At 43.7% G+C, this 70,999-nt stretch overlaps 4 protein-coding genes across 7 annotated transcripts in view; 3 read left to right on the top strand and 1 right to left on the bottom strand.

Annotated features, from left to right (window-relative positions):
- Positions 1-10,892: 10,892 nt before the first annotated feature.
- Positions 10,893-48,359, top strand: dmxl2 (Dmx-like 2). Of its 4 annotated transcripts, none has more exons than XM_030093198.1 (54): positions 10,894-11,303; positions 19,037-19,162; positions 19,431-19,502; positions 19,618-19,696; positions 19,893-20,037; positions 20,740-20,806; positions 20,943-21,115; positions 22,685-22,865; positions 22,964-23,144; positions 23,284-23,502; positions 23,598-23,869; positions 24,532-24,798; positions 24,966-25,195; positions 25,518-25,720; positions 26,249-26,370; positions 26,654-26,743; positions 26,873-26,978; positions 27,066-27,185; positions 27,295-27,522; positions 27,745-28,031; positions 28,401-28,573; positions 28,672-29,323; positions 29,424-29,744; positions 29,829-29,948; positions 30,209-30,344; positions 31,213-31,323; positions 31,453-31,622; positions 31,920-32,017; positions 32,120-32,285; positions 32,682-32,946; positions 33,067-33,269; positions 33,417-33,803; positions 34,248-34,430; positions 34,533-34,829; positions 34,909-35,100; positions 35,199-35,275; positions 36,136-36,266; positions 36,718-36,963; positions 39,055-39,242; positions 39,371-39,504; positions 39,604-39,689; positions 40,033-40,234; positions 40,550-40,667; positions 41,935-42,000; positions 42,788-42,874; positions 43,018-43,139; positions 43,245-43,383; positions 44,654-44,714; positions 45,295-45,422; positions 45,513-45,590; positions 45,697-45,788; positions 45,880-45,932; positions 46,041-46,258; positions 46,415-48,359. In XM_030093198.1, the coding sequence occupies exons 1-54, from the start codon at positions 11,217-11,219 to the stop codon at positions 46,622-46,624; spliced, it is 9,165 nt and encodes a 3,054-aa protein (XP_029949058.1). In that variant the 5' UTR covers positions 10,894-11,216; the 3' UTR covers positions 46,625-48,359. The 4 variants fall into 4 exon arrangements, with proteins under 4 accessions (XP_029949084.1, XP_029949058.1, XP_029949067.1 ...); XM_030093207.1 differs by having other exon boundaries at positions 34,909-35,104; positions 35,203-35,275; XM_030093217.1 differs by lacking the exon at positions 41,935-42,000 and having other exon boundaries at positions 10,895-11,303.
- Positions 48,189-53,451, bottom strand: gldn (gliomedin). Its single transcript, XM_030093229.1, has 10 exons — positions 52,686-53,451; positions 52,430-52,481; positions 52,321-52,347; positions 52,113-52,211; positions 50,511-50,603; positions 50,314-50,430; positions 50,144-50,227; positions 49,941-50,066; positions 49,651-49,801; positions 48,189-49,569 (listed from the first exon to the last, which is right to left on the bottom strand). The coding sequence occupies exons 1-10, from the start codon at positions 53,196-53,198 to the stop codon at positions 49,104-49,106; spliced, it is 1,728 nt and encodes a 575-aa protein (XP_029949089.1). The 5' UTR covers positions 53,199-53,451; the 3' UTR covers positions 48,189-49,103.
- Positions 53,452-57,145: 3,694 nt separating this feature from the next.
- Positions 57,146-60,896, top strand: cyp19a1a (cytochrome P450, family 19, subfamily A, polypeptide 1a). Its single transcript, XM_030093240.1, is given in 8 exon segments — positions 57,146-57,371; positions 57,453-57,848; positions 57,950-58,114; positions 58,202-58,316; positions 58,411-58,522; positions 58,605-58,767; positions 58,956-59,197; positions 60,470-60,896. Coding segments are annotated over 8 exon segments (1,668 nt in total). The 5' UTR covers positions 57,146-57,169; the 3' UTR covers positions 60,743-60,896.
- A 9,331-nt stretch (positions 60,897-70,227) lies between these two features.
- Positions 70,228-70,999, top strand: part of tnfaip8l3 (tumor necrosis factor, alpha-induced protein 8-like 3) — a 23,787-nt gene continuing 23,015 nt past the window's right edge. Inside the window, exon 1 of the mRNA XM_030094889.1 lies at positions 70,228-70,620. Within this exon, the coding sequence (XP_029950749.1) occupies positions 70,575-70,620 (46 nt within the window). The 5' untranslated portion in view covers positions 70,228-70,574. The remainder of the gene's footprint in view (positions 70,621-70,999) is intronic.

Below are 70,999 nucleotides of genomic sequence, written 5' to 3'. Positions count from 1 at the left end.
TTGATGCTCTGAGTGTTCTGAACTCTGCTGAACTCTGTGTGTTCAGGCCCAATTAATACCAACAACATGACCTTTAACCTCTAACCTACTGAGAATCTGACTTTCTTTCTTTCTGACTCAGGATCAGAACCATCAGTTCAGACTGTGTTCCTCCAGTAGTTCTACAGTCCAGCAGCAGCACCAGGAGCTGCACTGACAGTGTTAACACACATTTATATTATATACTCAGTCTGCTGTGTAGCTGTACTGCTGTAGTGAGGAGCAATGCTTTGTTTTCATGTATATGCCATGTTCAGTATTTTTTTCAAGAGTTCAGAGTTGATTCATTCCTCAGTGACAGAAGGAAACATGCAGTCTGCAATAAATCCTCCATCCAGGCTGAAGATATTATTGCCTCCATCAGATCCTTCTGAGTCCAGCCTGGTGAGGCTGTGGTTCTCGGCAGCAGGTTACTGACAGGTTAGCAGGCTAACAACACTTTAGCTTCACTGTGAGTTCAGGTGTGTTTCATACCTGTAGATGTGTCTTCAGGTTTGATGATGAGTTCCTGGATGTTGAGAGCGTTTTCACAGCTGGGAGGCAGAATTTACATCGTACAGAGAAGTTCTGGCCTCATCTGACTTAAATACAAAATTTCTACATTTCCAGCCAAAGAAAGAGTTTATTTCCCTGGAGCAGCCATGACTCCAGCAGCAGGTGGTAAAGTCCTTGGCAGCGCGGGTTGTTTCACTCACGGTTAAAAATATCAGTAGAGCGGGAGGCTGCTCCAAGACAGCGGTCGATACGGCGTCTATCATTTATGTATCTACGGTGTCTATTGTTTATAGATCTATGATGTGGCGGTTTGTGCCGTAAAGTGCCGTAAAGTGTCACAATGTCTGTATACGGAACGGATGTCTGTTAGTATTATTCCGTCTGATTTTCAAAAGTAATCCCGCTCAGTAATCCGTGTTTTTATCAGATATACCTGTAATGAGATTACATATTTTTTGTGTGCACTGTAACGGATTACAGTTACAATTTTTTTGTATCCTGATTACGTAGCACCGTTACATGTAATCCGTTGCTCCCCAACCCTGCTCACTAACTACTAGGGGTAAAGGGACTCCAGTTTGAGAACTGCAGCTGTAAGCGCACCGTTGCTCGTCAAATCTTTATTTGTAGTCGTACTGTGTCAAGAAAACAAACTTAAATAACAATGAATAATTTCTCAGTCTTCGTTAGCTGTTTGTGGAGTTTTGAGCTTGTGGGCTACACTCGCTCACATCCTGTGCCTCCCCCGGGGGCTAAGGCCCCCCTGAACTTAAAACCTAGTGACGCCCCTGATGGAAACCTTGGAAAATTCATCATCGATTCAGCAAGGATGGTGAAGTACATGTAAAAACCACAGCAAGTCCTTCACTGTGACTTCTGGTCAAAGATTTTTTTTTTTTTAATAAGAGCTCTAATATTCCAAATTATTTTAATGACACAATAATAATGCAATTTGGGCTTTAATCAAATATGTTTGTTGTAAATTAATTATTTTATCAACAAAAAGGATTTATTTCCATAAACTCTAATGTACATTGCACATTTCAGGGTGTGCTGCACACTTCCTCTTCTGTAGTTTTATTTTTGTTACACTGTCTCTCCGGCTGATGGTATTTATTTTATTTTATTTTATTTTATTTTATTTTATTTTATTTTATTTTATTTTATGAGGTTGATTTAGTTGCTATTTTTGTTCTGCTAAACTCTGGTCTATATGATCTATTTTTATTTTTATTTTTGAGTTGCCTGTGTTTACACCATAGGAGACAAAGTGAGACAGAATTTCCGCTGAATGTATTGCATGTGCAGCAGTAACTGACAGTAAATTTCACTATGACTTTGCTGTATTTTTTTATAAGAAACATGAGAGAGTAAGAAAATGTTACACGGCTGGACAAAGTTCTCTTGTCAAATTCAAGTCAGCGACTGTACTTTAGACCTCTGGGTTATGACAAGGTGTCCCATGTGAGATGTTTTACTGACCACCTTAACAACCACACAAATAGAAATTACTGTGGCTACAGTGCAGAACGAAGCAGTAGGATGTGAGCGTTATGGCTCCAAGCTGCTGTGACCGTATTTTATAGAAAGCGTATTGTGATTTTTCTTCTTTCTAATTTCAATTATGATATTCACCATTTTCAGAACTTCTTGGCTAAAACTGCAAATAATTCAACAAAAAAATATTTCAATTTCTATGCACTAAATGTAAAAAAAAGGAATTGTGGGATTTTTTTTCTTTCATTTGTCCATATTCTTACTTAGTGAGACAGATCTTTTTTCATAATCTTCAGTCACTGAATTGAGCTTCCTTACAAGTCACCTAACTTTTTTTTATGACTCCAGTTTGCTTTCTCCAACTGTGGACACAAAATAACCCACTGATCTCACAGTGACCCCATGACCCCACTGCCAACAGGTCATACATGTGCAAAGTCTGGCTTCAGGGCAAATCATTGCATGAGGTCCAAAGTCATATGGCCCTCTGTCATAAAGTTGTCTTTTTCTTTGTTTTTGTTTTTTTTAATTGAAAAAAGCAACATGTAATTAATCAAATTAATAGTAATGAAAATTTACTAGTCACAATTGTTTCCTATATGGCTGAATTTTAAGATAAATGAAAGAAAAAGACTTTCACTTATCCCAGTTTGTAACATTTTTGTATAAAATTTAAATTTTAAATGTGTTTTCAACAGATACTCAATGGCAATTGTTTATGTTTCAGTATAGTGGAATTGGCTGCCTATGGCTGTCATGGTCCTCAATAGGAAAAAAAGGTTTGGACACCCCTGGTCGACAGCATGGACGGAAAACTTTGATCATGTTAAGAGTGACAAAAATGTGATATTCTTTACCAGGGGATCAAATTGTAATAGATTAATTAATGATATGTGATCTGACTGGGTGCAAATTAAGCTTATGAAATCAACTGCATCCAGTTTTACAATACTTGTGAATTATTTTGAAATGATATATTAAAAAGTGCTTTGATAGGTTGATATGGAAACTATGTTGTCACAGCAGCAATTAAATTACTAAAAAAATAACACGTATCAATAAGACACACAAAGATCAGCATTTCTATAATACCTAAACAACTATAAGAGCCATGATGGGCATGATTCTAATATTAAATAAGCAAAAATAACTGAATGTTTTTTAAACAAATATTAATAAATAAAGTGAAAAATGGGAAGTTTGGAATTTTTAACAATGCTTGCATGAGTGTTAAAAAGAAAAGCAGCACACACACAAGTAGAACATGCATAAATACGCAGATGTATTAAGGCAACAAAACAATCACACATATAAGATGCATTGTTTTTGCTTTTCCTTACTCATCACTTTTTTGTCACTGCATTCGACAAACCTGTTGCCAAATGGGATTACAGTATAAGCTGTTATTGTAGGGTCCCTTTCTGTGTGAGTGTGTGTGCCAAAGCCCTTGATCTTCTCTTCACACTCCAGAGCGACCTCACAAATCTGCTCACGCCCACCATCTGGACCACTACGCTGTACTTTGCATGGAGGAACTCCTGCTTTTGTCTGACAGATTACAGACCGCAGGGCTGCTATGAATGAACTGGGCACCTGCACAAATGATCTGATAATATAAATGCAATATAGTGAAGCTCAGTGAAGCGGGTGATGCTGCTATAGCATAAAAGGTGCATAAGAAACTGTAACACACAAATGCTCTCGTGTGAGTGCACCAGCAAACACACACACACACAGAATTAAATGTCAGTATAAAGCACAGGAGCGGATATGAAATAAAGCCCTAAATAATAAAGGAAATGATTCACACACACACAAACACACAGACCTCTGCAAGAGCCTGTGAATCCTCCCTGAAACACCCGGAGGTGTGAGAGATCCATCAGTTTGCCCAAGGCTGCCTGGACAGCAAAGTAGGAGAGACAGATGGACTAGTTTAACCACAGTAAGAGAGGCTGACCTTCTTCGGAGTGGGAGGAGGAGGGAGGAGGAGGGAAGAGCAGCACGAGCGTAGGGAGAGGGGGAAAAGGAGAGATGTGTCAAAGACAGAGACGATGCTGTGGAAATAGCTGCCATCAATCTTCAGTATCTCCACAGACACAGAAATCTCTGAGAGTCGCAGAAGGATTGCAGTGCGTATGAGACAGAGATAGAGGAGGAGGAGGAAATTAGGCTTACAGTCCAACACTGATGCAGGCGAGGGAGGTTAACATGCACACCCAAATCAAATTATGAGAAAGACAAAATGACTGTGGCTGGGGGGATAAGGAGAGGTAATTACGCCAGGCCTCTGAAAGAAAACACCTACTGATAGAACAAATAAACCTGTTAAAGGATTACAAATCCTCTGTGGTTCGAAACAAAAATGATCGTCTATGCTTCCAGACTCTGACTGGCACCTAATTTACCCCTTTATTGTTGAATTAGGTGTTGCTGTCACCAAATACTGAAGACGATGAGTGTGGGGTCAACATGTCTGATGTATTGAACACATTTTTATGATTTCTATCATTTAATGGCATCAACATTGAACAGGTTAAAACAAAAATATCGCTCTCAGATATTGAAAACAAGATACCAAATTTCAAAGAGTATAAAAACTGATGGATATAGTCTTGTTCATGCAGATGTTCCTAAAGTGTTTACAAAGAAAAGCAATTATTAAATCACAAATTGGATTACATTCTTTGAAGTGAAATTCCCCTCGACTTTTAATAACCATCTCATGTTCTCGCTTCACCTTTTGAAGGGTAGGTTATTTCTTAAATGAAGATATCACTTCCTCTATCATGTGCATGCAAAACATTTGACACTGATGTAAGACTGGAAAATACTGACCTATACTCACAACATTTTGATTCTCCAGGAAAGGGAAACTACAAGCTTTGCTCACCAGTTGCTCCCAAATGTCCGCTGTAAGCACAATGCTTCACGTTCCAATAACAGACAATATCACACCTGCCAAACACAACAGCTTAGAGGTGATGAATGTAATGTGGACAGTGCAGATTGCTGTATTCGCTTCTAATCTGTAACTGTTAAGGTCAGGAAACATCTGGTGGTTGTTAGACGTTGTGAATGGCTAGCAAAGATGACAGTTTTGTCACATTTAGCTTTCTGATAAATTATTTACTGCTTTCTACAATGAGAAACCGACCAGATCCAAAATTGTGCCGGGGTTTATTTCTGTTAGGTAACTGGATCAATCACATGTATAATTGTTTTTGTTTGTCTTTCAGATGAGACGCTCCGACCCAAATATCATGTGTCTTGAGTTTTACTCTGGATCCTCTCGCTAATTCAACCTTCATTGCTCATTTTGGGTTGTGTCCTCCAGTGGATGATTACATACTTGCGAGCTGCTGCATTGCAGGGCAGAGGGAGCAGGTTAGGTTTAAGGACTTTGCTCAGGGACTCTCAGTTATGACCCATAATCCCAGGGTCGGATTCAAACAGTGAACAATGTGCCTCCCTAACCTTGAGGCCACAGCTCCAAAAAGACAATGTACATTAAATTCCTTCTGCAACAAATAATATAAAAAAATGTTCTGTTGCTTTTTTTGCACGGAAAAAGTAGCACTGTAGTGGAAACAAAGAGGGAAAAAGAGGCATGACATTCAACCCAGCTACAAGTCGAATTGTGGATATCACACATGTGAGAGGTTGATAACTGCACACTGCACCCTCTGATCACTGACGGCAGTTTGTTTAGAAGGTGATGCTTTGCGAATAATAATAACACACAACAGCCTTTACTTGTGAGGGGTCATATCAGGATGCTTGTATTATGTCAACTGAAAGGCAATCAATTGTTCACACACTTATTATAATCAAACAATTTATTATTTCATATTACTGAAAAGAAAAAAATTTCCCATTGTCTTTTGGACCGAGTTTCAATATTTTGTGTCTTTTTAAATTCCCTACCTTTATTGATTTAAATTAACCACATACATTTAGTCTTTTGTATTACTAGCTCCTTCAGAGCACAGTCATTTTTGTGAATTGCTCAGCAGCTGCAGACTGGGACTTGAAATGAGCAGACTGCATGAGACCGGCAGTGAGACCAGGGGCCTTTCCAACACATCTGTTCATGAACGCGACAAGAGAACACTGGAGTGCCCTGATTTTGACTCCACTTCCAAATCTCTGCTTCATTCTCTTTGCTCAAGGACTCTTGAATGATAAGTGGATGGATGAAAATTATGCCCAGTTGTATTCAAGAGTCCTCTGTTTGTGGAACGCAGCCTCGGGATGACATCTCATCTCAACGGATTTATGATGGAAATTCGTTTAAAGTAACAGATCCAAAGTAGTTTGAAAACCCTAATTTTTGTGCTCATTGAAGCATATTTATATGTGAGTCATGTTTCTTCGTTGCTGATGACAACATAAACAAACATTTCAATTTTGTGTGTGTGTGTGTTTGTGAATAAATAAATACGATATGTTAAACTGAACAAAAAAACTTCAAATACTCTATATAGGCGATTTCTATTGACTGATTATCTATCTTTTGTTGTTGTTGTTTTTGGCCTGGGGTTATGTCATTAGCCAACGCTTTAACAGAATCAATGAAATGGCAGTGGAGACCAGAGCTCCTTTACTTAAACAGACATTTGGATCTTCTCTTCACTGTAAACAGATGCACTAAATTTCCCCCCTAAAAAGACTGATCTTTACACACTTATAATCAATTGCTGATTTGCATATAGTATTCTCAAAGATGTTGGCTATTCATCACAGAGAGAAAAATCGGCTGTAAGTGGAGACAATTCAGTACTGTGACAACACTCTCCCCTGAAGTGGGCGCACAGCTAAGATCACACTGACAGCAACAGAGAATGCCTAATGAGGTAGGATAAGAAAGAAAAAACCCCTGAAGAAACAGCTAAGCCACAAGCCTTGAAGGAATAATCATTGAATCCCAAAATCCCTTTTTATCTTATACATCAGTTGCACTGTGTTGTTGCTTGCAGCTTAGTGTTCACAGTGAAAGAATGCACGAGGATGGTTTCTTCTTTAAAAACATGTTTGAACCTTGCATAAAACCAAAAAATGTAGGTATGTTTGTGTCATCCAAGGCTGCATATGTGGGCATATCAAAAATTGCAGTACAATGTAATTGTTGTTGTTAATTGATTTTAGTTTATGAATTCATAGAATTTGGTAGTTTGAATGGGTTCCTTCATCTCATCAGTGTAATCTCTCCTTTTTTAAATAATGAACATTTGCATGACAATAACAGTTTCAGAAAAAACATTGACTAACACTTTTAGAATTAATAGTCAAGTACAATTATTCATCAAGACAATATAAATCTAAATACACATACACACTCACTCTTTACACACAGTTTAATGTGCCATAATCTCCAGTGATGACTGTCTATTCATAAAGGCTATTTTTCATTTATTTAAACGTGGAAGCTATAGGTGATTTTCAGCTAAAACTGTGATAATACATTTTATTGTATTATATTTTAAATATGTGAATAAGTGCTGGTTGTCAGTCTTGCCCCGTGCGATAAGATCCCCACTTCAAGGGTCAGGCTTGGGGCCTTTCCTAAGTGGTGTTTGCATGTTGGTCTTGGTTTTCCTCCCAGAGTGCAAAAACATGCATTTTAAATTAAACTAGTGACTGAAATTGGTGAAATTTCCAGAAGGTGTGAAAGATGTGAGTGTCTGCCTGTCTGTGTTTGTCCTTTTATCTCCATTAATGAAGTGTATTGGTTTTTCTGGTTATATACTGTAAATAAAAAAATTTGCATCCAAACTGAGGTAACATTAAGTCACAATCGCATCAACTATTGTTAAGCACACTGTAGAATTTAACTACAAGCTTTCTGCTTTTACACAAAATAAAGGCCTTCATATCATACATTTCAAAGGCCATATTCATTTTGTTTTGCCAATATTTGTTGATTTATTCATTGCAGACTGTGGAGAAGCTCCATTACATTTTTTTTTTCCTGGGGAGTACAATGTCTCACACCTCAGGGCCAGTTTGAAACTCCCTCCGGCTAGCAGCCATCCATGAAATGAGAAAATCTATAATGCATTTAATTCTGTTCTCTGTAGATCAAGGCCCTGTCTCACAATGGCGCCAGAGGGACTACAAACACCACATCAACCTTCTTTTAACCCTTCTGCAAAACTGAGATATACAATAGTTATTACTCAGCATCAGTCGTCCCCGTCTCTATCGCTCTCACGCTCATCTACAATACGCACTTTTGCATGAGCCTCCTTTCCTGCTCTAAGCACACTTGGGTCTGCATTCATGGGCTATACTGCAGCAATAGTGTCTCCTAATTTACTTTCATTGGCTCTGTTTTCTCTGCAATGATCTCACTGCTTTGGCTACAGCTGCGCAACGTGTCCAGGATTTCGGAGATGAATTTGCCGCTTGCCAATAATCTAAAGTGGATGTCATCTGTCATGTCAAAAATAATCAGTATGGACAGGTACACATGAATGAACTCGCCTGCATGGAGCTGTTCATATCAGGTCCGCAGGTTTGACGTATTTGGGAGATTGCTTTTTCAGTCACAGAGAAGTGCTGTAAGGTAACAACTTGAGCCTGGAGCGATGCAGTCACAGTCTTAGTCACGTTCCCTCTCAGCAGTCTGCCCTTTAAAATTATCCAAAGACAAAAGAGCTGAAAGAGGCAGATTTCTGGCAAGATTTCACTGAACTTCAATTTACTGGATGGCTCTCAGGGTTACATAATGCTACACAGTCGACCGTGGATGTTGCCGCTGATTTACAAAGGCTTACAAAGGCCTGTCACATTCTGGTAGCACAGTGGAACTGTTACAGGCATATTCAAGTTATTCTATAATTGGAAATCCTGAACTACGGAGAATAAAATGTCGCGAGTGATCTTTGAGCCAAACACCTCACTCAGCACAAATAAATTCCTTCTTTTGTGTCTATTTTCTTGTATTTTTAGATATTGTGCCCATGTGTGGTTACAGAACAGCCGTAAAGTTTGACAAATGCAGCTTTAAAGAAAATGCTAAATGGACAGATACACATGGTATATGATGAGTCTGCTTGGCCATTGTTGTTGACACTGTTTATGCGTATGTGTCACATTCTCTCTGGGCAACTGCCTGGCCATCTTCGGTCCTGTTGTCCAGTGTGTGTCATGGTGGCTGGCAGGCAGGCCCTGCCTCATGTTGTCAGTGTCCCTTAAATAACTAGGCCAGAGCCTTGATGGCTAGTGGTGGATCAGCCCCATGGATCCGCCTCATCATTAATCTGCACATACAAAAGAGGCAAGTGTTGCAATGGGTATATAAGAGAGGGGATACATAACGAAAAGATGCCTTAAAAGTATTGTGATGTGTTCCATTGAATTTTATCAGAGAGAAATGAGTGAAACATAAAATGAAAGGCAGTCAGTAGCTTGTCCAGATCTCGCTCTGTTCTGTCACGAATGAGACTAGTGAACACCATTTACCTGTGCTTTCAGGTACTGAAGTAGGTTTTAAAACTTATTTTATTGAAAGTAAGCAACAGAATTTTTGACGATGACCTTTCACTTTCTTTTCTTTCTTTAATTTATGTTTATTAAAGTTTTCTCAACTAAACCTTGAACGTTAAGTTGAATAAAGTCTAGGTTAAGTTGTTCGGCTCCTGCTGGTACACTTGAGCTGATGCACAAACAGGATTACACATCAGATCCACAAAAATCTTTTACATCTTATGCATTTATGACTTGTCAGATGCTGTATAAAATGAGAAACATACTCTTTAAAGTATTCAAAATCACTCAAAATATTGACATGTCTACATCCAGAGCATGTAAATATAACTCAAAGACATGAACAGTTGAGGTGTGCACATTACGATTTCTAATATCCTTCTGATTAGGCAAATATTCTTCCATCAGTCCATTCATCGTTAATAATAGTTTTATTCCAATTATGGCTAATACATAGTCAGATAATCATATTTACGGTCCATTTTAAATCCCTAATAAAGCTGACAGGCTTATAGGAAACAAGATTTCACCAGGAAAACTAATGTAAGTAGAATGGAAGCATGCAGTCCACCCACAGAAAGACCCTGATTGATGACAGTGCTAACCACTGCAGCACAGTGTCACCAAGCACACTACTTTCAGTTTTGATCAGATCTCAGAGAAAATACATGCAATTTCTACACTGTGTTGCTTTGGTCTGAAAATATCACATGGGCCTGCCATTCATTAATAGTTTCTGAACAAATAATTGCCTCAGCTCACTTCTTTCTGCAGAAGAAAAAGTCAATTTAGTTGATGGCTTCAGTCTAATCTCTGGAATTTTAAGAATGGTGTTTACTTTGGAATGGAGTGATTGCCCCAGTTTTTCACATGCATTATCAAAATCACTGACACCTGTGTGGCCTTTGGAGTCCTGCAAGTCCTTAAAGAGGACACACATGAGAAATAACTTACAGTTTGTGACTTTGCTCTGCTAATTCGTGCTCTCTGCTGCATTCCATCACAATTTCACGTCCAGTTTTATTCTTGTATGATGATTTAGTGAGGACATTATTGCCCAATCACTTTTTATTTTACCCTAGACCCGACACCCATGATCAATGAACTCAAATCCACAAACTGGCGCCCCGTATGTGTAGAAATAGGCATACTAGATCACATACACGGCGCATTAATAGAAAAACGGTTGATTATTGAAACAAGATGTGCGTATTTTTAACTATAAAACGCAGCAATGTAACACTTGTCTTCCGCTTTTGTAGTTTGTGGTCAAATTACGTGTTAGGCGAGAGTCCTGTTTGGGGTCATTTTTCTAGCTGTTCTATGTCTATGGCTGTTCAGTCGTGCCTGGAAAACGTCGGGAACGCGCATGTCAGGATCGCTGCAGAGATCCCGCTGCCTCGGCTCTCACGATTAATCGTGGGGATGGTGTTGACAGCGAGAGGCGGCGGACGGCCACTTCTACGCGTTAAATAGATGTCCGGACCGGGTGAGGTTACATCCGTACGGGTGGAACACACACTCTCCGCGGCCCCGCCGCCGTTCGTGGAGGAGGACGACGCTGACAGGCCGAGGACGCCGTTAACATAACTGATGGAATTCCCAGCCGTCGCTAGATGGAGAAACCGAAAGGGTGGACTCGTTATAAATAATTAAAAAACCACAACACATCTGCTGCTTGAAACACAGGGAAGATGCATCTGCACCAGGTGCTGACTGGAGCCGTGAATCCCGGGGACTGCTGCTACTCGGTGGGAAGCGTGAATGACATCCCGTTCACGGTGAGCCTTTATTTTGACGTTATTCGCTGGAGATGACACCCACTGGAGCTCACGACCGACGAGCTAGCGCGATAGGTGGCTAACCAGCTTCACACTGTGTACACGGAGGAGCTAGCGAGCTAAAGCTAGCCGGTTAGTGAGCTAGCCCCACTGCCGCACCGAGAAGAGCCACAAACAGGCGAGGCAGCGGGGCATCCTCCGCTCCGGCTCCCCTTCACACTGACAGGCAGTCAGCCATTGACAAGTCAGGAGCCTCAACCAGCCGTCCAACTGCGGCGTCTGCATCTGCTACGCTTTTTATTATTTATCGCTGTCAGCGCTAGCCACTCAAATGACCTTTAGCTGCATCTCGTAACGTTAGAATTACTGCAAGGGAATCCCTTTGTGCAGCCTGAACATTGTCGGTCAATATTTGCACCGAGCGTTTTTTCCCCCCCTCTGTCTCCCTCTCTCTCCCCCTCTACAGCTGATAATGTATGGAGGGGAGAGGGGGGTTGGGGTTTGACCAAATTGCGCAATATCACCAGAAAGCAAACGCGTCGTGTTTGGTGTGCTTGCCGAAGCAGCTAAGCTTGCTCCCATTTGGCGTTAAATCCTCCTCACGGATCATCAGCTCGCTGTCATCCCGGCATCAGCTGCGCCAGTCCTGACGTACAGAGCCTTATATGGATACATGAGCTGGAGAGGCTGATCTGCAAGGAGGCACATCTCAAAAAACCGGACTTATCGCTCATCAATTCACCTTCAGTAAATCAGACTGTCTTTTTTTATATCTCCACAAGCACTGTTGTTCATACATGTTGACATCCCCTGGCTATAAATATTCACTTTGTCTGTCTGAGGTCTGGCAACTTACCAAAATGACTCTTTGTGCTTCAAGTTGACAAGGCCGAGAAGCAAGAGTCAGTACTCCATTTACAGCTGCTAGACATGGCAAGAGCGCATTATATTACAGCCTCTTTTGTTTTGCAGGCAGGAAATAGTACACAATGTTTCATAACTCCAACAAATGTTTGTCTTTCAGTGAAATGAATGGGCTACCCGGCTCCTGCAGAGGTTATACTACCATAATGGGAATGCTATTTGACATCTCTCTAACATTTGGTCTTGTTTCGAATTATATTTTGTATGCAAACACTAAATGACCAAATAGATGCCTGAGAGCAGAGTTAAGTGAAATTATGGTCTTGAACTGAGAGGCAGTGTATTGAAAGTTTACGATTTTATTGACAGTGAGGTGATCTTTTAGGACATCTCCTGGGGAAAACAAACCTTTCCAAAGCAGGTATTGACCTTTAGTGGAATAATGTTTATTTCTGAGGTGTTCTTACATTGTCATGCAAGCTCTCTGTAGACTGAAATGATAAAAGAATATTTTCTTCTGTTGCAAGGTTTTGCTTTTCTTGAACATCGCATGCATTCATAAGAAATCAGAAGTAGCTGGATTCTGGCTGACGATGAATTCTCAAGCAGCTTTGAAGTCGCATCCTTCCCTCGTGCTGAGATCAGAGTAAGCCTGGCTAATGGCTGCCAGATTTGGGTTGGACTGTTTCTGCTGCCTGTTAGTGAGGAGGTGTTTTCTTATTGTTGTTTTGACCTCTCAGTTTCATCATTTTTATCGAGGCACAAACACCCTCCTCTTCCCTTCCTGGCTTCTCGGAGTACAGTGCAGCAAATCACTCGCCCTCTCTGTTTTCAGATTTTCTTTTTTTTAACACATTATTAGTTTGCTTTTGCCGCACTCTGATCAAGGCAGTCTAAATGTAAAGAGGCAGATGTTGTATGTAGGGCTATATCTGCAGACACAGATGACGGTGAAGCTGAAGCCTTGCATGTTGCCACAGGCCACCAGTTTCTGTGCCTGGTGTTTTCGTTCTGTGTCGGAGAGGGTATTTGAAGAACACTCGACATCGTGTCCAATTCAGTTACACTCACACTGACCCCAAGGGCTCCCAGGCCAAACCCAGACAAAACCGTGAGCTTTTCACGTCCAGCAGGGCCTGCACGGCGTTTCATATCCCACTGTTTGCACTGACACACTGAGAGAATCAGGAAGAGATGGGTTTAACTGTGAATGGACGGAGAACTACAGGTGTGTTGATGTTACCTTCCAGTGAGGCTAATAGATGATAGCTATTGTCAGTTCTATAAATAGATCAAGCTGAAAGACAAGTGATTGACTTAATGAAGAATTACACAACACTGAAAAGCAGAGTCTTATGTCGGACAATTAAAAACACTTATTTTCATGTGGGTTATCGCATTTCTTACCTGATGGTTAGGGATGTAAGTACACCCACAAACATCCTGGGTTTGATATGCAAAGCTGCAGATGTGAGATCTGCTAAAAATAGAATACACGTGTAAACCACAGAGCAGAGTGAGAGAGCGCATGGACTATGACTTGTCTCCATTTCTCCTATCTATGCCTTTCATCTTTTATGGATCAGGACCAACATCAGAAAATAGTGCAGAAAGGAAGTGAGGCAGAAAAAAACTCAAAGCTGGCCATGATTTTCTGATATTACATAAATTCTTTTGGGAATTGTCTCTCAGGCATATATACAGGCATATATTTTCCAAATTTTAGTGCTGCAGACGCATGACTACTTACACCTGTAGGCAAAGTCCCGTCAGATTTTGTTGGACCTTTGTTAGCAGAGATTTGCATGTGCAGCGGTGGTGCTCGCGTATTGGATTCACATGTGAATTTTCAAGACCAATTACAGAACAAATCAAAGCAGATATATTTCCCTCCCTCTTTTTTTTCTCAAGACCATGTATTATGTACCAAAGTTAAATATGACCAAAAACGTGCACACATATATTAAATTATCCATGTGAGGCTAAGACAAAATCTCTATTGTCATAAATATTTAAGATCACTGTGGAATCACTTGAAAAAGTGAATTAATATAGAACTGTGCCACTAAGAAATCTTACATTAAGTTGCAGCTGCCGGTGTGAATGGCTACTTAGATCAAAATCGATACAATATGACCAACTAGCAGACAGGAGAAAGAACGAGGCTATTTTCAGTGCAGTTTTTGTTGTTGTTCACTGTTTTGTTGGCGTGAACAGAAAATCCCGTATGGCTTGACTGTAGACAGGAGGGTCAAAGTACATGTCTGCTATAGGCTTCTCCGGGGACGGTGTCTTATTACAGACTGACGGAAGCACCAGGTTACAGGTCACAACTGATCAATGGTGTTTTTAAAATCTCTGCAGCTGAAGCATTTAACTTCCGCCTGAAGTCTGCTAGCTAACGCAGGCATAAAAAAAAAATGCTACATGCTATGGTCGCAGCTGTGGATGTGGGACGTGCTCGCATGGTTGCGTGGGGCTGGGGTAAGAAGTAGCATCTGCTGGAATGAAGGCAGAAGTGATCTGTTCCTCTTATCTGCTTTCATTACCACAGCACATGACTGCATTCACTCCTATCCTTGGAAAAAAAACATAACATTTAAACAACTAATTCTTCCTCTTTGTGGTTTTCATTCTGAAAGAAAGCATTTTAAATATCCCTAATTAGTGAGATGTGTGTTAGCTTTTCTTTAAATTATCATGAGTAATGTTAACATATCTTGTAGATGAGCAGGTTTTATTTTAGTAGACTCAGAATGCAATTTGCTGAGTGAGCTTTAGAAGAAGAGGGGTTTCCCAAAGTTGCATTGAGAAAACAAAACCCATTCAGAGGGGCATCTTTTTTTTAAACTGTTGCCAGCATTATTGATATCGTTTTTAAAGAAATATTGCAAGGAACAAGGTCTGTCATGAGTGTTATCTTGGTGGGTGGTGGGTTTAAATACATCCCAGGCTTTTCTCTGTGGAAATTGCATGTTCTCCCTGTATCTGTGTGGGTTTTCCCTCCACGGTCCTGAATCATGCATGTGACCCTAGATTGCCTGGAGGAATGAATGACTGTGTGTGTGATTGTGTGTCTCATGTGTTTTTGTCCTGGGATGGACTGGTGACCTGCACAGGGTGAATCCGCCTTTGCCTCTAGTATCTTATGACCCTGAACAGGATGGAGTGGAATAGAAGAGGAATGGTTGGATCATGCTGCCATTCATGTACCAAATGGAACAAAACATTTAGTCAAAGGTGTCCAGTAAACAGTCTCATGGAAAATGTAATTTATTTTTTGCAATTTATCTGAAGTTCATGGTTCCTGTGGTTTTCTCATTTACACTTGCTTTGCCAACAGAGGTGTAATTTTACCCAAAAGCATATTTTCTTCCACTTTAAAAAAGAAAGGGTGGAAAAAAAGGTTTTATATCTGTCTGTCACACTTTTCTTTATCAGACACTAATCCATAAGGACAAAGATAATCACATGACAAACACACCACATGCAATTCCAAAATATTACACAAGAAAGGAAAAACTGATAAACGGCTAAACAATCACTTTACATTTAGACGAGACGGATTTGTTTTGTTCAAATAGTGATTAAAATAAATATCTCTTAAATTTTCAGAAATGCAAGTCCTTTCAGCAAAACGTCATCTCGCTATCTCTGCTTCCGAACACCAAAACAGAAACATGTTCATGTTTGCTGCTTCTAATACGTTCAATCAGTCGACTTTTGAGTGAAACGCAGCCGTATGTATGGACAGTCCGTAATGCCTTAATGGTGTGTTTTTCCTCTACAAACAAGCCTAACTCAATAGCTAGATAGCATTCACTGGAATACATTTCCAGCAACCCTCAATGTTATCATGTTTTCTTGAAAGACTGGCTTTACAGCAACTAAAGTCATAGCTAAATAGTAATTATAGGGTTGCTTACTTCTCAGTTTTTTAAAGATCTGTCCAGTCATTGATGTTGCAGACAAAATAAGTCCAATCGACCGAGATGTATGTGTCATTAAAGGACAATATGTGGCACCTCTTGATTATTATTGAAGTGCTGCAGACTAGAGATGTGATTCTCTGGTAATGACTGTTCAATATCTAATTTCCTTTGAAAGAACCCCAAAAGACAAACACAGTGTAAGAAAATCGATAAAGTGAACAACAGTGCATTTTTTGTCAGAGAAGACACTAACATTATTTATCGAATACTCTGTATATAAAAAGGTTTTCTCCAACATAGTAGGTGTAGAATTCCTGCTACTGAATTGTGTGTATTAATCTGCAATTGTTCAGGTTGAGATGTCTTAGCCTGTTCACTCTAAATAAATAATGTTGCAAAACTCGTTCCCAAAATTGTTGTTTCAGCTGACTAATGTCTGTGATGATCCCATTGAATGTGAGGTGTTGCATCTGAATTGCGGAATATTTGATAGAACTGTGTGACGTGTAAACTTAAAGCTCTGACCTCTCTTATGAAGCCAACACTCCTGGTCAGATCTGTCTCAGATCCATTAAAAACTGAAAACATACAAATACATGAATGTAGTTCGCTATTATTATGCCATTTATTAATGAGCCTTTTTCACAGGCGCATTGAAATTGTCACCATCTGTCTGATTATTCAAGCCATTAAGTAAACTGGGACAGCATGATATCAGATGAATACACGTTGAGTTAGTGCTTTTGAGATTGGTACAACAGTTCTCTCTCTTCTCTTGGACCCAGTTTTTACCAGATGTAACTGTGCTGTGTTTGCTTTTTGCATGAGCAGTGGAATAGGAACAAAGCAGTGATGATGGGTCATCCTCTTTAAGGTAGTGATGATACACTCGATGTCCTGTTGGGTAAAAATGAGCTCCCTGCAAAAAAAAAATCGTCATTAAAGACACCTATTCTCATTTGTGTGTGTGTGTGTGTGTGTGTGTGTGTGTGTGGGAGAGAGAGGTGGAGAGGTGCTGAACAGTTGTAGGCAGTGCGTGACGGTGACCGCTCTTAATGCCAGCTATAATGTGCACCAGCCACTACTGCAATAATAGTAAAGCACACGCGGCGTCTTACTTCAGTTCCTTTCTGCCTGTGACTTCCATATTCTGTTACAATATGCTAAGTATAGTCCATGGTCAATCTTTGCTATAACTTCATCCCTTGCTGCCTCTTTGTATCATACCTTTGGCGAATAATCCTGCCTTGTTGTGTGACCCAGAGTTTCTCAGCTGCTCCTCCTGTTCTCTTGAATAATGAAAGACTGGAGCCGTCATCCTGACTGTACTGTTGCTTTGAGGTCAGCAGCCTGTCTCACAGGTGCTGCCGCCGCCGTTCTGCACATGTACGCCAGCCGCCAGCTATAATAATCGGATCAATTTTCCTTCCAGCTCCTCTTGCAAATCTTAACACGGATCAGCCCGTTAGAGGAGGAAATTTGCTTGTTTGGTGTCTCTGTGTTTACTTGCGTAAAAGTGAAATGTTTTCCATGCAGTTTGATTCACAGCTGCATCCGAGGGTGTATTAGTCACATTATTCGTCTCCTGCGTTAGTTTTGCCGCTGCAGGCTGCCAGTGCTGGTTTAAAATAACGGTCAAGCTGTGCTGGTATCGCACCCTTCTCATGTAGTATTCATATTAGAGCTATTGAGGGCCTTGTTTCTGCGTTGGAGTAATGATCAGTGCAGATAACGTTCGGAACATTTTGTTAATTTTCTGAGTTTAATATTCCCACTGTGCTGCACCTGTTTGGCTCCAACTCTGAATGCAAACATATGCAAGGTTCATTTCAGTTAAAAGGAGGCAGTGCAAAACAATATTTTAGACTTTTGATAGAAAATGTGTCTCGTACTTGTTTCTAGAGATGGTTTTCTTGATTGCATGCTTAGTTTTTAGAACATTATATCAGATTACATCACTGTACTCTGAATCAACCTGCATAAATTCATGGTCATTTAAAAGGCGACTGTGGCTCAGGTGGGAGAGAGGTTGTGTCGCAATTGGAAGGTTGTTGGTTTTCGATTGCCAGTTTCCCCCTCTCCATGAGCAAGACACTGAACCCTAGTGGATGGGTTGAGCATCTTGCATGGCAGACGCCTTCACAGGTGTGTGAATGGATGAATGTTATTTGGGCACGGCGCAAGCAGTGAAAGAAGGTGCTTTATAAGTGAAGTACAATTACAATTTGTAAGTCTTATAAGTGACCATTGTGTTTTATTTGATGGGTATGTAGGATTAATGCAACACATTGTTTTTAAACTACATTAATATGTTGTTTTAACCCTGAAATACATGAAGGTTCATGCATTTTGTCACATTTTTATAGCATGTTTGCAGTAGAGATAAAAGTATTAAGTGTTAATGTATCTTATTAGTCTGTTTTCTTTCCCAAATTTATTCATCACATCATTTTCCATAATAAAAGTGAACACTTGCTCCAAATTGAAGTTGTCTGTTTGTTGTCTTGCTACTCTGCACTATTCAACTAATCACATAATATCCTGGAAAAGCTACTTCGATATCTTGAGCTGTCGCTCCCATACTTCACTTTGATTAGTAAAACTGCCTGAGAGATGCGACTGGCTTGAAGTTTATGAATCAGCAGGTTCAGCATCTGCCAGCACTCACTTGTTTTGTGGCTGTGTGTGAATGAACCACAATGGCTGTGTGCATGTCCTTCAGTAATAATGCGGCCTGTGATGCACTGATTGTCTTTGATTGTATTCACCTCTAAACATACTCAACAATGAGGAACCTTAGACACTGAGCAATGAAGTGTACAATATATTCCTTTCAAAGGTTTGTGGGTAAATGTATTGGTGATGAGTCCTGTCTTGTTTCATTTGTTTGTTGTTCAGTCATCTGATTCAGTTGCGTCTCTTCTGTCTGGTTTTCAGGCCTATGGCTCGGGGTGTGATGTGGTGATACTGGCGAGTGACTTTGATTGTGTTCAGATTATCCCGGGAGCTCAGAATGGAAACATACAGGTGGGCTGCGTGGAGTGCTCCCACCAGCTTGGCAGGGTAAGTGTCGACTGCACACTGAGACACACTCCCACACACAGATCTTGGTTTTTTTTTTCCTCCTGGGTTGCCAGAAGACATTATCGGTGACGCTGCGCATAAAGAGGCACATTTAGCTGTGCTTGCTGCCGTCTTGCACTGCCCATGCTCTTGTCTCCCTGCCCTCCTGCACCACTCCCCTCCTGCCCATCTCCCGCGGGAATGACGGTGCAGAAGCACTGATGGGGTGAGCAATGTTGTGATGATGAACACAGCTCTTTATTTTTAGATTGCTGCGTCCTATGGAAACACAGTCTGCATCTTTGAACCTCTTTCTACCAACCCAAATAAACGCCACAAGGTAAGCGTGACTGTTCGAGGCAGACGCTGTGATTTGCATCATTGTGTGCCGGGTTTAATCACACCTGTGTGCCAATAACATTGCATGGTGTCTGTCGCTCTCCCACCACTAACAGCAGCTTAACTATCAGTGGCAAAAGACAGGACAGTTCTTCCTTGATGCCATCACCTACAACTTGGCTTGGGACCCGCAAGGTACACCTTTGCTTTCTGCGTTCGACAGATGTTTGAGCAGAATTAATCCTCGGAGCACACAGCTCTTACTTCTGACCCTCTTTGGCTTGTCTGAACCGAAGTGGATTATGTCACCGCGTGTGTGCGTGGCCCTGTGTGTACTGTAGTAGACAACGCGGGACACGAGGTGTGCATCACGGTGCTTTTGTGTCCTCAGGGAACCGTATCCTAGCAGCAACGGAGCGGCTCCAGCTGTGGGCTCCTCCGCTGACAGACGCCCTAATAGAGGAGGAGGATGGGCAGCTGATGGAGGACCGGCCCCACCCTGTCCTCAACGACTGGAACTGTGTCTGGCAGTGCAAGTGCGTTACTGCTTTTTTTTTTTTTTTTTTTTTTTTTAAATACTGATACAACAACCTCGCCTTATTGACTTCCTAAAAGAAACACATTTAATCAGAATGGTCTATATATTAAGTCAGCAGCTTTTTTCAAAGCGATTGTGGACGTTTCTTGTCAGCAAAGTCAGTTAATGTTAAGCTGGGCAGCAGTTTTCCTTGTAAATCAAAACTATCAAAAATTGTGATTGAGCAGTTTCATTTTCAGTTGTCGAAAATGAAATTGTTGCAAAATAAATGACCTTCTCTTACCCCTGGTCATTTTTGTCCTGTCATGCAGTCTCGTCTCAGTTCCCTCCCTGTGCAGAAAAAACATGAACTAAAGTTCTTTCTCTTTAAAGTTGGTAAATTCTAATTTTCTCCAGTAAAAACATAGGTAGTTACTGATTAACTGTTTTTATGTAGTCTTATCCTGTCTCTTTAGTGTGCAGCCTGTGGTTTGTATTGCGTAAACAGACATAAAAATATAAAGCCATTTTTCTAATTGTAATATGATGACACATGGAAACCCATGAAACAAGGTCATGTGAGCGCTGGAGTGGCCGCAACGCAAAGTTGACACACATGGACTGCTGACAGGAAACTACTTGTCTTGTTTGCTCTGCTGAGCGTCTCCCATGAAGAAGTGACTGTAGCTGATATTATTGTTTGTCTGCTTGTACCTCTTAGGACCGCTGCTTCTGTTCACGTCGCCAAGTGGTCTCCTGATGGAGAGTACTTTGCAACTGTTGGAAAGGTAAAACAAATCATGTTGACACATCACAAAACACCCAATTATTGGATCTTTTTGCATAATTGTGTACTCTTTGAGGATGTGTTTGGCTGCTATGATAATGCCGTGCGTGTGTGTGTGTGTGTGTGTGTGTATACAGGATGACTGTTTACTCAAGGTGTGGTATCCCACCACGGGTTGGCGCTCTGCGGTGGTGGTTCAGGACCCATCAGACAAAAAGCCTCTTCCTGTTCACTTCTCCTTTGTTTACCTGGCGCATCCTCGCTCAGTCACTGGGATGTCCTGGAGGAAGACCAGCAAGTACATGCCAAAGTAAGCACCCTCTATCAAAACGTGATACATATACCTTCCTATTCTCCACTGGTCTTGCTTTATGACCCAACATTATCCCTTAACAGCAAGCTGCTGCCTACACCAACAAAATTGTTACACTTCTTAAAATAATGTAAAATAAAATGTGATGTCAAACCATAGGTCCAAATTGACCTTTCAGTTAGGCCAGCTTTAATATCTCACATTCAAACACCTCATTTCCATCCTCTGTTGTCCTCAATATAGTGATTGAATCTGCAGCCTTCCACCATGCACAAAGGTTAACAGGTTTTTTTTTTTCTGTCCTGGAAAAAACCCACAACCCACTGAAAAGGAGCTGGCCAACCACCAGTTTTCGAGCAGCAGTTCCAAACTTTCTTTTCCTGGAACCTTCTAGATTAACTTTTGGACTGTGCATCACTTCTCCAATCTGCCTGAAGTATTTCAAACGCAGTTCACTTAAAATACTGAGCTGTTTCATAGGCCGGCTGTGATAGTGTGCTGTAGAAGTGAAAAGGTGTTAATATCGTTTTGACAACTGCAGCAAAAACTTTGGCCCACCTGTGATTTGAGGTCCCCGTCGAGGGGTCCTGGACCTCAGGTTGGAAGCCACTACTCTAGAAAACAGCACAAAGTTTGAAATCAAAATACTGAATTTGCCTGGTTCAGTACTTTAAGATATTAATTCATGGAAACTTAAATCACTGTATTTTGATGTTGAAAAAAAAAATTCTACCCGAGTTTATCACAACACTTTTTTTTCATTGCAATGTGGACAAAGTAGTTTTTAAAGAATGATGCTTTGCACCCTGGAATGGCACACTGGACATGTGTAAAAATATAGATAATTTTCTCAGTACAGGGACCAGAACTTGAAAACCAAACTTTTTGTTTGTAACTTTAAAATTACAAACCATTAAACTGGTGCCTTGAGCTGTTTTGTGGTTGTTTGGCATCAGTCTGATTTGTCTGTGGTTGTAGAGAAAATTAAGGATGCTGAATCATGTGTGAAAGCAGGCCATAAAATGGCATTCAGCCTTTTTTACTTCGATTTTATTTCCCTTTTGCTTTTGTGTCTTCCAACCAGCAAGAAAATTTCAGCATTCACATGTCAGTTTTTACTTTCCATTAAGCTTTTTACGATCTTTTTTTTTTCAAGGTCATCTATTAGGTGTTATAATTTTGATGTAAAGATTAAGACTATGTTTGTTACTGAATCAGAATTTTTTCAGGCTAATCTATGATGTCCATAGTCATAGATCTCTTTAAAAACATAGTAAAATGATTATTCAGGATTCTTTATTGTTCTGCCAGTACACTGACATGGTACGATATTCCATACTCAAATCCTGGGAAACAGAATAAAATATAAAGTATTAAAAAGTAGAATGGAAAAGTCATATAAATAGAGACAATTTAAAAAAAACAATATGTAAAGTGTTTACAATAGGAAACAGATAAATCTTTGCGTAATGTCAGTGCAGGGTGTGAGGGGTGTTTTTAATGAATATTTGTTAAATCTCCAGCTTTAATAAAAACTGACGCTGGAATTGTGTTGCTGTTTTCAAGGGGTTCAGTGTGCAATGTGTTGCTGACATCCTGTGAAGACGGTGTGTGTCGGCTGTGGTCGGAGACTCTATTACCCGAAGACAGTCTGCTTGGAGGACAGATCTCTGAGAACACACACACCTTCAGCTCCAGCCTGCCAGGCCTGGGAGGCAATAAGGACAAGATCCAGCATGCTTTAGAGGTACTTTATGTCTCATATCATCAGCAATTATTAATCAAATGTAGAGGCAGAAATGTGATTGTTTGATCCGTTTGTCTGCGTGTGTGTGTTTTTTAAAGTCAATCCACCACCTAAAACACCTGCGCCGGGGTCGACGACGATCCTCTGCCCTTGTGGCACACAGTGAGCTGCTCCCCTCCCAGCTCGGCACACAGGATGCACACACTCACCGCCACATCGCTCACCATGCCAACGCTCTCTGTCACTTTCATATCTCAGCCAGTATTAACCCCAACACAGGTAAGCAGTTATTATTGGATGTGAATCTAAAAATACATGGTATTTATCAGAGGATGAGTCATTCAGGGCAGCTGGAAATTGTAACAATGTATTCAATATTTTCTGATAACTTCCGTCGACATGCCTTTTTTTTTTTCAGATATCCCATCAATGCTAGCAGACTCTGCAGTGTTCAACCCAGATGATGGTACCGGTGGTGGAGGCTTTATGGTTCACTGGCTAAACAATAAAGATCTCAGCTTCACTTCCTCCATGGATCTCTTTATGCTGCAGCTCCGCAAGTTCTCCGAACAGCAGCTGGACCAGACTGCTGAAGACCCCCTAGACCCCGAAGGATCCCCCATGAAGTTTGACTTTGGTATGACGCACATCGGGGCCCGCATCGCTTTACTCAAACTCGGTCGCTTAAAATAACATCACGTTGTAAAAGCATATTGTTCTGTGACTCATTAGATCTGGACGAGATGTCTGACAAAGCATCCTCCGAGCACGGAGAGGAGGGTGAGTCAGCAGAGCAGGGAAGCACCAAGGCCTCCTCCCCTGGATCCAGCTCCAGCATGCCTTTGCCCTCCATGCTGCTGGAGCGGAAGATGGAGACTCTGACCACAGAGTGGAACAAAAGCCCTGACATGCTGTTCACCATCCATCCCTCTGATGGATCTTTCCTGGTTTGGCACGTAAAATACCTGGATGAGTTCAACCAGGGCATCTTCAGACAAGTTCAGGTGAACATGAATGATACTTTCCCCGTCCTATTTTTTTTTTGTCATTGGGCAGAGGAGAATCCCTGTTGCATGCACGAACTGTTTGCTACATAATTGTGGTCAGGCTTTGTCTAAATTGGAAAATGACTTGGCACTTTTGAGAAGCAAGAGTTTTGAGGATTTGATGCTGTTAAAGTTTTGAAAATCTGTGTACTTTGCAAACCTTAATGATTCAAAGACAAGCTAATGAGCCCAAATGTATTTTCACATTCACACACACATTTTTATATTAATATGCAGTGAGAAGTTAGCGCCAGCTAGCCCTGCTGTCATAAAGAAAAGCGGCACTCGCAAAACAAAATGAGCTGAAGAAGATAAAACTCATCCGACAATGTTAAAGAAAAGAACATATTTCACTACTCTTATTGTAACTGTTTTGCACTGACTACAGTTTTAAAGTTCATCATGCAGACAAATCAGATGTGTAATGACTGTAACAATAGAAGACACAGACCTTTTTAAGTGGAGTTTCATATGACTGTACAAATCCACGCAAATGTCAAAACAGTTGATATTTTTTTAGGCCCAGAGAAATACTAACAGAAAATCAGTTTGGCAGACCTTAAACTGAAGACTCTGACTCCCTGGCCTATGATCCTGATGGTTTTATCCTGTCCCTCCAGGTGTCCTTCTCCTCTCGTATTCCAGTGGCATTTCCCACAGGTGATGCTAACTCACTGAGCAAAAACATCCTCATGTACGCCTGCACTTTGACCGAGGGTGAGAGCGCCGGGGGAAACGAACAGGGGAGGATGGCTCATGTCTCCCATTCTGCGTCAGCCTCGGCCGGCCTGGGATCACCTGCTTTGGCCTCCTCTCCCAGCCCTGGCCTCGGCATTAGTCCTGCCGTCATGATGGTCTCCAAACATGTTGACGGATCCCTCAACCAGGTATAAGATGCACTCTCTTTTTTTTTTTCTTCATAAGGTACCACTCTGCATGATGTACACAAATAACCTAATCTTATCGAGGTCACGTGAACTAATTGTGTTTGTTTAGCATGTCCTGCCTCATAAAATGTTTGGCTCCCTCTCTCTCTCTCTCTCTCTCTCTGCAGTGGGCAGTGACATTTGCTGAGCGTTCCGCCTTTTCCAATGTACTGACAGTATCTCACAAGTTTCGGTACTGCGGCCACCGCTTTCATCTGAATGACCAGGCCTGTCACACAGTGCTGCCACTGCTGCTGACCTCCTCTCACCACAATGCCCTGCTCACCCCTCCCTCGGCCCCCGGCAGCCTGGAAGGGGAGCAGCCTCCCACCTTTCCTCTACCAAAGGGACTTCCCAGGTACAGAAAATATGCTCATTTTAGTTCATGCTCTACAAGTTCAATAGTTCAGGTACCTGAAACCAAGAAGCCAAAAAAAAAAAAAAACGGAATAACTGAACTATCTCTTACATACCACAGCAACAACATAGCTTCATGCTACAATGCCAGAACACAACTAACATCAGTGACCTACTGCGCACGCAGTCTTCTTGTGCACACATAGCTTTTTTCTGTGGAAAAGACAGACATGGATGACATGGCTGAAATACTTAACATGCTTCTCTAGAGGTTCAGTATCGGTAACACTAGAACTGATCCCGACTTTCTTTTGCATTGACAGGAAGCAGCTTCGTAATGCAGCAACAAGGACCTTTCACGACCCCAATGCCATATACAGTGAGCTGATCTTGTGGAGAGTGGACCACATTGGACCCTTGTCTTGCACTGGAGGCGTCTCTGAACTGGCCCGCATCAACTCTCTGCACACCTCTGCCTTCAGCAATGTTGCTTGGCTTCCTACACTCGTGCCCAGCTCTGTACTTGGTAAACGCGCAGTGCATTTTTAATATGAATTTAAATTTTATCGGATGACAGTGCAGAAAGCTGATGTTATGAGGTTCAACTTAAAAAAAGGAAGTTTTACCTTCCCTGAATCAAATGAGCTTCTGTTTTGTGCCTGTAGGAGCACATATTTTATTCACTGTGTGGCAAGAGACAAACTCGTAGAAGGAAATGTGCAGATGTGAATTAGGCCATGTCTCCAGCATGTGCCGTCACAAACATAACCAAATTTTGTAATCACATTTTCCACTCAAAATATTCTTTGGCTACTAATGCATAGGTTGAAAACTGTATATTTTTATGCCAAAGACTTAAAAGTATCTTTTTTTTTATAGGGTCTCGTTCCTCTAAATTGTTGTTTTATCCTTCCAGAGGTGAAATTTGTAGTTACTTTCCACGCTTGTTTCCAAACTACCTTAATTATGAGTTTTGGAGAATTGTGAGCAAGTCATTACTGATGCATTGCATGGGGATGAAATCGTTTCTTACAAACATGTTTGTGCCCATCAGGAACGTACTGTAACAGTGCCAGCGCCTGCTTCGTGGCATCAGATGGTAAAAATCTGCGTCTCTATCAAGCTGTGGTGGATGCCAGAAAATTGCTGGATGAACTGTCGGATCCTGAGACTTCTGTGAGTTGAATCTGTTTAAACAGTGCAGAAAAATGCTGTGATCGCTCACTCAGAAGTAATTATGGGATTTGTTTCACATGTTGACATCAGGTTCACAAAGTCCGCTCTCTTAAAAAAAAATGTTTTTTTGTTTCTGCCTCTTGTTTCAAAATAATCTTTAGTCTACCCTACCATACTATAACTTTTACAGAGAACATATTAAGTTAGACGGTTGTCATGTCACTGTTAGTTTGAAATGAAATTCACAGACAAAAATTCCTCATTCATATGCATTTCTTTTTAGAAACTGGTGGGCGAAGTGTTCAACATCGTCAGCCAGCAGTCCACTGCCAGACCTGGATGTATCATCGAGTTGGACGTCATCACAAATCAGGTCAGCAGCCGCTCTGTGTTTTTCATGCTAACTACAGATCAGCCGTTTACAGAAATCCTGGTCTCACATTCCTGACACTGTGTACACCCAAAGACATCAGGAACTGATAATGTGTTCATATCCGTCCAGTGTGGCGCCAACACCCAACTGCTGCATGTCTTCCAAGAGGACTTTATTCTCGGTTACAAGCCACAGAAAGAACAAGAAGCATTCACATCTGCCTTTCCTGGTGAAGGTGAACATTACTGCTAATTCTTCCTTCCCCTCTTTTAGACCTGATGGTGATTCAATGAATTTTTTCTCGCGCTCTCTCTCCTTGTAGAGTACCAACCAGCACCATTTTCGGAGAAGTTTTTTCTGGTTGTGATAGAAAAGGATCTCAACAGGAACTCTGTCCTGCAGATGTGGCACCTGCACCTTCAGTCTGTGCAAGCCTGTGTTGGTCAGTCTGAGCTTCAGACATCTCGGTTGTTGCTGTCATCTTTGAAGACAAAGCATATCCTTTGGAAATCTGAATGCATGCTTTAACATTTCTGTTTGATTGTTTCCAGATGAACCAAGTCCAGATTATAGCTTCCAGAGTCAACTAATGGTTCCCAATCAAGTTATGAATCCAGACTCTTCTCCAGAGACCTCGCCCGTCAGACCCTTGCCACGGTCGGCTTCTACAGCTAACTTGCAATCAGCGAGCAAACTCATCCTCAGCTCCAAGTTGGTGTACAGCAAGCGGCTGGACCTGCCTCATGGGGTGGAGGTTACCAGGGCAACCCCTTCCGCAGGTACAATCCCTGTTGTTGCCAAATCAAAAAGAACCATCAAACTCTTGCTTGTACTTGTTCTTTAAATTGCGGTGACGTGTTATCTTTGTTTCAGATCAGTTGAGAAATATCAGAAATTTTGAAATGAGCCAAAAAGCACCACATTTGCATGAAATGTTGAAATGTCTTAGTTTTGTTTTGCTTGTGTTTTCACACTTCTTCTTCTTCTTTTTATTTTGCTAGGTCATCTGAGTTCCTCCTCCATCTACCCTGTGTGCCTGGCTCCATACCTGATTGTTACAACCTGCTCCGACTCTCGCGTACGGTTCTGGCGCTGCGCCGTGGAGGGGGATGAGGGCTACAGCGAGGATGGCCAGGACAACCGAGCGTTCCGCTGGGAGCCCTGGGCCCTGATGAATGAGGAGGAAGACAACAACAGTGCCGTGTGTGTGTCGGGGCGGCCTGTCGCCGTGTCCTGCTCATACATCGGCCGGCTGGCCGTGGCGTTCAAGCAGCCACGACCGGGACAGGTGGGAAATCAAAAGTTGCATTGGAATGTTTTGGAGAGCATGATTTAATGTAAATGCAGTCAATAAATATTGATGAATACGGTACATCTCCTGGATTCCTGTAGTAGATAATGATACTACATATATTAGCATAGAAACGCATTTTTACAGAAAGCAAATAGTGTGAGTGAGGAACTAGATAAGTACAGAATGCCTTATATTGCATTTTACTCGTGTGATTGTTCAGTAAGCTGTTAGTGAAAAGTGGTCAGACGTCCGTCATCGTGACCTTTCATGATGATTCACAACACTAAAGGAAGTGGAGCATGGCCCCGTGTCACTCTGCATGTGTTTTAGATATTTACACCGTGCTCTACCTCTTCTCCTCAGCTGCAGAGCTCTGGAGAGAACTTCTCTATGCACGTGTCCATCTATGAGTGCGAGTCCACTGGAGGATCAGAGTGGGTTTTAGAGCAAACTCTCCATCTGGATGACTTCACCAGACCTACATCAACGCTAGATCCAAGAGTCAGTGTGGACTCCAACCTCTTTGTCTACAGCAGGTAAGAAGGACGTAGTGTTTTTGGAGTATTTTTAATCAGTTTTGTAATTGTTTTTGTTATCTCATTTGTTTTTTTTAATCCTATTTATTGCTCTTTAGGTTTGATCTGTACATGACCAGAGATCATAGCTCACCCAACATCAAGCACTACGTTCACCTGGACTGGCTCTCAAAAGAAGACGGGTCGCACATCCTGACTGTGGGCGTCGGCTCCAACATTCTCATGTACGGCCGCATCTCCGGCATGGTCAACGAGCAGACCAGCAGTAAGGAGGGGGTGGCTGTCATCACCCTTCCTCTAGGGGGCAGCATCAAGCAGGGCATCCGCTCACGCTGGATCCTGCTTCGATCTGTGGACCTCCTGTCATCTGTGGATGGCACGCCATCGCTGCCGGTCTCTCTCTCCTGGGTCCGGGACGGCATCCTGGTGGTGGGCATGGACTGCGAAATGCACGTGTACGCTCAGTGGCATCAAGACAAGAAGCCTGGCGAGGGAGAAGAGGGCAACCTGTCATCCGTAGACATCGCAGGAGGTCAAACCACAGGTTCTTCCTCAGTGTTCGAGGGCAGAGCCAGGTCGAAGAGCGTGTTCGAAGGGAGCGCCGCGGTAGATGAAGCTCTTCGTGCGCCAGCAGGTCTTCAGGAAGGAGGGCTGTTTGAAGCAGCTCACTCCCTGTCGCCGACGCTGCCCCAGTATCATCCCACTCAGCTGCTGGAACTCATGGACCTGGGCAAGGTTCGTCGTGCCAAGGTGAGTTTCTCTGGTGGCACGAAATACTTTTTTTTTTTTAATCATTGTTATTTTCTATTGGTAACAGTGAGCGTACGAACATGGCTCTTTTGTGCATCAGGCAATCCTCGCTCACCTGGTGAAGTGTATTGCCGGGGAAGTCGCCGTAGTGAGAGACGTGGAGGCAGGCGAGGGCGGAGCCAGACGACACCTGTCTCGGACAATCAGCGTGACCGGCAGCACCGCAAAAGACACCATAGTGGCCGGACGCGACGGAGGCAGGGACTACACGGAGATCAACTCCATCCCGCCCCTGCCCCTTTACTCCCTCATGTTGGCCGACCTCGACACCTCGTACAAGGGACCGGAAGAGACTGCCAAGGCAGCCGACAGTGAGGGAGTCCAGAAGTCCACAGAGGATCAATACGCCGATCTCTTCCAGGTCGGTTTAGAAAACTTGAACTGATTTTGATGTTTGTAGTGACTTGTGGGTAACTGTTTGGCTGTTTTCTTTGTAAATAAACAGGTTCCAGCGGTCACCACCGACGACTTTGTGAACTTTGCCACTGATAAGCCAGAAAAGAGGTCTCGAGTGATCAACCTCTCTCAGTATGGACCGACCTACTTTGGACCAGAGCATGCTCAGGTACGCTCTAGTGCTTTTGTACTGTCTGTATACAGTATAATAATATACTCTCGCGGTGATCATAATTTTAAGGTTGTGTGAAATTATTTTAATTTTGTTGCATTAACACTCATGTGAATCATGTTAATGACGGTTGGGGTTAATTACGGTGTGAAAAACAAGCAGGCTTGTCTGCCCACAGCAATCCAGTCATTTCCCTGTAACATTTCTCTGCTTTCCTCTGCGCTTCATCTGCTCGCTTTCTTCCTGTGCGTATCCAGGTATTGTCGAGTCATCTCATGCACTCCAGCCTTCCTGGACTCACCAGACTGGAGCAGATGTTCCTGGTGGCCTTAGCTGACACTGTTGCGACCACCAGTGCAGAGGTCACCAGCTCCACGGATCAGCAGTACACAGGTAGCCTATTTATATGTGTGGTTAATGTAATCTCTGTTCATTATATGTAATAAATGACATGCTGTTAATGAGTTTTCCATATTTCACAAGGATATTTTGTGCGATTCTAGTTTTGATTCCTGAAGAAGTCATGAAGCATTATCAACTTCTTGAGTCACAACAAACAGTTTGCATGTCTTTTTAAGACGTTTTTTTTTATTACTTCAAGATGGATTAATTCCTGCAAAATGACTCTGCAAATATGAGCTAAGAGACATTTATCAGGGAGGATTTAAGGTCATTGACGTACAGGCTGAGCATATATGCTCTGTCTCAATTGGTGCATTCCTGTAAATACTTAATCTGCTGTCATCCATTCTTTCGCAACACAAATTAATGGTAAATTATTGAATAAAATTATGCTGTCATTCACATTCAGTCACACACTGATGGTGACAGCTGTCATGCAGCGTGCTCGAACACAGTTGGGAGCAACTTAGGGGTCAATGTCTTGCCCAAGGACACTTTGACATATGGACGGGGTGAGATGTGGTAACACACCAGCAACCTTTTTTATAATTGGTTCTTGCTCACCAGTATAAGCGTAAATAGCAGTGTATATGCTGCTCTTCTATTATTTTTTTTAATATTGTTGTTCTTTTTTTCCATTTTTCCATTCTATTTATTTAGTCTCTTATGAGTTATAGGAGATCAGTCTGTTCCAGGACTATGTAAGCACAGTGAGGGTAAGAACGTTCAGGGACAAGCGATGAATCCTCTGACATGAGCTCAAGATACTGAAGCTTACAAAGTGAAGCCATTAAAGTATTTTATGCAAGAAAAAAACAAAATGAAGAGTGATGTTCTCAATATTCTTGTTTTTGTAAAGGTGGCGAGGCCCTCGATGAGTGTGGCCTGAGATACCTGCTCGCCATGCGTCTTCATACCTGCCTGCTCACCTCGCTTCCCCCGCTGTATCGCATGCAGCTGCTCCACCAGGGTAAAACTAAAAAAAGACCTAGATTTTTATTTATTTTTTCCTCTCTCTCTTTCCGTTTTCTTCTTCAAAGAAGATTGATTTCTTATTTTGGGACGTCTTTCTCCTCCCTCTGCACCGTGTCTGCTGCAGGCCTTTCAACGTGTCACTTTGCCTGGGCGTTCCACTCGGAGGCAGAAGAGGAGCTGCTGAACATGATCCCAGCCATGCAGAGAGGCGACCCGCAGTGGTCCGAGCTCAGAGCCGTGGGAGTGGGCTGGTGGATACGCAACATAAACACTCTGCGGAAAATGGTGGAGAAGGTATCCGGAAAAATTGACACCGATAAGAAGAGCACATTATTTTGAATATTATTACATAAAACTTCAGCATTTGATGACTGGCAGACAGTTTTTATCGGTTAGGACACGGTATGTTTGGATTGATCTAATCAGTTATTAATGATAAAGGAATGTAATTCATTACAAGTACCCAGGAATTACCAACAATTAAATGAATTCTGACTTACGTTTCCATGGGCTGTCTCTACTTTAAAAGGTTTTGAACTCACTTGAACCAAACTTACTCATGCCATGTTTTTACTATGTGTTTTCACTCAGTTGGGTAAAGCTGCGTTCCAGAGGCACAACGACCCTTTAGATGCCGCTCTGTTCTACTTGGCCATGAAGAAGAAAGCCGTTCTTTGGGGACTCTTCAGGTAGACTGTCGCCTCCAAGTTCTCACTTTAGTTGGAATTATCAAGTTTTTCAAAGAATTTTCCAATTAAACTGACGTGGACTGTGTGATTCTCTTCATCCAGATCACAGCATGACGAGAAGATGACTCAGTTCTTCAAGAACAACTTCAGTGAAGACCGCTGGCGAAAAGCAGCTCTGAAAAATGCATTTTCTCTCCTGGGAAAACAGCGCTTTGAGCAGTCCGCTGCCTTCTTTTTGTTGGCCGGCTCTCTTAAAGATGCCATCGAGGTGTGAATAAATCCAGACAAAAACGCACTCTTTTTACATCAAGATGCACAACCATGGCTGCTTACTGTTGAGTCTGCATATATATTGCATTTTAATTTGACTTACAGTAGATTCTGTATAGGAGTTTTATCAGCACATTGCTAATGCAGCAAAGCCTAAATTACACTGATAAGATGCGTTGCAATCCTGCGTTGCTTTCCTTGGCCTGAGTTTTGCACGCTGCATAGTCAAAACAGAAAGATATCAAATAAAAGGGAAATAGAATTCTGGGCTTTTGCATATTTCAGCTGCTTGTATAGACTGCAGTGAAATTGAGTGCTGAAGATTCCTCACAATTGTGCATGATTCTGTTCATTTACATTCAATTAATACGTCATTGTCTTTTATTGTCTGCAGGTGTTAATGGAGAAAATGGAGGATCTCCAGTTAGCCATGATAGTTGCGAGGCTGTATGAAGCTGACTTTGAAAACTCCTCCACCTGCCAAGGCCTCCTTTACGAGAAAGTCCTGGGCTGCAACCGAGACGGGAGCGGTTACCACTGCTCCAGACTACACCCTGACCCTTTCCTCCGCAGCATAGCTTACTGGATCATGAAGGATTACACGCGAGCCCTGGACACGCTATTGGAGCGAATCCCCAAAGAGGATGATGAGAACCCTGGTCAGTTGGCTGCAGACGTCTCCTTCACAGCCAGACAAACTGAAAGTCGTTTGCTGTGCTGCATGCTGCTCCCTAAGGCCTTTTCCTCAGTCTCTCTCGTCTTCACTGTTTTGTTTTTAGATGCAATGGTGAAATCCTGCAACCCCGTCGTCTTCAGTTTCTATAACTACTTGAGGACACATCCTCTGATCATTCGCCGCCACTTTGCAAGTCCAGAGGGTACAGCCACCGCTGTGAGCCTCACTGCTGAGAAGAGCAGCGCAGATGAGATCAACCTGATAGAGCGCAAGCTCTTCTTTACCACTGCCAACGCACACTTTAAGGTGAACCAATCAGCATTCTGGCTGCTTGCAGTGATGCAGTTTTCCACTGAATCATTCATTTATTTGTTCTCCCAATTAAATGTTGATTACAAAACCAAACTTGCCATATTGAGACGGCAGGTGTAATCATACTTATTTCCTCTGTAGGTGGGTTGCCCAGTTTTGGCACTGGAAGTGCTCTCCAAGATTCCTAAAGTCAGTAAGAAATCAGGCTCTTCACCTCTCAGCGAAGCCTCCTCTAAGACCAACCTAAACACAAGCCAGCCCTTGGAAAACGGCACCCAGGGCGGTCTGGACTGGGGCTCGCCAGCGCCGCCTTCGTTTGCATGGGGAGGGAATGACAGCGCCGGTGGGATGGACTGGAGCCAACCTGCAATCCAGGTCGAGCAAGACGAACTGAAGCTGGACTGGGGGGAAGACAAGGAGGAGGATGAAGACGAGGACGACGACGGCCTGACCATGAAGAAACCCGAGACGGACACCCAAGCAAGCAAAGAGAACAGCAGCCCCAAACTGCAGAGAGAGGACTCTCAGGTACCAACTGCATTTATTCTAATCGACTGTTGTTCCTGTGATCTAGGTTAATCTGTTCTACTACAAAAATACACTTCTCTGATTGTAAGACAACCCTGATAGAAAAATGTTCCCCTATTCACTCTTGTTCTCCTTTCCAAAGATCCTGTAATGAAATTGACACAGGGTGTTGAATATCTTAGGTAAAAAGTGTATACTATAAAACTACAGTTGGATTATTCCTAAAAGAAATAACGCTGAAAATCTAAAATACTCAGTGTAAATCAAAATGTCTTCACCAGAATTTCCTCCGGACATCTGCAGTGAGGCCGTTTGAGACTTCCAATGAACTTAAATTATGAATTAGGCTGGTCTTGAATATGTAAAGACTCGACAGCAACGCTTCTGTAAGGCAAGTCCAGAGAGTGCACTTCTCTCTCTCTAACTCGCTGTTTCATGTTCCAGGGTGAGTCAGAGGTGGATGTGATCGCGGAGCAGCTGAAGTTCCGTGCCTGTCTGAAAATCCTGATGACAGAGCTGCGTACTCTGGCCACGGGCTTCGAGGTGGATGGAGGGAAACTCCGCTTTCAGCTCTATAATTGGCTTGAGAAGGAAATAGCAGCCATGCATAAGATCTGCAACTACAAGGTGCGCTGCGGTAGTATTTAATATAGAACGTGCAAATTGTGTTCAGTGTATGCACACTGCGCACACAAACATGTAAAATGCTGCATGTCTTTGACCACATAGGTGGAAGGGAAGGAGGAAGACTCGGAGGTGGAGCGCTGGGGAGACCGTTCAGCTTCAGTGGACATATCGGATGAGGCACTGGAGCATATAGAGGCTGGAGCTTATGAGCGCCACCAGATGGAGCGAAGACGTCTTCAGGCCAAACAGCAGCACTCCGAAAGACGCAAAGCGTGGCTGAGGAAGAACCAGGCCCTGCTGAGGGTCTTCCTCTCCTACTGCAGTCTTCACGGAGCCAAGGGTGGGGGGGTCACCTCGGTCCGCATGGAGCTTCTGTTCCTTCTTCAGGAGAGTCAGCAGGTACACACTCAACGCTGGAATACAGCTAAGGAATCAGAAGTAATTCCAAAACCTAAACACGGTGTGTTTTGCTCTGCAGGAAACAACAGTCAAGCAGCTGCAGTCTCCTTTGCCTCTGCCTACGACTCTGCCTCTGCTCTCAGCTTGTATCGCTCCCACCAAGACAGTCATAGCAAATCCTGTTCTCCACCTCGGCAACCACATCCACGACATCCTCCACACAATCACACTCATGGAAATTCCTCCACATCCTGATCGGATGGACGATCGGGTGAGAAGTTGAAAAAAAAAAAAAAAAGGATCTAACTTTCTGAACGTTCCTGCGTTCCACCCACAAATTGCTCATTATGATCTGTCTTTTTCTCTCAGGTTCATACTCTGCACACACTGGCAGCATCGCTGTCTGCTTGTGTTTATCAAGCGCTGTGTGACAGCCATAGCTACAGGTAACTTCCATCTCAGTGAAGTGTCTGTTTTTGATGGGACAAAACAATTACACCCAGATCGTGCTGTTTTTGTGTTTTGGGAATGTGGTTTAGTGCTCAAGGCACTCTCCCTCTTTTTGTATTGAATGTGTGAAAGCTGACAGGCAGACCACATCAGCATCTTCTTGTTTTGGGACCTCAGAGCTGTTGTTAATGAAGGGAGCTGAATTTTACGCCTCAATTATATTTCGACACCGTTTTAGACCGATTTCCCTGGGAAAAAAAAACATTATTCTGCAGTGCAGTTAACTGTTTTTACACCGGTCCTGTCCCTGCTGACTGGAATTATCATGTCTTCTTCTCTCAGCAACAACTCAGAGAGCATTCATGGTATCTGGACAAATCCTAATTTAAATTTTGCGCTGCCCAATGTGTGACCGTTTGACCTGCAAGCGCCTGACATGGCAGCTGTGATGATTGGTGTGTGAGGGGAGAACGTTACAGTGGCCTCAAAGACTTCCTTAGTACAAACTTGCAGTCGCAGCCAGGAAAGCTTCTTATGATCCTCAAAAACACACAGTAAGATTGAATCGTCACCAGCCATTAGAGAATTGAAGTTATCTTGAAAAAGTAGCAGAAACACTATATTATTGCATATTTTTCAGAATATTAAGCCCTGAAATCAAAAATAAATCCAATACATTTAGTTGTAGAAGGGCTCCTTGTTGTTAATCACCTCATGTAACTGGTGGTCTTGTTCTTCCTTCCTATGAAAAATAAAATTACAGAAGACATGTTGATGTTGGAAAAATGTTTCATCTACTGTAGAGGCTTTTTGTATTTGTATCTCAGTCCTTTTTCTGTCTGCTGTGGCTTTGCAGCAGCCAGACGGAGGCCAACCAGTTCACGGGGATGGTTTACCAGGGCCTGTTGCTCAGCGAGAGGAAACGACTTCGCACAGAGAGCATCGAAGAACATGTTACTCCCAACTCTGCCCCTGCGCAGTGGCCAGGTAACACACAAGCTACGCCCAGCTCGCTCTCTGCTGGCATTTCTGCTGCGATGATGCTGTCAAACCCAGTTTAATGAGACTGAAGGCAAGTCGGGTCTTATTCCAGCATCCTCCCAGGATGCAAGCAATGGGGAAATGGCATATGTGCGAGCATCAAAGACATGATTGAGATGGAGAGAGAATCTGAATAGAGGGAGAGGAAGAGCAGAGCAGTCTGTGTTTATGCGGAGAGGCAGATGGTGTTCTATAAAAGGACCTCCCTGGCCTCTGGGAAGGAAATGGAAAGGCAAAGACGGATCACGCCATCATGCAAATGTTTCATAAATAGATCCTTTTTTTTGTAGAAATTGTGTTTTTTCATGAACCGTGGAAGTTATTTTTGTCTGCCTTTTGTATCTCTAATCTATTATCCAAGTGTCACGTGGCGCTGCTGTGTGCCGTCTCTCTGCAGGTGTATCATCCCTCATCTCTCTCCTGACGTCTGCGAGGGAGGAGGACCAGCCCAAACTCAACGTGCTGCTGTGCGAAGCGGTCGTTGCTGTTTATCTGTCACTGCTCATTCATGGCCTGGGCATTCACAGCAGCAACGAGCTCTTCCGGCTGGCGGCCCATCCCCTCAACAACCGCATGTGGGCCGCTGTCTTTGGAGGAGGAGCCAAAGTCATTATTAAGCCAAAGAGGCCCGAGCTCCCACCAGGTAATGTTGTTGTTCTGCTCCGATTTATGAGAAATATTTAATGTCACCATGTCGCTGTTGTCTTTAGTCCCCCCCCCCCCCCCTTTGTAATCATCTTCTGCTCTCATCCTTTTGTTCCTCTTTTGTAGCCGTTACCTTTTTCCTTCTTCTGTAGACTTTATTTGAACTCTTATAACTTATCTCTGCTCACATGCATCCAAAGCAGCGTCGCCATCCCTCTAGGTCTCCTTATAATGACCCCGATGTTCACCTGCCACTTTTCTGTTGATGCTCCTGAGATGCTACTGCTCCCGGTGTGCAGTGTCTTGTGTGAGTGTGCCCTCTGCCCTGTGTCCCAGTGCCAGCTGATTTTGAGGCAGCCAGGCCAGAGGAGTCTCAGGAGACAGGAAGACCTGAGCAGAGCCACCTCACCCCAAACCCCTCTCCTATCCCCACTGAAACCCAGCGCCCTAAACGGCCCCCTCCTCCTGTTTCAAGGGGAGAGGGGTCGGGCACTGTGGCACCTGCAACTAAAGCCAGCTGTGAGTAACTGGGCTGGTGGATTGCAGTGCTGGTTTGCAGGATTGCAGTGCATGGTAATTGTGCAGGTTTGCATTGTTGCAGGTGCTTGATTTTACCAATCTCTCTTCTTGCAACTACTACTGAATGCCCATTACAAACAACTAAGCCCACCAGTGCTATGAAGACATTTTGTCATTTGTGTTGAGTGTTACAAATCGTGTGTCTGTGTGTGTGCGTGTAAGGGTGTGTGTGTGTGTATGTGTGTGAGTGTGTGTGTGCACTGCATTGCATGTAACCCATTGTAACGTCCTCTATGTTCATCCTGTCATGTCATCGAAGCAGCTGGGCCTAGCAAGGAGGGTTCAGACGCCAAGCCTGAGCTGCCCTCTCAGGCTAAATCTGAACCTGAGACTAAACCAGGTACCCCCTCCACAAGTTCAGCTGTACAGCTCGTGTTTTGTTGAGCTTAGAGTTTGTAGAACAAAATGTGGAAACGCAGTGGAAATTGTTCAGTTAGTGTACATCAGTAGTTTGTAGTAGAAACTACTAGAGCAGAGACCGACAGTAGTTCTGAACCCACATCAGTGTTTAGATCTGCAATGAAATGATTACAGCCCTGCTGTCTGTGCGACTAAAGTTAAAACTCTTCATCCGTATTCATGAAGCCAAAGAATTCCCCGCAAACGTTGTATTTATGACGGGTGGAGATAGGAGTTGGCATTTAGACTCGGTGTCTGTGAAGAGCCTGAGGAGGCTCCTGTCAAAGACGAGAGCCTTTTGAAGAGCTCCTTCAGAGGAGAGGAAGTCCTGAAATAACAAAGCACCTGTGAAATTGCTGCCCTTTTCAGGGCCGCTGCCCACTTTTATGCATGTCGCGAACAGAGCCGCACATAAACGTTACACATTGGTGTCTCACTGTCATGGTGATTAACATTCATTCTTAACAAAACATGCCACAGTTGAAAGTCTTGTCATGTTTGCCTCCCTCGGTGTGAATACCACACAATGTGTAGCACATGACTGCTCAACACACTGTCCATCTCTGTTTGATGTGTTCTCTGTTTTATTTTGTGCCACATCAAATATTGACTGATTCAGTCATGTATGGGACTGTGAAGTATCTGTGTGTCTAACTGCACTGTCTACTCTGGTTTGTGTCTTGTCTTGTTTTGTTTTGTCTGGTGCAATGTCAGAGGTAGTCAGCCAGGATAATGGTGCAGGTTTGTGCGCAACCCAGTGTGTCTTGCTGTGTCTCTCCATCCTGTATGTTTGTTATTTGTGCGTTTCTGTGTCTCCTTTCCAAATAGACCCGTTTTCCTCTTGTGTTTTCGGATTTATCGAACTCTCATAACTGAGACAGGATCCACACGTTCGAACACGATTAATACTCCTGCGTAGTTAATCTCCTTTGTAGGTGTGAAGTGGTGTTTCTGAGTAGAGTGTGGATGCCGTTCTTTAACTCTTCTGGAGTCTCGGCTCATCCTTGCTGTTTAAATGAAATGACGGCACACTGCGGGCCGCTGCACGTTCTCCTCTGGTAGTTCAGCGCATTTGAAAGATGTCATCCTTCCTTTTCTTTGCTCCACCCAGCTGCCCCCCCTCAGCCAGCCGAGGACGTGGACCGCCACAGGCGTAGATTCAACATGAGGATGCTGGTTCCCGGACGGCCTGTGAAGGAGACGCCGGCCGCCCCGCCTCCTGTGCCCACCGAGCGGCCCACCTACAGGGAGAAGTTCATTCCTCCAGAGCTCAGCATGTGGGACTACTTCGTAGCCAAAGTAATTAACGCTGAATGAACTGACGAATACATTTTGTTCCGTGTTATCTCTCGATCTTCATTAGTATACATGTTTTTTTTTACATTTGTTTTCCTCCTCTTCCATCATCGTCACGTCCTCCCTCTCAGCCGTTCCTGCCTTTATCAGACAGTAACGCTCTGTACGACTCGGATGAAAGTGGCGCCGAGGACGATGAAGACGATGACGACGCCTTCCTGTCTGACACACAGATGACGGAGCACTCTGACCCCAACTCCTACAGGTGGTGCCCCGGCTGTCTTGTCTCTAAAATGCTCACTGTTGGAAACTTGTGTTTCAACCTTTTTTGACCATTGCGTGTATTTGCTTGTGGTGCGTGCAGCTGGGCCCTGATCCGTCTGGTCATGGTGAAACTGGCTCATCACTATGTGAAGAACTTCATTCCTCTTACTGGACTTGACTTCACAGGTACAAAGTCTCGTCGTCAATCCTGTGGCTTCTGCGAAAACTTGTCTGATTGCTGTGTGACCGTGGATGTGTGTCCAGTAATAATGTTTCTAAGAAGAGGGGCGTGTTCCAGATTTCACACTTTGAATGAACAAGATGTAAATAAAAACTGTGAGAATGTAAAATATAATATGCAATGAACATGCGCCAGAATTTGGTGCTACAGTGGTAGAGCATTTACATAATGGGCGTCTCTCACAACACACACACGTACACACAAAACAAATAAAACGTAGTAGCAGTAGCTGTTGCCTTTATAAAGCGTCAGCAGTTTCTCTATATGTGGCTGCGCTTCGTTTCACAGACCTGCCAGTAACGTCGCCGCTCACCAACGCCGTGCTGAAGACTTTGGAGAATTGGGAACAGATTCTGCTGGAGAGAATGAACAAGTTTGACGGCCCACCTCCCAACTACATCAACACCTACCCCACTGACCTCAGCGCTGGAGGAGGGCCCGCCATACTGCGGCACAAGGCCATGCTGGAGCCAGACAACACGCCCTTCAAGTGCGTATTAAATCACATGACGGAAACAGAGTTAACGATATTACTACATTTAAGTCCATATTAATCACGTTTCAGTTAAAATCACATCCTAATCCCAGTGGATTATGGGTACATGAACGGGATTATTGTCCACCACAGGGCAGTTTTAATTTGATTTTCATTCAGTCCTGGTTTTTATAAATTCTGCAGGAAATAGAAGCACACTTTTTATTTCTGTGTTTATCCTGACATTCACTTCACAAAACAGATTCACCTTTTATTTAGTGCTTTTGAAAATATATAATGAATTGATTTCTGCTTCTTTTTTTTTTCCAGGACAAAGAATCATCAGTCCTTTCCAGCACGAAGACTTTGGCATTTTCTGGTGAAGCAGGAAGTTCTTCAGGAGGTTTTGATCCGTTACATTTTCACCAAGAAAAGGAAGCAGAGTGAGGTCAGCAGACCACCTTGTTTTTAAATCTCATTCTATATTATATCTCTTTGTTTTGATAGTAGTTTTAGATCATACATGCATCAAATACTGTTCCCTTTTTCTTTTTTTGTTTACTTCCTTCCACACATTTATTATATTGACCCGATCCTAAGTTACTCCTACGTTTTCGAGGAGGATCTGCGTCACATTTTGCCTCTTTTTTAATGTCATTTTTTGAAGACCTTGAATCGGAAGAGAAGCCTCATTAACATTAACTCCCAGCCAAAAGATGCACCTTCCGTTATTCTTATTTATTTATTTATTTATTTTAATGCCTGACCATTTAATTTGTAGATTCTCACTAAATGCCCAAAACTATGAATAAACATATTAGATTATAGAGTAAACAAAAAAGTATGACATCGTTCAAAATGTTGTTTATTTTCGACTTCTCACAGTAGCCACCCTTTATCATGGCTCAGAGAGAGAATGCCAAGAGTGTGCAAAGCAGTAATCAAACCAAAGGGTGGCTGTATAGAAGAATCTAAAATATAAAACCTGTTTTATGTCATTTCACACTTGTTGCTTACAACATAATTCCATAAGTGTTCATTCATAATTCTGATGCTTTCAGCGAGAATCTCGATTGTAAAGAGTCAAGACAGTTAAGAAAATACATTGAATAAGAAGGTGTGTCTAAATGTTTGCCTGGTGCTGTACATTTACATGCATGTGGCGCATTTGAAACCAGATCCGTCTATCAGAAGACTAAATTTTATTGCAATACACCGAGAAATGAACATCTATATCTGCTTCTGATACTTTTGTTGCTCTTATTATCTTTGTTTTGACTCCTTGAACTTGAATCCGGTACAGAGCAGTTCACTGCCTTCTCTGATGTCTGGAGGAACTGTTCATTATTATGTAACGGCTCTGGCCACAGCCTGCTGCTGTCTCTTGCCAGACCAGCAGAAGCTCGGAGGACAGTCAATTCATTGATGTTACGGTTTTTAACAAGTACGGTTACGTTACACGAGGCCCGGTTGAGCCGTGATGATCAGATCCGCTGTTCATGCCCCGTCCTCCCACCGTCTCGCCTGCACCTCGCCGTCACAGACGAGGTGGACAGAGTTGACAGTTGTGTTGCATTAAGATCCTGTCGGCCCTCCTCATTCACTTTTCATCCCATGTTTTATTTCTCTGTGTTTGTGCATGTGTTTTTTTTTTGTGTGTGTGTTGTGCCGTGTTGGTGTGTTCTCTGTCTATATTGCCTCTGTGTGTTGTGTAGTCTGTAGAGAACCATAAGGACCGTATAGGCCAACACTGCATAGCAGGAGCTAGCAGTCTCTATAAGGTAGTATCATTTATTGTTCCGGCCCCGGCTCTTCTTCTGTGTAGGAGGTTCACTTCAAAGCCAAGTTTGAAGGAGCAGGTGCATTCATCATTTTAAAAAAGCTGTTATGCACCCGTCGCACAGGGTTTGGGTTTTTCCACCAAACTGGGTGACGTGCTGGAAGTCTCCTCTCCAGCTTGGCCTCACAGTGACTTCTCTGGCAACTTTTCTGGCATAAACTGTCTTCTCTAAGGCTTAAATTGAACGTCTGGTCTTCTCCCCTCACTGGGACACTTGTGGCTTCCACTCACTTCACCTCACACCTGAACCCGACCAATAACACGTCTGCCTGCGTCTCTCTCACTCCGCTCCCATCTTCAGCTGGACTCAATCTGCTGGACCCAAGCGGCCAAAGACACTAATTAGAAGTACTAACCTGCATGTTCACCGTCAGAGCTGCGCGAGGCTTGCTTATTGTCCGGGGCGTCGTTTCCACAGGAACACCAATCAACAGATCAGATTAACTAATGAAGCTCTCATTCTTCAGTGATTTACTTCGCTCCCCTTTCAGATGTGGTTTTTCACCATTTTACATGAAATTGGATTAATTTTTGGAGTCGTCTGATTGCTGAAAGCACCTGTTTCAAAGTATTTATTTTCAGATTATATGTTTCTAAGAAAACTAACCTCAGCATATGTTGTTTTTTTATAAAGAAAAGGCTTCTAAATACATTCTAGCATATCTGCCCCCAGTGGAATCAGATTGTGGCTTTAATATTGCTTCACCTTTATGTGTTATATGTTTCAGGTGGAGGCTGATCTGGGATATCCGGGAGGAAAAGCAAAAATCATTCACAAGGAGTCTGATATAATCATGGCTTTTGCCATCAATAAGGTCAGCTGTCTGCTTTGTTGTTGTGAAAATACCAAACGCTTACTCATAAACATTTGTCTCATGAATTTGATGAAGCTGCCGTGAAGTTCACCCTTGATGTGATCAATCTTGTCCACGTTTTTCGTACTTCCTTCTTTTCTCAGGCTAACTCCAACGAGATCGTGCTGGCGTCCACTCATGACGTCCAGGAGGTGGACGTGTCCACTCTGGTGGCCGTGCAGCCCTACACCTGGATCGGAGACGACTTCGATAAAGAGTCCCGCAGGTCCCGCTCCTGACAGATCACCGCTTTTGTTTTGCTTTTGCCTCAGAAATCCTCTTCATATTTCATTTATCCAAAGTGTTCTACTTCTGATGTTTTGTTCGGCAGCTCCGACGACATCGACCACCGCTCCTCCAACACAAACATCGCCCAGGCCAGCTCCGTCCCTTTCGCGCCGCCGCAGATGCCGGTCTCTGCGTCCATGCCGTGGCTTGGCAGCGGTCAGACCAGCATGGGAGCCAGTGTGGTACGAGCTCCATCGAACACAGCAGCACTGCATGCACTTCTCACTTACGACCAACAGGGGGAAACCAAACGCTTCTTCTGAGCTTTTAACTCTGAACTCATCAGACTATTAACGCTATGACAGTGTTTTACAGTCGGTGTATTCATAAATGTGTGCATTTACCACTAAATATGAACACATTGAATTAAAAACATTATCCCCCCGCTGTCTGTATTGCCTTTACATTTAAAGTCAAAGTTAGTTTGTGCTTCTTATCAACTTCAAGCCAACCAAAGGGTTGTCGACTAAACAGCTGCCCTGCTGAGTCTGTCGGTGCTGATACATGCTTGCATGGCAGAGATGATTGCACATAAACACAGATAGCGGCAGCTCTCACAGCCGGCTACCCAAGGTACAGATCTGCGTCACGCCTCCGCGCAGCCAGGGTTCTCCATGTTCCAGCCGTGTTGATAAATCTTCAGTGCGATACACGAAGAACGACGGGACAGAGGTTCAGAGGATTACTGAGCAGGCCGTGAGCGGATTCCTCATCTTCTGATGTGCGGCGTATCACAACACCGAAGATCTCTCTTCTCCAAACATGATATTGTTTAGTCTTGTGTCAACACGATCTGATCTGACGGAGGGAACTGAGTGTTACTGTCATTTGCTGCTGTTATAATTACCTGTAAATATGAACTGCAGCTTTCTGAAGCTGTCAGGAGATTTACATCTGTAGTGATTAGTTGTGGTCTGGCAGACTCTGGTCAAAGAGTCAGGGCCTTATAGGACTCACGTTCTTCACTTTACTCAAGCAAACAAAATAAAAGATTCTTAAATGCATTTTAGCATAAAAGTAATAATGAAAGTTGAACTTTTTTTGATATAACATGGCTTCATTACTTGAACTTGGTTATTGTAACACCAACTTAAACAGTAATGACACAGATCAGGTTTACATTAGGAGCTATAATGTTTTCTAAATTTAAAAAAATCTGCCTGAGCTTTTCATGAAACATTATCAATAAAACTGCATTATGGAAGGCCTTTTATTGACATGCAAAAAATCTTTATTGCATATTTATTACAGAATTACTATGTAAATGTGTTTAAAGTGTGTTTCAGCAGCAATAACGAGCATTTGTTAAGGAGCACATCCTCAAGGCAGACGTGTGTGTAGCCATTTGGATTATTTCTATTTTATCTAACGGCTGATGATAACTCAAACAAGGGCATTTTTAGAAAAAAAAAAGATGTTTTAAACATGATGTATTTATTCCATGTTTTGCAGATCATGAAGAGAAATCTGAATAATGTGAAGAGAATGACGTCTCATCCCATCTATCAGTATTGTAAGTGGAAAACAGTTTCTCCTCACATGCCCACTTTTTGTCCATTTAATTGAATTTTTAATTCTGTAATCGGAGTTTTGTGCAAGTTTATTATCACACCAATTTCAGCAGATTCAGTCTCCCACAATGCTTTGCATTCTGAGCTTCACTCATAGACTGAGGGTTCGTGACGTGCACGTCATCTCACTTCCAGTTTCTTTTTGAACTGAAACGCTGCAGAAACACTGTCGTCATTCAGAACACGATCAGGAAGAGGATGAAGCGGCGTCCCGTATTGACCCGTACTGTTTTTTTCCCACCGCCGTTTCTCTCAAAATACTTGATGAAGCGTCTCATGGTCACATTATGTAACAGAGACACAAAGCCCCAACGGCGGGAATCAATCCTGGATGCTGTTTCCACAGACTGCTCAGATCTTAATAAAGTGACACCACCTCCTCACTTCACTGGTTCTTAACCACCTGGCTGCTTGATTCAGCAAGCTGTGCTGGAAGAGCCTCAACCAGCGTCAGTCCTCTTGTATGTGTTGATTTTTTTACTTCTGTGTGTGCGTGTGTGCGTGTGTGTGTGTGTGTGTCAGACATGACGGGGGCTCAGGACGGCAGTGTGAGAATGTTTGAATGGAACCGACCTCAGCAGCTCATCTGCTTCAGACAAGCGGGCAACGCCAGAGTCACCCGGCTCTATTTCAACTCCCAGGGCAACAAGGTACACACACACACACACACACACACACACACACAAAATAACTGTTTTGTCTGTCTGCGACTCCTCTGATCGCTCTGGCTGTCCCTGCAGTGCGGCGTCGCAGACGGAGAGGGCTTCCTCAGCCTCTGGCAGGTCAACCAGACGTCCTCCAACCCCAAACCCTACCTGGTGAGATCTGCTCCCGCTGCTTCGTTTTCCACCTTCACACACTCAAGAAGTGTGGAGCAGCAGTGGTTTAAACCGTCTCCTTGCCTCCTGTTGTTGCTGTTGGCAGAGTTGGCAGTGCCACACTAAGACCTGCGGCGATTTTGCCTTCATCACGTCCTCCAGCCTCATCGCCACGGCCGGACAGTCCAATGATAACAGGTCAGCTGCTGCAATCTGAAAATTCACAGAACAAACGGCTCTGTGTTTTGTGACTAATTCATTTTGGTTTTTGCCTTTTTACCATGAACAGAAACGTTTGTCTGTGGGACACTCTGATTTCACCGAGCAATACCATGGTCCATGGTAAGGAGCCCAAACATACGAACAAGCTCACTTTCCTGGTTATTTATTAAATCAGTTTGTCATTTTGTCTTTAACGCTCACATTTGTCCGCCTGGTCCCCCCTGTTAGCGTTCCCCTGCCATGAGAACGGGGCCACCGTGCTGCAGTACGCTCCCAAACAGCAGCTGCTGATCACAGGAGGCAGGAAGGGCTTCGTGTGTGTGTTCGACATCCGCCAGCGGCAGCTGCTTCACACTTTCCAGGCGCATGACTCAGCCATCAAGGCCCTCGCTCTGGATGCCTTCGAGGACTTCTTTGTCACCGGCTCTGCGGAGGGCAACATGAAGGTGACACACGCTCCATCGCTGCACCTATAACTCGCCCAAAACATATTAAAGTGGGAATTCAGGCTTCGCTGGAGGTCTCCAGAAGGCCCTCCCTTAAAATCCAAACTTCTAGGCCCCGAATCAAAGAAATGAGCTCAGACCCGTTTTCTCCTCCAGGTGTGGAAGCTCGCCGGCCACGGGCTCATGCACTCCTTCAGCACCGAGCACGCCAAGCAGTCCATCTTCCGCAACATCGGCGCCGGCGTCATGCAGGTGGAGACGCGGCCCGGGAACCGGATCTTCACCTGCGGGGCCGACGGCACCCTGAAGATGAGGGTCCTCCCCGACCGCTACAACATCCCCAGCAGCCTGGCGGACATCCTGTAACGCCTCCTGTCGCTCCCGCAGGTCCAAAGAGAAAAGAGACAGACAGGGAGGGGAAAAAAAAAAAAATCCACAGGCTTCTGTAACACTCTGTAGGCATTAATAGCATCGTTGACGGGGAAGAGCTGCTCAGAGGACCGCCGCTGCTTCTGGCAGAGTGTGCAGTGTTGTTTTTCGGGGGGGGTTTACTGTCGACGTAAATCATGTCCGCGATGACAAAAACGGAGCTGCAAACATCTTCTTTTTATCCCCCAAAGGCTGAAAACAAAGTTACAAGCAAAAGGTACCATACTTGATTTTAAAAGCTAGATTTATTGTAATTTTATTAAAGAATCTCTACTCTTAGAGTGTGTCCATAGGGAAGCTATGCATGTCCTGTTCTCGTTACGCGGTGCAATCACAGGTCTATTGATAGTGCTCTGTAAAAGTGCTCAAGCAAAAATTTTAAAAAGTGTGTAACTGTCGTCATTTTGTGCCCACAGCTGAAAATCTCTTAGCATCTACTGTAACCAGCACTGTGGTTTGTTATTAAGTCAGTGGTTTCCAGTGTGAATCGAGTTGTTGGAATCTGCATTTTGTTTCAATGGTTTTGCCCCCCCTCCCCCCCTCGCCCTTGCTTTTCCTCATGGAAGAGTTGATGGTGCAAATCCCCCACCCCTCTCTCTCTCTCTCACTGGCTGCCCATCGCTCGCTCGGGGTTTCGGGTTGGACCGGGCCCGGTCTGGTCCTGGAGTGTGCCCCCCCCCCCCCCCCCACCTCCCCCCACCTCACTCTGCTGTGTCCGCCATCTGTACGCCTGCCCGCCCACCTGCCCTCAAATGCCTGTTTGTGCGGCACTGCTAGAACATTCCTGTTTGGAAGATGATGTGTTTTAATCCTGTGACTGTGATTTCAATGTTTCCATCTGTCTGGTCCGAAGCTTACCGCCCACTCGCCCCAGAGCAGAAACACAAAGGTTCACTTCTGGTTTTTGCACAAGGAAATTGATTTTTTTTTTTTTTTTTTTTTCCTTTTTCTAATTAAGTTGATTTTATTTAAATTATTTATGTTTTGCGTTTGGTTGACCATTCCTTTTTAAAGATATTTAACTTATTGCCTTTTATTTTAGGAATGTAAGGCGTTTTACTGTACCTGACTGGGAGATGTGCAACACAGTCTACTGTATGTAAGTGTGTGTTTCCTCGCTAGTTGTTTTTACCGTTTTATCCATAAGGAATAGATATTTGCACTCAAATTCTGGAGACACTAAAAGTTTATTTCGAATAAATGCGTTATCGAAGAAGAAACTGTTATATACAAATGAATGTCTGGCTTTATTTGGCCTAGTAGTAAAATGTTTGAAATAGTTTTAATATATAAATTATATAAATATAAATATATATATATATGAACTACTACAACAGCTTGTACAAACATGAAAGCATTTCTTTATTTTTTGGTTTGTATCATACCAGTTGGATTAGTTGTAACTTTTGTTAAGTGTATGTATGGTATTTATTAAAGAGATTTGTGTTTCTCTCCCTCTTTCTGCCCACTATGTGTACTGTATGTATCTTTAAGTGTTTTACCGATGGTCCCGCTGGTGTCTGGTGTGTATGTGCGTGTGCATGTAATAATGCAAAAAGAAGCCAATATCACGGGGTCGACGCTTACAAGGGCACTTGAGCCTGAAGGTGTGTGAGAGAACAGGTCATGGTCAGTTTTACCTTTGTAAAGTGAATAAATTCTTTTTATTTCATCAGGCTGATTTGACACTGTTTTTATTTATTGATGAGGTTTCTCTTTACTGTGGTTGGACTTTGTACAAAAAAGGGAGGAAAAACATTTACATCTGTATAAAAAAAATCATTAAGAGTTGTCATGCAAACACACTTTAACACACAGCGGCCACAAAAGTCGAATTCTAGATTCAATTTGTCTGAAATGGGATGATAAAAAAATGTTAGCGGTGTTAGCAAATCAAAAAGCTTTTACGTTCATCACAGACGATATAAATACAGCAGTGTTTATTCTTTGACAATAAAATGATCTCCAACCGAGAACTGACTTGATTCTGTTAAATTACTACAACTAATTAAAACGATTTAACACGAAAAAATAGACGACACGTACTCTTTTTTTTAAAAATCATAAATATAGTCTCCAGAGGTGACGTGAAAGCTGGTGGTCAGCGGATAGTTTTCTATTGATAAACACCTCTCAGCCATAACATGACAGCCAGAGAAAAATGAAACGATGCTCTTTTAGTAGAAACTGGCAGCAGTTTGACTTGCATTTATTTGAATCGCCTTCATTTCCCACATGTATCATTGACTTGAGACCCCTCTAATCCTTCTGTTTGTTACTTTTTCTTCAGTCGGTCTCTGCCTGATACACCTTCTCACTAACAGATCCCATTAAAATAAAATAAAACAGAAGGTGGTCATAATGTTGTGGCTGATTGGGGTATAAAGTCTTCTTGCTGATCGGTGGCGTCGTTTCCTCACTCGTCGGAGATGAAGTGAACCACGTAGAGCCGGACGTAGCCCTGATCCCACACGTACAGGTGCCGGTCCTTCGGGCTGTAGGAGAGCATCGCCAGCACTCCGCCGGGCGACCTCAGGTCAAAGGTCATATTGACCGGCTTCCCCTTCAGCAGGTCGAAAGCGAAGGTGACTCTGGTGTCCTTGGTGTCGGTGACGTACAGGACGCCGCAGGCGACGAAGGCGTTGCCGGCCTTGGTGCGAGGGTAGCTGGTGTTCAGGTAGGAGGTGACGGAGAAGGTCTTCTGGTCCAGCCGGGCCACCATGATGCTCTCGTCCACGCTGGAGGCGAAGATCAGCCACAGGCCGTTCTCGTCCGCCGCCAGCTTGAAGTAAGTCTTGGAGTTGTGGAGCAGGTAGGCCAGGTTGTGGTGCAAGGCGTTGTCTATGGGCAGAGTGCTCAGCTTCTTGGTGTGGAAATCGAACCTGACAACAAACCAAACTGGAAAGGTTAGACGGGAAAAGTAATCTGACCAGAAACGGAGAGAGAAGTTGGCCGACGCTCACCTGGCGATGCTGGAAGAACCTGCGATGTGGTAATAAAAGCAACCGTCGTGGACAATGTGCCCGCAGCCTTGGTAGAATTTTATGACGTCCACGACGTCGCTGCTGTTGCTCTGGAAAGAGGCGATGCTTTTATACTCCTTCACCACTCGACCTGGGAACAGCGAGCGCGAGGCACCGAGTGATCAGTGACGCAAGAACAGACTTCTGGCCAACCGTCCAATGATCCTCAGTAGAGGCAAAGTACAGAAAAAAAATGGAAGGAAGTGAGAATAACCAAAACCTACACCTACCGGAGAAGTGCTCTGCCACCCATATCCGCTCGTCGTCCAGCCGAGCCGTGTCTCTCATCCAGGTGCCGAACGTGCTCTCCATCTTGGTCACGTTCCTCGGGTTGATCAGAGACTTGATCAGACACTCTGGGGGGAAAACGGATCAGCTGATTGAGTGACGTGGACACAGAGACGGCTGTTGGTTCGTTCTTCTGGAGTCGCACCGTTCTTCTTGGAGGCCTTCTCGAGGAGCTTCGCCGCCTCTTTTGCAGGCGAGGTTCCGTCGTTTGGAACGGCGTGGAGCAAACCTGTCAGAGACATGGAGACACATGGAGTCAGACTGAAGACACTTTATAGTGACGTTGCAAATGATTAAAAAAAAGACTCTTCGCACCCATAGTATGAGCTGCTTGCAGATGGGCTCTGTGGTGCCTTGTTCTGGGAGGCCCTTGAGGTCCTGGAGGTCCAGGAGGGCCCATGGGTCCAGGAGGTCCTGGTGGGCCAGGAGGGCCTGTATAGAGCATCAATACTCATTCTGTTCTTGCTTTATTTCACCTTCAACACAGTTCAGACAGCTGAAACTACACCTACCCTCTACTACAACGTCATTTACTGGTCCGCTCTCCTCTCCAGGTGGACCCGGCTCTCCGGGCTCTCCCTTTTCCCCCGGCTCTCCTCTCTCACCTGTGAAGGACGCCGTGAAAAACTAGAAAATTCCCGCGGAAATTTTGGCTTTGTGCCTGCCAGCTGCTGCCGAATATGTGTGTGTGTGTGTGTGTGTTTGGGTAAGTCCTCCATACTCCTCCTGTAGTTGCCATGGAAACGAGCTGCAGTCTCCAGCAATGACAGTGAATCAGCACTTTTTCATGCAGTGCGCAGGGTTGAAAAAATATGGTGGAGGCGAAATTGAAAAAAAAAAAATTTCACAGTGTGAGTCACAAGCCTTTCATGTATTTCTCCTGAAAATGTCATGTCTGTAGGATCTTCCATTCAGCCACACCGAGTGTGTGAACATGAGTGAAGTTTTGGATTCAGGCGTCTCCAAAATGCATTGGAGCGGATGGGAGAAAATCCTGCACTCTCCTCAAACAAATGCAGCTGGAGAGAGAACCGTTTGAGCTACAGAGACCAGGACTGGATTGTATGTGTCACAACAAAATTCCCTACTGTTTGAGGGGTAATTTGTGCAGATTGAGCCAGAAATGTGGCCGTACGGATGAGAGAGAGAAGTTTTCTGGGGTTTGAAACCAGAGCCTCCCGCACTCTAAATTAAATATGCGCACTCTCGCTTCTCCCATACACACCCATTATAAACTCACAAAAATGGCTGATGCACACTCTGTACTTTAAGGCTCACCATTTAAATTTGGTAAAAGATATTGAAATGAGGGTGTCACACCTGTGTAGAGGACAAAAATGCCTACATTTTGATATATAAATAACGTCTCTACGTAAAAGTATGGCGACTCACCGTGGAGTTGTTCGGGGATGAATTTTTGTGTGATTTTCAGAAAAAGTCTATGGGAAATGAATGGGACAAAAATGCCGTTTTTTGGCAATTTTCTCGGCAATTTTTCACCGGAACGGCGACAAAAGTCATAACACACCATTCCCGGAATTTACATGCGTTTTGATGTGAGTTTTGTGGGGCTGCTCCAAATGGTGCGGGACAAATTTTCTGGCAAAGTTTTCGCGTCAGAAGAATAATAAAATTAAACCCGGACGAGCTCTGCCTAGGATAGTAATCTTTGTGCCTTGCCAAAGGCAGGCACAAAGAATAATCAAAAGAGCAAATTAGCAATCTCAGCTTTCATGAATCCTTCCCATTGACGTTCCAGCGTGACTCATGCCGTCGAGGAGTGGGAAGAAATCCGACTTTTTCCAGTTCATTCAGCCGAAGCCCAAAACCACAACCATGAATAAGATCAGCTGAGAATGTGAGAGAAAGGAAGCCGTTTCGGAAGCTGAGCGGTAAATGTCATGTCACTGGGATACGTGTGTCTGTGTGTGGTGGGTGGGGGTGTGAGTGGCTGCATGTGCTTCAGTATTCTGGTGTGTTTCCCTCCAGGTTACACTCAACCCTCTGACTGTTCTAATACGCTGGCAGAGCTCCGCTCAAATGGCCAGCGGCGCCCCGGGCCTCGTCTGAAAAGATGGATTCTGAGAGGAAACAGAGCAGACCCCCACATTTACCTCTCTTCCCTCTTTTCCCATCAGCCCCAGGCTCTCCATTCAGTCCCGGGATGCCATCAGTGCCATTGTGGCCGGGCGAACCGTCGGCGCCGGGCAGACCTTAAAGTACGACAAAAATATCTTCACCGTAACTTCAATGGAAAAAAGACATTCATCACATATTTAGGCACACGAGACATTCTGGATTAGGAGTGATGGATTTACATACCCGGTGGTCCAGGAGGTCCCGGAGGTCCTACAGAAGAAACATTTGGTGACGTTAGAAAAACAAAACATTTTGTTTGCATTTAGGTTTGGTTTCCAGAGTAAAAACATACCAGCTATACAGACTCCCTTGGTGCTGTTACAAATGTCAATCAACAATTTGATCTGAAAAAAACAATAAAAACAAAGAAGAAATAAACAAATAGAGAAGCTTTAAATGAAATAAAAATAAAAATATACTTCCAGTTACTTTGAGTAAAACAAAAATTCATGCATTCAAATGTTTCCACGCCGTCCACATCAAATCTGTCTGAGCTGCAGACAGACGTCTTGCTGGCCTGCAGCAGCAGCAGTGTGATGAAGGCTCACCGGCACCATGGAGTAGGTCATCATCATCATCATGTCGTCCTGCAGCGCCGTCTTGACGTGCCGCTGGCCGTGTCGGGGCTTGTGCTTCACCTCCAGCCTGGTCTTCTTCTCCGTCTCCTCCCCCACCTCCTGGCTGGCCTCCTGCTGGGAGCTCTCCGTCACCTCGCCCTGCTGGAGCTCCTGGTCCGGCTCTCGGCTCCTCTTGTTCCTGGAGAACAGCTGATGCTGCGCGGCGCTGGCCCGGAGCCCCGCCGCTCCCCTGGGCACCTCCTGGAGGAACTCCACCACCGAGCTCTGCTCCACCCCGGTCAGCCGGGCCTCCGCCCGGTCCAGCCTGCCGTGCTGCCCGTTCTGCTGGACCAGCAGCACCAGGAGGGCCACGGAGTTCACCAGAGCAAGGACGCACGTCCCGTACAGCACGGCCCGCTGGGACGGGGTCATGCTCGGCGTCGGGATCCACATCGTCACCACTTCACCGCCTCGCTTCTGAGGATCCCCCGCCGACCTCAGCATCCACAGGGAGAACAGCAGCAGAGACCAGGAGAAGGAAGTCCAAGAGCAAAAATCAAACCAATAGAAGTCTCACTATAATCCCAGCGAGGAGATCATGTCCAGAAATGAAACGTCCAGAGTATCGGAAGAGTCGAGTCGGCTTCAAAGCCTTGTTCCTCACGGCCGGTCGAGCCGAAGGCAGACTGGGAAATACACTGGTTTGTTGTGTGGTTCGCCAAGTGGAGAAGGGGTTATGGGTAGATGTGTGTGTGTGTGTGTGTGTGTGTGTGTGTGTGTGTGTGTGTGTGTGTGTGTGTGTGTGTGTGTGCAAGCACTCATAGAAAGCAGTGATGTAGGAGTGGGCATTACACAATCTTCTGGGCTTGTCTGGGAAGAAACCCCCGCCTGTTCAGTCACCTGATTTATATTCATCACAGGCCATTCTACTGCAGCGCCGTGGGCAGACTGACATCACACACACACACACACACACACACACACACACACACACACACACACACACACACACACACACACACGTAATATGATGGCACCAGTATTATTATTATTATCATTATTATTATTACTATTATTATTATTATTATTATTATTATCATCATCATTTTTGCAGCTGCTGGTATTGAAACGATACATATCCGAATATATCAGCATCAACACATTTCAGAGTTGGTTCATTGCTCTTTTGTCCGACCCCTCAAATCTTCCTCCGGCTCTCCTCCTCGCCACCGCTTCCCTTCACCCACTGCAGCGATGACCTTTTTCCACCGCTTTGATTTGTGTCACTAAAGTGACATTTCACCAGAAAAATGACAGTTCAGCAGGAGAGAAAAAAAAAAAAAAAGTCCTGTGGGCATTTTTAGCCGCGATCAGTCTGAAAGATGCTTGTTTTCACCTCTTTGGACGTGTGAGGAGGGGTAATCTCTCGTGCAGTGAGCTTTAATCAGCGCGGTGACTGGATTTTCCTGGTGATGTGGACCAGAGCTCCATTCATGAAGGTGACCTAGATGCTCTTTCAGCATCGCGCTGTAGCACACTCAGTCTGGCTACACTCCGATCCCGAGCTCCGTCTGTAGTGCGGAGTCCAGCCTGAGGCAGTAGGTCACCGTTGGCCAGTTGTCGGACGGCTTGAATTGCTCCAGCAGATGTGTGTGTGTGTGTTTGTGTGCAGCCTGAAGAAGATGGAGGTCTTTCCTTTGTGGCCTCTCTTTACCTGCGCCCTCTTCTCTGGAGGATGTCTGGTGAACTCCAGGGAAGCTCCCAGATGACTTTACGTTTGAGGAATGTAAATACTTCAGATAAGGCGAGGACTGATTCAGTCTGTGCCGAGGTCCTCACATAATCTGCTCCACCTGTGGTCTGCCTCTGGTTCTGCTTCCTCCTGCTGGAGGTGCAGCTGTGGGAAAGCAGCCTTATCTGGCCTCTCGGCGCCGAGCCGAGGGTCCACGGCAGACCAAGGACGGCCAGGCGACCTGACATGTCTTCAAAGAGCGTCCATCCTCCGGCTCTCTTCCTCCTTTCTCTACAATCTACTGCAGGCGCAGCGCAGCAAGGTCGTCCAGGTTCAAGTGAAGCAAGAAATTATAAAGGAACAGAAAATCTCGACGAGAAAATCCGCTAAATGAAGTCAATAAAGTCATCTCACGCTTTAAATTCAAGAACGGTTACATAAGTTCTATAAGGGAAGTTTATTATGTAAGTCTAGAGGACAACTTGTAAAGCTTCAGTCTCTCTGTGACATGCAGCTCGCTGAAATGCGACTGGAGGGACACATTTCTCATCAACCGTTCGGCAGATCTCACAAAATAATAAAGAATAAAGCTCATGTGTTGGAATCTGCTCCATTTCATTTTGATTCATATAGATAGCTACAAAAAAAGCTTATCCTCACTGCAAACTGCTGAACATTTGTATAGATGAAAAACACGAGGCTGTAACGATGTAAAGGAGATATAACGTCTCTCAGACGTCATTCATGTTCTGACATTTAACACACTCCTTTGTTTCTGTCCATCTTGTTTGTTCACGTTTGAATCCCTCCTCACACGTGCGGCGGAGACAAAGATGCGGTTGACCACGGCGCAGCCCAGAGACGAGGTTACATTAACTCCTGTTGTCGCAGCTTAATCATGCAGAACAATCTGAGTCTGAACGGTCACACAGGGCATCGTTATCCGGGCTGGGCCGCGGCGCACAGTCGGCCATTTCAGCTGCGCACATTCCTGGACTGGGGTGTGGGCGGCCAGTGAATTCACAGAGTCTTTTATGCAGAATGAACTAATGGAGCAAAGATCTCAAGCCAGCCTAGAGAGAGACAGCTCAGAGTGAAACAATTCATGTGAAGAAAGGAGTCCAAACAAGACCTCCTCCCAAAAGATAAGAAGTACACAACTGTGAAAACAAAGGCTGTCATCAATACCAAAACTCTTGTTCAAAAGTGAATAATGTGTATTTATTTATTTATAGAGTAATTATGGAACTTTAAAAAATGCTTAAATAATAAAACAGACACATTTTGAGTTTGATGTGTCAGTATTTTTTATATCAACACACCATCAAGGTGAAGTCATTTCAGTTCTCTGTTTGCAAACTCAGAAAAAAGTAAATAAATCCTTAAAGGTTAAAAGCTGTGGCTAGAAAACAACAACAAAACCTAAAATATTTCTGTAATACTGCCAATAAAAAAGCAAGTGATCAATAAATACACATTCTGCTTCAATAAAACTCCAAGAGTGTTATTTAAAAATAATCATTTTATACTCAAGCACTGGTTCTACTGGATGAGCGACGAGCTGTCACGTTGTTTGAAGGGTGGAGGGTGGTGTGATGCCATTTGTGTGTGTGTGTGTGTGTGTGTGTGTGTGCGTGTTTGTGTGTGTGTGTGTGTGTGGAGGGAAGGACTTATGGGAGTTATGGCCACTAATTTAATTTGTATGTCTTTGATGTTTATGAACATACCTGCTTTTTGGTATTTTCTAACTATAAATGAACTCATCTATGCAGTAATTTGGAGTATATCCCACTGACCTCTAAATAAAATGTGCCTAGAATGATCACTGTCCTACTATTATCTGTGAAATCAAACATTAATTTCTGGATTTAAACACAGACCGAGAGCTGGGAGCTCAGTGACTGATCATGTGAAGCATGTTGAGACTGTAGAATATCTGCTGACAGCGGTTTGTGCTCTCGCTTCACAGCGATAAGATCCAGTCGGACCCAACTCAGCAGAAGAGTGTTTCTGTGTTGAGTTTGCATGTTGAGCTGGTCAAAGCGGTGCAGAAGATAGAAATGTATTTACTCTGTTTCATTTTTTTAAATAAATTTGATATCATATCAGATTTTGCAAAAGAATAAAAAGTTCATATATTTTCCATTAACTCCTTAGTGTACTAACTTTGAACTAAAAGTTTAATGTTATCATTTCCCTGGATCAGTCAAACTCTGGACATACTGGGCTTTATGTAGACACATAAAGAATCATCTAAGAGCAAAGTGTACATCTTGAAAATACTGCATAAAAATATACTAAACTGAATATTTGTTTCTGTTAATGGAAAAGAGAGAAACGCCTGCTCCTTGGAAATCAGCATAAACTTTTGCACTCGAGATAATGGTGGAATAATAATAACACTGATTATTTTCTCCTATTTTTGGAGTCTTGCTGTTCCTGTGAAGGATTTCCAACTCATTTTGTTTGAAGTTCAAAGGAGGCGCGATTCTTTTCATCCCCTCGAGAAGCCCCAAACCGGCGTTCACCCACTGAACTGGGTCCTGTACGCTCAAGGCCACAGGCTCAAATCCAAGCCCTCAAGGTCACCAGTGTGATGTTTACAATTCTGCCGCTGTGTTGTGGCTTTTGCTTTACCCTGACCTGGCTCGGAAGCGGCTCGCCCTGCCTATAAAGAGGGAGCCCGGCCGGCTCTCGTGCTTCGGTCCCAGCCGTGTGCAGGTTTTCCTAAATCCTCCGTCTTATGGATCTGATCTCTGCCTGTGATGAAGGGGTGATGACTCCCGTAGGACTGGACACCACGGCGGCGGCGGAGCTGCTCTCCGTGTCCCCGAATGCCACGGCGGCGCATACGCCCGGCATCTCCATGGCAACCAGCACCCTGATCCTGCTGGTGTGCCTGCTGCTGGTCGCCTGGAGCCACATGGACAAGGAGGTCGTCCCAGGTGGGTTCGGCGCTCGTGCATCGGCTCCCACACAGCATTCGACACGAGCAAAATTACATTTATTGATGTTTACTGCAACAGGTCCTTCCTTCTGCCTCGGCTTGGGGCCACTTCTGTCATATTTGAGATTCCTGTGGTCTGGAATAGGAACAGCAAGCAACTACTACAACAACAAGTATGGAGATATCGTCAGAGTCTGGATCAATGGAGAGAAAACTTTGATACTAAGCAGGTTGGCTGCATTTGTCAGTGTTAAAGTTACTTAACAAGCAATAAAATTTGAAAAAGCATAAATTTTCTGTGTCATCTTCAATATTGCAAGAGCATCAGCCGTGCACCACGTCCTGAAGCACGCACAGTACACCTCACGTTTCGGGAGCAAGCTGGGACTCCGCTGCCTCGGCATGCATGAGAGAGGCATCATTTTCAACAACAGCGTAACTCTGTGGAAGAAGATACGCACCTATTTCACTAAAGGTAAACCCTTCAGCCACGCATGCACAGCTGGAGATTGAGGCAAACTGCGACACTCAAAATATCAGACAAACAAACGACCAAAACGGTTGTGTGGCTCTCAGCTCTGACAGGTCCAAACCTGCAGCAGACAGTGGAAGTTTGCACCTCGTCCACAAAGACTCACCTGGACAGCCTGGAGAGTCTGTCCCAGGTGGACGTGCTCAGCTTGCTACGCTGCACCGTGGTGGACATCTCCAACAGACTCTTCCTGGATGTGCCTGTTGATGGTAAACAGACATGGGATGACCCCAGTGACCCCACAGACACAGTGAGAAATACAGCAAAATGATGATGTGTTTGTATTTATACTCCAGAGAAGGAGCTGCTGCTGAAGATTCAGAAGTATTTCGACACGTGGCAGACTGTGCTGATCAAGCCGGACATCTACTTCAAGATTGGATGGATTCAACAAAAACACAAGGCAGCAGCGTGAGTCGCTGCACGTCAATATTCACGATAAGCTTCTTCATAAGCACCTTCCGGTTGAGTTTGTTTTCTCAACAAGCGATGCTTCCTCACACAGGCAGGAGCTCCAAGATGCCATTGAACAGCTCGTGGAGCAGAAGAGGAGGGATATGGAGCAGGCAGACAAACTGGACAACATCAACTTCGCGGCAGAGCTCATATTTGCTCAGGTAAGCTGAAGACCTGCGTCGTCTTCCGTATGTCCCTACTGTCCCCTGCTACCTTCTGATTCCTCTCCGTGTACGTTCACAGAACCACGGAGAGCTATCCGCTGACGACGTGAGGCAGTGTGTGTTGGAGATGGTGATCGCAGCCCCGGACACTCTGTCCATCAGTCTCTTCTTTATGCTGCTGCTCCTCAAGCAGAACCCACATGTGGAGCTGCAGCTGCTGCAGGAGATCGACACCGTCGTGGGTGAGGAGCAGCTCCAAACTCTGCATTCAACACTCTCAGGCTGTCGCATGCAGCTCTCACTCCATCTGCTGTGCAAAAAATTTCTTTCTTTAAGTATTTCCCGTCTGGTTTGGGCTACTATGCATTTTAAATGCAGGCTTAATGACCCTAAATAACATCTGTCTGATGAAATAACTTGTGTCATTAAGGGGAGCGGCAGCTGCAGAACGGAGACCTTCAGAAGCTGCAGGTCCTGGAGAGCTTCATCAACGAGTGCCTGCGCTTCCACCCAGTGGTGGACTTCACCATGCGCCGAGCGCTGGCCGACGACGTCATCGACGGCTACAGGGTGCCGAGGGGCACCAACATCATCCTCAACACGGGCCGCATGCACCGCACTGAGTTCTTCCTCCGCGCTGATGAATTTCGTCTGGAAAACTTTGAAAAAAATGTAAGTGCTGTCTCTGTTTTGTCCGATTTTGTCAGAGTTTTGAATAAATGAGTTTCAGTGAGCTGATGAACACTATAAAATCTAAAAATCCAAAAACAGTCATGTTGTTCTTTGGCTGCTTTTCAAACCCTTCCACAAACACATTTCTAAAAATTAGTCAAATACGTTCTTTGAAAGTTAAAGTGAGATGCTGGCCATTTTAAACACATTTAAACCACATATATCTGAACAATATGGACGTTTAATGTATATTAATATTCATTATATCAGATGCATCAATTCCATTAAATCCTTGCGCTTATTCATAGTTGGAGTTTTTGCAGCTTTTTAATTGGTTAAACTTGTCCGTCCGTGGTTTATGTGTCGTAGGTATCAGAAGTTGCCCTCAGCCTGTCCAGTCTTGTAAATCCAGGATAGAGTCTGTTCTCAGTCCAGTAACAGAAATTACAGTCTGAACAGTAAACACAGCAGAGGACGGAGCTGATGGGAATTACTAATAACATCATAATATCAAATGTCTGACTGAAAATCAAAAGACTGGGACTGAAGACAAACTGGATTTCCGCCCAACGCAACCAAAGCAGACATACTTTAATTTGACATACTGCACCTTCAAAAACCATGATACATTTTATTTAGTTTATGAGCAGAACCAATTTACTGGTAACTCCAAGAGTGTTTCTTTTATTTATCAAATTTATATGGAAATCACTAAAAAAGGAACAAGAAAGAAAAAAACAAACAAACATTCATGAACTATTGTTTATAGTAAATCAATAACTAATTAGAACAGGATAATGAAATACAGATTCTTATTTTTTGGTGGATGTTCTATTGTCGACATTTTTTGATTAAAGTATATAAAATTAGGCAAAGTACAGAGTATTTCTCAGTGTTTGTCCTTTTATGCACACTTCCATCAAAACTTTGATGTGAGCAGAGTTTTAATGAAAAGAAACTCATCACATCTCTGCTTTATTACACTCTGGAGCTCCAGGAAAACAAAATTTAAACCTGCATCTCCTGATATCACCTCTGTGACGACACTGACACTCTTATTAGTTTGGAACTGAGTCTAAAATTGCTTGAATAGCAAACTCTGTGGAACCTCTATTTTGATAAATGCCTGAGTCCCTGTGTGTGTGTGTGTGTGTGTGTGTGTGTGTGTGTGTGTGTGTGTGTGTGTGTGTGTGTGTGTGTGTGTGTGTGTGTGTGTGTGTGTGTGTGTGTGTGTGTGTGTGTGTGTGTGTGTGTGTGTGTGTGTCCCATCAGGCCCCTCGCCGGTACTTCCAGCCGTTCGGCTCAGGACCTCGCGCCTGCGTGGGGAAGCACATCGCCATGCTGATGATGAAGTCCATCCTGGTGACCCTGCTGTCCCGCTACTCCGTCTGCACCCATAAAGCCTTGAGCCTGGACTCCCTGCCGCAGACCAACAACCTGTCCCAGCAGCCGGTGGAGCACCCGCAGGAGGCCCACCACCTCAACATGAGCTTCTCGCCCAGACAGAGAGGAAGCTGGGAAACGGGGCAGGACTCCCGCGTTTAGCTCCACCTTCACTTATTTCCACTTCGTTTATACTGCCTCACCCTCTGTATAAAGCCAATGTTAATTTATGCACTGACATGTTTCTGTTTAAAGTTGTTTGCATGATGTGAAATGTAAGTTTGAACGTGCTTCTTGATATATGAGTAAATGTAAATTATTGTGTCACAGAGGTGTGATGTCCTCGTTGTGTCTTTTGTTCTTCTTTTTGAGCGTAATCACTTATCATTATACTGGAGCATTAATTACATCACAACTTTATCTTCTTCCTGCCCTGGATTTTTGAACAGAGTCCATCTTTTGTGATAATGCCTGGAATTAGTTTAAGATGAAATAACTGGAGAGAACAGAAAAATGTCTTTAAAGAAATTACATTGAATACTTGTATTATCCTGTTCAGTGAAAACAAACGAACGACGGAAAACCCATCGTCCATCTGAAAGGCTTTGACATAAATACTGTGACACATACTGACACATACACAACACACTCAGTCCTTTGTACACACTCAGACACACACCAATGAGCCATAACGCCACGGTCACGGCGAAATGTGTGTATCAGAGTAATCAGCTGGATCTCTGCCTCTTCTTCCCCACCTGTTTGCTCTGAGGGCGGAGCGTCAAATGGTAACATGTCCCACCCTGTAATTTGATTGGCCCTATATTGGATCCCCACTGTCATTACTTTATAAACAATGTCGGCCATCACGTGAAGTTTTCACCCCGGTTTGCATTAGTAAAAGGAAGGACTTTCAAACTTAAAGGGCCATTTGAACAAGATTAAAGTGAACTAAATGTATTAAGTCCATTATCATGAGACTTATAGATTAAGTAAAAGGCAACCAGTATTGATTTTTTACGACCTCTCAAAAAGGAAGACCAATGATGTGTTTTTCTCTTTTCCTGATTTTAACACATCAACTTTGAGGATAAAACATTTCCTTGCTTCCACTCCCCAACAGGTCAATATTATTCACTTAAACGGTTAATGATCAAACTGTTCTCAAGTACAAACTCTCTTAAGTTCAACGTTAAATTGTGGATCTTTAGTAGTAAAAGTGTTGTTAAAAATAGGCGGAAGAGAAAAGTACAAGGTGCAAAGAATTACATGAAATTACTTGACTGCAGTCTGTTTTGTCAGGAAAAGAATATTTAATGAAAGAATTTTTTTATGTTAAAATGAAATACTTTTTTTAATATTAAGCAAAATTCACTTATGAAATATGATTTCAAAAAGTAAATTACATAGTGGGGAATGCACTGAATGATGCATACTTAAAAAAAAAAAAAAAAAATCCCCCCCTCCCCAGTACTCAGCAATAACAGAAACATTGAAACTGGAATAGACAAAACAAAAAAGAAAACAAAAAAACTCCCTTTTCTTTTAAATTTTCGTATTAGCAAATGTTGGTCAAGAGAGGGCGCTGCAGCCCTGAATACGCTGCTGTGCCCTTTATCCTCAGCTCATCCTAAATAAAGAAACCAATCTGTTCATTATGTTCAGCTGCTTTTCCCTCTGGGCGAGTGTTCCGATGCATTCCTCGCGCAGATGCCTCGGTTTGCATTGTTTTCAGCCTCCAAACGCGAAGATCACACAAAGCGTCATGCTGAGCAACCACAACAGCTCTTCTATGTTGCACGTTTGTGTGATCGTGTGCCTGAGAGGTGAGAGAAATGGGACTGGATGTGCAGAGGAGACGCTCAGCCATCAGCTGTCCATCACTGATGCAAGAGAGTGAAACGTCTAAAATAAAAAGAGGCTCAGTCTCAATTTCACCGACACACACAACCACCTGGGACCAGCTTGCGCCGAGAGGAGGCGACTCTTCCAGGAAAAGAAAACACATCCGTGCTTGTTTGGATGCTCAGAATCCGCAACAAACAATTTCTCCATCTCAGCAACAAGTTTCCTTTCAATGAAGACAAATGTGTGTATAACAGTGTTGTGTGCATGTAAATGTGACTTTGTGTGTGTGTGAGTGTGAGTGCATCACAGCCTGTTCTTTGCAGGTGTCCTGGGATATAGCAAATGAATCATTAGATTCTCATCACCCTCAGTCTCATCCCTGTCCTTCGTCAAGATGCAAATCATGCTGGGTACACTGCGGCGGCGCCGGCTGCACCCTGTTAGATACATTTTGTACGTTTGCTGGGAAAACATTCATCTTCGCAATAATCGCTACCACATCTGCAGTGTAGCGCCATTAAAAAGAGTTATGAGATAATAGGGTCCTGGAGGATGGATGTAAATGGAGGAATACTAATAGAAAAAAAAAAAGAAGTTTCCACAGAGGCTGCTGCTAAGTTTTTGGCATCTTCACTATGAAAGCTCTTTTATTTTTTTTAATTCAAATCCTTTCAAGCAACATTTTGTTTACAAGTCTGCTTTAAAATAATTAGAGAATTATCAGTACTTTTTTTTCAGGCAGTGATAAGGCCAAAGCAGATCCACACAGGCTGGAGAATAATCCAGGATCTGTTAGTGTTGAACACCAACAACATCTGACAAATGTGTTAGCACGTATTGCAGAATGCAGCAGCTTCAGGGGGAAAGATGCTCTAATTATCACTTCCTATAACCCAATACTGTCAGTGTCGATCAACATCAGGATTTATCTATCCAACAATAAAAACAAATCCATTGCTGGTTAGCGGTGTCATCGCCACACCGGCAGTACAGCGCTTCATTTTTCCCTGCATGCCCCAGACTTCTGCAGTGCTCATAAGCAGGAACCCGCAACACACTCTGAAACTCTTTCCTGTGTACAATATGTAGTATTGTGAGATTAGTGTTAATCAAATGGATGACAGCTGGAGGCTTCGTCTTCCGGATATTTGATGCGGCTGAAGACGTAGCATTGAGAACCTTGAAGGGAGGACGACTTCATTCCAGACACTAAAAATGAAAGCTAAGAAAGACTCTGGCTGTAGGTCTGTGCTGTGTGTGTCCGTACATTAAACTATAGGAAAATAACAGGAACAAAATGAGAAAAGAAGAAGAAAAACTGACTCCAAAAACCAGGCATCTGCTGAACAGATCTGTGGTTACTTTCACTCAAGTTCGTAAGACTGTGGTGTGTGTGTGTGTGTGTGTGTGTGTGTGTGTGTGTGTGTGTGTGTGTGTGTGTGTGTGTGTGGGGACTGATATGTGATTACAGTATGAGGATTTGTCATCATTGTAGAAATGAGGTCCTCATAATGAAATCTGATCAATCTGTAGGTAAAAAGAGCAAAGCAATGCAGGCTGTTCAGATGGAAAGACAACACACGCGCGCGTGTGCATGTGTGCGTGTGCATGTGTGCGTGCCCTTTTTTTAACACTGCCGGGGCTGTTGACCTGAATTCACACTGACCCAAAGGGACTCAAGCCACCCTGTGGACAAAAAACTGAGGTCCCTGTGAGGAAAACCACTCAATCTGTAGCCGCAGGTCAGACTGGGGTCATGGTCAGGGTCAGAGAGTCAACGTAATATCTCTAGAAGGCTTGAAAGCATTGGAAACACAGCTTTTGTGTGGGGAGGAACTGAACAATACTTGTGGTTTACACATTGTGAGTCTGTTTTTGGCACAGAGCTCGTCCATGTGCAGTTTTATAATGTCACAGTTCTCACACTTCTTACTATTTTAGAACAATATCTCCAAGGGAATGTGTATTGTACGTAGTAAATCTCCAACACCACACCGCCTGGTACTTGGACCAGCTGTGAGCATTTAAGACCATCTCTCATTTTATGCACTTCTTTGAAATATTCAGTCGACTTCTCTCCAAGACGTCCAGCGCTCTTCCTTTGCGGTATTTGATCGTCACATGATGTATATTTTCCGTCTCGGTCCGTGTATTTCGAGGCCAGTCTGACAGATTCATTGAGGCAGCATGCCAGACAGACTTTAAAATAACGCAGACGACAGAGCCTCGCAGCGAGGAGTTTAGACGGCACTGCCTCATGATCTGATTGACAACCTGATTGATTACACACTGTTTACTACACACGGGCCCACGCGCACACGCACACGCCGCGCCGTGCCAAACTAAAAAAATCTGCAAATGCCACTGGCCATATTGTCTGTTTCAGTCCCCTGCTGGATTTGTGCTTCATTAAAAGACAGCCTTGGTTGCCATGGAAACATCCACCAAAGAGGGTAAACTGGCAACGTACCGATCGCACATTGTAGAATGACGGTCGATGCAAACTCTATACATTAACTTACATCAGTGGCACAGAGAGAGAGAGAGAGAGAGAGAGAGAGAGAGAGAGAGAGAGAGGCATGTGTTGTGTGTGTTTAAACCCTCCTCCACCTCACTGATCCTGTAGGATCATGTATCATGTAAACGTCATATTTCAGGGACGCAATCAAAAGATAAAGTAAAAAGTGAAAAGAGGAGTGAATTTCTCTCTCTCCCTCTCTCTCATCTGAAGGAGCCCAGACTGAAAGGCTCTCCGCCAGCAGAGGCACTGGATCAAAGGCAAAGTCTCACTTCATGAGCTTTTCATGCATCCCGCTTTGCAAAGTCAGCCCATTTGTTTCCCATTGAACATCAGACGAGAGTAGTTGCGCTCGTCATTACAAGAGGACCTTCTCAGTATTATCCTCCCCCCACCCACCCCCACCCACCTCCACCCACCTCCGTGTTCTGCTGAGAACTTTAAGGCTTCAAAGTTTGGTACGAGAGTCCATACATCAAAGCTGTTTATCTCCTTGTTCTGCCCGTTCGTCTGTCCACCGAGCACCAGGTAGGGTCTAATTAGAATATTTATGGGATTTAAAACATTCCCAGAGATATGAACTGTGAGTTTTCGATATGCCTTCACCCATCTGGCGGCACACAGTCCTCTCGCCTTTCTGAATTTCTAACATGGGCTGGTATTGCTTGGAAAGTTGAAAGACAAAGAAATCCTCCAAGATATTTATATTTGGGCCTTTCTCAGAAAAATAATAAGCACGGTGCCTCACTGGACAGGACACCGGCGTGGCGCTTGGCACGGTCTGGGTCTGTCTCTGTGCTGGATGGGAGTTTATCTCCAGGCTCACAGTCCAAAAAAAGAAAACTGATGATTAAACTTCCAGCAGGTGTGAATGTAAAAGGTAAAAGGTGCTGGTTCGATAAAGAAAATGATGGATGGGAAGACCTTATTTCTTTGACAAGACAACCATGGCTCCAGTGTGATTGATTGTGATTGTGTTTGTGTTTCTATCACTGTTACAGGGACCAAATTGTGTTGATACACTCACACTACAGGGACTTGTCATCTTGTGGGATGGAAACTGTAACTATAAAAAAAAAAAAAAAAAAAAACTAGGACAGAGATGCATGCCTGAACGATTGAAATGTTAAAAAAAAAGGCAGTATAAAAATCATGAATCATGAATAAAATTGGTGAATGTCAAGTGGCATGTCACACTGAGCAAAGCCAGTTTTAACTGCTCTGCAACTCAGAATAATTCCAGGGTCCAAGACTCCAGGAAGACACTCGTAGCCTTCCAGCTGTCCAGTAAGAAGGAGTTCATATGTCAGAATGATGCAAAGTCTGCTGAAAACTGAACTGTAGCTTTCCACTTGATCCCAACATTTACAAGTTGAAAAAAAGAAATCTAGAAACCTCCAAGTTATTTCTTTTCCTGAGACAAATAACAAAGACGGTGTCTTATTTGATTCCCCCAAACACCAAAAAGTCATACCCCTGACTACACAAGGAGAGTGAGTCATTAAAATGGCTGGAACTTCAACCTCTGGGACAACTGGAACTGATCAATACGCTTCCTGCTCTCCTGGAACTCAGGCCGGTCTGGGATGTAACGTCCCACTTGATGCCAAGACGCAAGCTGAGAAACAACACCTCCAGGACAGCTGCTCTCACACGGAGTTGTTCTCCGTATACACAAATAAGAAATCCAGAGCTGTATGTGCAACAGCTTTCAGATGCCCTGTAAACACCATTAATCCGATGTTTATACCAACCTGTCACACTCTGCACAGCCCAAACCGAATTCTCAGCTCAGAGCCTTCAAAGTTGTCTGAGTCCACACTTGGGTGTCTGACCTCGAGTGGGTGGGTCTTTTGGAACTTTGCAACACCATAAACAACTTGGTGAACAACTTTATAAGCCTCTGAGAACATTCTGTTCCAACTGTAACAGCAATGCTCCATTAACTCGCCACCGTTCCCGTCACCCAGTGAGATATCTGCTGGTCACGACCGAAAAAAGAATAAAATACCCGAATTGCTATGATATTTTACAGTATGCTTTCTAACATATGGGATGCTGAATTCCAGCTCAACATATCTGCATTCTAAATGTCTGAAGCCAACATAAAGCCATAGGACAGGTTTCAACATAACTCCTCACATACTGTATAACGTTACGCTGCAGACAAAGGATTCGGTCTCCTCGCGTCTCCCGGGCTGTATGAATAAAATATGACACCGTAAAGAAAAAGTTCTCAACTCTGATCGTAAAGCCACACTCGTAACTATATCCACCCCACCGTATTTCACATACATTTTACTTTCTCTCCACTATATTGCTGTAACACTTGAGTTTCTGGAGCATTTGTGGAACATTTCACCACTGATGTGACCAGTAATTAACACATCTTAGATTAGCTTATCTACCAATCCACTGATAAACTAGAAGTTTTGTTTGATGTGTTTTTCAATCTATAAGCTTTTTTAATAAACTCTGCGAGTCTAATTTAGGTGTGTTCAGATGGAGTTTATCAAATAATATGATTTTAGCTGTCTGTCTTGGAGAAAATAATACTTCCAATCTTCAATTTGCGTGTGCCTGCAGTGGTAATGAAATATCTTCTCACTGTTGTCATGGATGCATGCTTTGCTTTTCGCCAGGGGTTGTTGTCTCATATTAGTGTGTTGTGGTTGTTTGTGTCCAGCTGAGCAGACACACACTAGATCTGACAGCAAAAGAGCTTCCAAACCAAATGCCTCCTATTACTGAGGCCACTTTAATGGGGATCGAGATGAAGCTGATTTGATCAAAACTGAATTCCTGAAGCTGAGCCGAGAGCTCACACGCGGAGGCCAGTGAGACCCAACTCCGCTCAAGAATAATACTCCGTTTCAATTTAATATCTGCTTTTCTGGAACTTCCAATTCCAGAGGAAAGTCGCAGCATTCTCCCGGGTAAACAAAGCCAGCGTTGGCTGTCTCCTCTCTCTGTCTCATGGCGATGGCTTTGTATGTTTCCTTTCATGCTCACGCAGCCCACACACATAATCTCCATCTCACATCAGGTCAAAGAAGAACACAGCTTTATTGGCAGGATCAAAGTCGTGCAGCCTGTTGTTATTACTGGTGCATTTTCTTGTCACTGCAATATTGCGGGCGAGGGTCGACTCGGCACGGCACGCACACCGACGCGAACGCACGCAGCGTCGGAGATAAGCAAGCCCTAGGCTGAGAGGAGGCGTGGCAATGCCATCTGGTGCCCAGTGTTCACGCTGCGCCACAGCGAGCGCCACACCTGGGATGACGGGAATGCCTGCAACTGCTGTCGGACCACCGACTGCACACCCACCTGCCCCCACACGGCACACAGCTTAACGCTGCTTCACAAAATGGAAACCCTCCCAGAGAAACACACTGTTTCTGACAAATGTCCGTCTGTTACGTCTCAGAGACACTGGAGATTTCTTTTTCCAGAAAGTGTCGGTGCATTTTCAGACAGTATTTAAGTCCTGCTTTCTGAGAGCAAGAGAGTTTTATTTAAACTTCTGACTTTTCAAAAAAACAAAACAAAACAAAACAAAAAAAATGTTTACAGAGAAAAGTTTTCCTAAACAATGAGCAGACTTTCTGAATGAGGAGCTACGTTCATCTGAAATGTCTGTTTGCTCTCAATGGATCTGGAGTTTGTGGTTTTCAGATAACTGTTGAATGTCAAACCGCTTTCCAACTCGTCTCTCAGTCAGCTCTGTCCAGAGGGAAATTACCTCCAACCAAATCAGTCACTCTGATCCGCGGCTGACTCGCCGTGGCCTCCGCTGCACCCGGCACCACCGGACCAGAGGCAAGGTGCATTCTGGGCAGGCTGTTGGTCCATGACAGTATGGAGGAGGTTTCACTGAGCTTGCAGTTCAGTTCAACTTCCAATAATCAAAGTTGATTGAAGTTTCAAGAACAGACAGTGATAGTAAAGCTGCAGTAATTGAAACCAAAACAACAAGCTGAATAAAACGCTACGTCAGGCTTACATAAACTCTCACAACAAACTCCTCATTAAGGGATAAAGAAATGTTCAGGTGTGTCATTGTCAGCTTTTTTTTTTCTTCAAAATTACCAAAGTTCATTTAAACTTCCACCATATTTTTATTTTCCAATTCAAGGACTCATGAAATTCCAATTTTATGTACTTATATTTCAAGACATATCTTGTCACAGCTATGTGATTTTGCACAAACACACACTGATGTTATTATGAATTTCGCTATTTGAGTTATATGTGCTTATAACTAGCTATCTGGATGTTTTTCTCAAACACTATTTTTTTAATGCTATTAACTGAAATTGTCACATCCAGAATAGAGGCAGATCCTTGAATGCATCCCCAGTGTTTGTTTTCAGAACACAACACTCATTCATCCCTCTTTCACTTTGCTGTAATCTGGACAGGTCGCCCAGGTCTATCATAAACATTCACACCAAGGAGCTTTTTGGACTGGAAGCCAGAGTGCAGAAGACAATCTCTTCCCTATAGGCAGAACATGCAAACTCAATCAACCCAGCAATCCAAAATTCAAGATACCTTTAATTAACACAATATGCAGTCATGCACCACCTCATTCCTGTCAATGTTTATATTTGTATCCATTAGATTGGGCTTCGTTATGCATGCGTCATAGTCAGAGTGTGCATGAGGACACAGAGGCTCCGCACAGCAAGGCATGCAAACTCAACCTGGATTCAAACTACAGGCTGGCTAACTTTCACACCACTGAGTTTTTGCAAAGAGACTTTTTTTTCCTATTAGTATTGTTTTATTTCAACAAGTGAAAAAAAAATCTGACATTTGAACATCCTCCAGTATCAGAAATCCAGTCTGTCGATTCTACCCAAAAATTTCTTGATTTTCAGACAAAAACAAGTGAAAACATTTCCGACTGACTTTCATCACCGAGCCTGAGCTCAGGTGATCACCTGACATCCAAACAGGCAGCTTCTGAACGAGCCACAAACAAGGGGTCATGGGATTTTTACTGCTGGAGATGAATTTCAAGTTGCCATGAATGAGTCTCTCCCATTTGCTGTGCTAAAACACAGGCAGCACTCTTACCCGGAGACAGAGAGAGGGAGGGAGAGAGGAAGAGAGAAAGAGGAAGAGACGGCACTTTCAGCATACAGAAAGAGGTAGAAAAAGAGTTTGAGTGGAGAGAGCGTGAAGAGGCTGAGTGTGACAGCGCCGAATGAGAGGAGGAGGAGGGACCGAGCGGTAAGGAAAAAGGGAGGGAGAATCTGAGAGGGGGACGGACCGAGACTGGCTGAGGGGTGGGAGCTCCAGAGACGGGGAAAGTAGATGAGAGGGAGAGAAGTAAAGAGAGAAACTGAGGGAAATCAGGAGAGGAGAGGAGACCAAAAGGAAAAAGAGCAAATCAGCCCAGTAGCACTACTCTGAGAGCTGCAGTGATCCAGGCTGGGAGGGGGAAATTCAGCTCACCAGGGGAAGAAAATTAAACAAAAAATACCAGCTTTTTTTTTTTTTTTTTTTTTTTTTCCTCTTCTGGGTTCAGAAATCAGAAGATCCCCTACAGTGGAGACGGAGCAGGAAGGCAGAGGAACCAGAGAGCTTCTGCAGCCTCCGACTGTCCTGCAGGAGAAGATGGATTCAGACTCCGGAGAGCAGAGTGACGGAGACCTCTCTCCAGGTAGGACTCACTACACCTCTACCCATCAGCCATCACTTCATGACAAGCCGAGCAAACCAACACCGAGCTTCCTAATACCGGTCCACTGGATAGATTTATATTTTTTGTTTTCAACCACAATCAAGTGGATAATCTTAAACTCCTGAATAATTCCTCCTCAAATTCAAGTTTTCATAGGTAGTTGAGAATAGTGTGGGTTTAGTTTTTGACAGCTCTCTGAGCCGTGCTGCCAGCTCTGATGTGTGCGCACTGTCTCCGACGCCGCCGACTGGCAGAGCCTCCTCCAGTGCGCGGATGAAAGCCGGCTCAGTCGCCACCAGGAACAGGCAAGCTCCGACACGTGCGGCCAGTTTGTTCATCAACACATCTACAGCGAGAG

The sequence above is a fragment of the Salarias fasciatus genome, chromosome 1 (assembly GCF_902148845.1).
Source record: "Salarias fasciatus chromosome 1, fSalaFa1.1, whole genome shotgun sequence".
Lineage (NCBI taxonomy): Eukaryota > Metazoa > Chordata > Actinopteri > Blenniiformes > Blenniidae > Salarias > Salarias fasciatus.
The sequence above is the reverse complement of the archived record's forward strand: the minus strand, read 5'-3'. Positions and strand labels throughout refer to the sequence as shown.

Coding starts and splice junctions, on each gene's coding strand:
- dmxl2 (XM_030093198.1), top strand. CDS start 11,217: ATGCATCTGCACCAGGTGCTGACTGGAGCCGTGAATCCCGGGGACTGC. Junction 27,186..27,294: donor GTCTGTGCAAGCCTGTGTTG/GTCAGTCTGAGC, acceptor GATTGTTTCCAG/ATGAACCAAGTCCAGATTAT. Junction 30,345..31,212: donor CACGGATCAGCAGTACACAG/GTAGCCTATTTA, acceptor GTTTTTGTAAAG/GTGGCGAGGCCCTCGATGAG.
- gldn (XM_030093229.1), bottom strand. CDS start 53,198: ATGCTGAGGTCGGCGGGGGATCCTCAGAAGCGAGGCGGTGAAGTGGTG. Junction 52,482..52,685: donor TGACCTACTCCATGGTGCCG/GTGAGCCTTCAT, acceptor TGTTTTTTTCAG/ATCAAATTGTTGATTGACAT. Junction 50,067..50,143: donor GAAGGCCTCCAAGAAGAACG/GTGCGACTCCAG, acceptor TTTTCCCCCCAG/AGTGTCTGATCAAGTCTCTG.